This window comes from Tauraco erythrolophus, chromosome 27, assembly GCF_009769465.1.
Source record: "Tauraco erythrolophus isolate bTauEry1 chromosome 27, bTauEry1.pri, whole genome shotgun sequence".
NCBI lineage: Eukaryota > Metazoa > Chordata > Aves > Musophagiformes > Musophagidae > Tauraco > Tauraco erythrolophus.
In genome coordinates, this window is record NC_141491.1 from 3,433,809 (window position 1) to 3,503,578 (window position 69,770).

Genomic DNA, 69,770 nt, shown 5'->3' on the forward strand with positions numbered 1-69,770 from the left:
GTTCTCCAATGGTGCTGAGCACTCGCTGGCTCCAGCTGACTTTGGTGTACTCTGGGGTTTTCTCATCAGCCTTACTAGCTTCTTGCTGAACCCAAGGTGACCAGCATCTTGTGTAAGAAGACGTGTTCAAAGCTCAATCGATATTATCGTCTGGAGATAAAGCCTCAGACTACAGTTCCTCATGAAGCTGCCTCATTGGGGAAGGTGTGTAGATGACCTCATGCAGATTTCAGAGATGGTTTCCTGTTCTTTGCATTTGGTTGTTGTTTTTTTCCACATCCTCTCTGCAGGATGCCACTGCCTTCGCCTACCTCAGTTCCGGTCGAGCAAAGCTTCAGAGGGTAGAGAGGGGACAACAGAAAAGGTCCAGTGGAGTGCTCACCAAGGCAGCAGACCCAGAGCGGTGTGGGGATGGAGGTGTTTGCACAGTCAGGTCCAGACAAAGTTGTCAGCTGTAAAGCCTGGAACAGGCTTGTTAGTTTATGGGGTGAAAAAGAGTCCAGAGCCCTGTGTCTGTCTCAGAAATGGAGCAAGGAGCAGTAGGGTTCTGGGACTGAGGCATTGTAGTAAGACATGCCTCTGGACAGCCCCTTGTCCTGCTCCACCCCTTCTGCCTTTCACCAGCCCTTGGAGATGACATCTTCCCCCAGTCCTTGCCTCCAGCACGAGGTAAACAGCACGTGTGAGGCACAGTGGTGCGCAGAGGCAAATTGCCCCGTGGTAATTCTGCCTTATCGCAGCACCCTGGGGTGTGTCTGCCTGCCTGGGCTCTGCTCTTTTTCCCTTTGGAGATTCCCAGAATAAATACTGGCTCCAATCAAAACACGATTTCCCTCCCCACAACTGGGAACAGGTAAACTCACCACTAACTCCGGTGGCGAACTCGCCAGTAACACAGGACACCAGAGCCAAATCCTCCTCAGCACCGCAAAGACACACGTGGACAACCGCATGAGCTGAGGAGTTACGGTTTAACGTGGGAGAGACAGCCAGCACGGCAGGAAACTGAGCCCAAGAGATGCTTTGTCTTGTTCCAAACCACAAAGCAGAGGCAGGACGCAGAGCCCTTCCCATGAGCTGCGCCGGTGCTGCAGCCCGGTGGGGTAAGGGGCCAGCATTTTCCCCCCCCAGCCAGTGTTTTTCAGGCAAACCTCCCTCCTTGGGCCCATCTCACATCTTTCCTTCTACGGGAGGCTGGAGGGTTATATATAGGGATTTCACACTTCACTGACACGCAGCCATGCTACGAAAAAGGGATTTTTCTTTTCTTAGAAACGAGAAGTTAAAAAAAAAAAAAACAAACCCTCTGGCTGAAACCACACGACAGGATTTTTTAGGTGGTGAGAATGCGACTCGTCTGCCAAACTCCAGCTCAGCCAGGGAGCAACGCTGTGACGAGCTGCCAAAGCAGCACAGTGCCGAAATCGGCGTTTATTGCTTAGGAAGCATTAATGCAGGGTAATGTGTGTTGCAGCGCCATAGCAACCCCAATCATCGGCAAAAAAAGCAGGGCAAGAGCACCAAAGGCACTGTTGCTGTAGCAGCTGGAAAGTGAATTTACTGACCCTGTTCAGAGCTGCCTGACATCTCGGCACCGAGTGAGGGTTTCTGCTGGGCTTGAAGGTGTTTTTTGAAAGCCTATAAAGAGCAATTGATTTACCCACAATTTAGAAGAGAAGAGCAGGAGGTGGTTACAGATTAAAGCAGTTTCTCTTACAGCAGCAGAGACCTGAGCTACCACCACAGCATCCTTTGCTTGAAGGTTTTATAGGACATAAGGTGTCAAACAGAAAATTGGATCTTTCTGGGAAGTTCTGTGTTTTCCTGCAAGGCTGAAGAGATCAAGCCAGTCCCGTACAGACTTCAAAGACTCAGTGTAGCAGGTGCTGTCTAACAAAAGAGAAGACCAGCAGCTCTAGGACTTCCAGATTTTGGCCTACTCTAGTTAGCTGACCTGGTTAGGGCTCACTCCAGAATCTTATAACCATCACAGGCTATGGATCTGGCCATATGGATCTGGCTTCCCCTCCTCTCCCTCCCCACCATCTCTTCTTGGTCCGCAGCTCAGCTCCGCAGCACAGATTATGTCAGGCATGATCTAAAGCTGCTACACTGACAAAGCTCTGCTCAATCCATCCCTGACCCTGTGGCCTCTATATGCCCAGACTGCCAATCTATGGGGGCACTTTTGTCTTACAGCCAGCAACAGCTCAGCATGCGGATGGTCCAGGCTCCAGCGTGGGAGAGAAGGGACACTGGGAGAAGGTCCTTGGGGTTCTTCTCAGGCTACACCCACAAATATGAAAGAAGCCATTGCTTCCCAGAGCCCAGCACACCTCCCAACCCCTGCAAACATCAATTAGTGCACAAAGACGTCCCAGATAAAGCAGGGCAACACCCTACAAGAGCTTAGATCTGGGTGGTGCCCTTTCCCAAGAGGCAGGCTGATCCCTGCTTGGAGAGATACCTTCTGGGTAGCAGGTGGACTCTGCAGGACTGCTCTAGGCTGTTCCCAAGGATTCCTCACCCTCCATGGCAAAGCCAGCTAATCGGTTTTCGGTGGGGTGCTGCACCTGGGCAGGGGGAGGCAGGCGCAGGGTGTACCACACGCACCCACCCTTCCAGTGCTTTGCAAACCTCCTCACTACCCGCGATCTCGCGTGCGACCAGCACCCTCTCCCTAACCAGAACACAGCTCCTTTGTAGCTAACACCAAAGGCCAGCTGAGCGTCGGAGCAAGGACAGGCTTAGTATCAGCGTTCCTGCTGACTTGCAGACTCCAGCAGAGGAAGCAGACATGGTTTTGTTCGCTCTGCCTGTCACAGTAGCCCCACAGAAGGTTCGGTCATTCGAGAAAGCCAGATAACCTGGCTTCAGAGCTGGAACTCGCCCTGCACTGCCAGGGTGTGTGCAACCAGGGAGGGAGTTGGTTAGTTATTAAAGTAGGGGTCATTTACTCAAAAATCTGGGTTTAGGAATGGCTTTGGATTGCACACAGAGTTCATCTGGGTTTGGAGCCCAAATTTCAGGTTAGAGCCACATCTATTACTCACAGGAGCAGCACATAAGCTCTCTCTTCATATTTCTGCATTTCAGCAACAACCAAGGCTTTAGCAGAGTCTCTGGGGGCATTTTTCCACTCATATTTAGAGGAATTAAGAGAGTCATGATTTTATCTGTGTACGTTTGAGGAGAGGATGGGGGAGCTGACTTCCTGAGCCATTTTCAGGTCAGACCTTGGTGCCTGTCCAAGGCCTTGATCTATTGCTCAATTTCTGCTCAGGACTTTGGTCTCGCTTTGTGAAAACCCAGGAGCTTCATGTAGAAGCTAGGTTTGGAATGAAACAGGCACATTGAAACCTGTTAAGTTTAAAATGAATTAAAATAACTTTGATATCCTGGAAATGTTCTCCAAGAGGCTGCCCTAAGGTATGCCAGGGTTGTGATGGTCAAAGGTCTGGCTTCCAGGACTCTGCCAGAGCTAAGACAGCAGTGTAGATGATCCCAAGAGACCAGCCATCTTGGCAAGGCTGCTTCAGTCCACTGCTGCTGACCAGTGTTCCCCAGAGCTCCTTGGAGTGATTGTCCTCCACATGCTCATCACCAGCTCACACTATAATTAATGCTTTTGAGAGCCCAGTTATACCCCAGCCCTGCCCCACCCCACCCACCGGTAATGGCAGGGACGGTCCCACTCCCACCCCAGACAGCTATGTCCCTGTCTCCCACAGGGAGGTCAGTGAAGCTGTCTGGGATCTCTCAGCACCTCTGGAATTTGAGCAGGCACCAAAAAACAAACATGGTGGCTCAGACATGCCAAGAACAACGACTGGAAATCCAGGGCACAGACACTGCTCCCCATGCCGGGACAGAGGACAAGGCTGTGCAAAGGAAACACTGAAGATCTGTGATAGCCACGGTGCGTGGGAGGATGGAGAGTGGGGTGAGCTGTGTCAGAAGGGGAATAGCTACTCGGTTATAAAAGAAACAACATGCAGCTCACTTGCTGGTGTACATCCCCCGTCGGGCACAGCAGCCCCAAGGAAGACCTGTCATCAGAGCAGGAGAGGCTTTGGCAGCAGGACTTTGCAGCCACATTCCTTAGAAAACAAAAGGAGTTATGGAAAAAAAATAACAACAATAACCCACTTCCCCCTTCCTGAGGCTTGGCTGGGGCCATGCTGAGTGAATTATACACGGGGCTGTCAGGAAACCTTCCTCACAGCTGGGAAAGTGCAACCCAACCTGCCCGCAGCAGAGGCAGCAGCCCACACCAGGGAAGAGGGCAGAGGATCCAGGTAGGGATCGGAGCCCCTCTGTTAGAGCAGAACGCATCCTGCTGCTTCCCTTCAGAGCCAGCACCATCCTGCCTGGGTGCCATGGGCTCAGCAGCTCACCCCCACCTGCAAAGGATATATATCCCAAGGCCTGCAGGACTGAAGTGTCTTTATCCCCCCAAATTAGCCCACAAAGTAGGGTGCTATTTCTTCTCCCCTGTTTCCCAGAGGGTAAATTGAGTCACAAGAAAGCAGAATGGCATGCCTGGGGCAGGCCAGTGGTTTGTGATGGAGCCAGGAATTGAACAGAGATGTCCCCCCAAAACTCAGATTCCTAACCACCAGGTCATACATCTTTTGTTCGCAGCATCCCCAGCAGCTCCAGTACCAGAGGAGCCCAGTTGCCGTGTCAGAGCCACACAGAGGCACAGCAGCTCTGCAGCTAAGATCTTCTGCCTACGTTCTAGCTCTCTTCTCGCCCTGAGCAGACTCTGGTGTGGATGCAAAATCTTGTTGAGTAACCCAAGATTGGAAAGTTAATATTCATGGTCAAAGAGCTGCCCAAAACAGTGACTTAGGTCACCAGCATTTGGGAAATCTGGATCTCAGCACTGGAGATGTTATGGCAGTGTAAAACAAGAGTTACAGCTCACATGCTCCTGCGACCTCCACTATGGAACTCTGTGGACATCTATCAAGGTTTTCCACTCTGCTGCAGCCTGTTGGAGGCTACCAGACTTCAAAAGCTAACTACATCCCTGCTACCCATCTCAAGGCATGAAACCAGGTTGAAATCCCTTACTTTCCAGCCCTGCTGTGTGTGCTTAGGATGGCATTCCTCCCAGCTGGCCTGAAAAGCAGCTGAACAAGCACGATAGGGTAGATCCTGCTGCTGGAACCCGTTTGCTCTGTATTTGCAAAAGCAACTCACTTTTTCTCAGTATGTGCCTCTGTTTCCTGATGCACGTGGAGCCTCACTTCCCGGTAGAAAAGCACCTGGAGACTTACGAACTTGAAAAGTTGCGTTTCTAATGAGTGGAAGGAGCTGGGAACGTAGCTGTGAGGCAATCCTCTGCTAGAAAGAGGATGAATTCTGTGAAGGTCTTCCCAAAGAATACACTGCACAAGAGGGGAAGGGAGGGGAAAATTGCCTTTCAGTTTCTCTGTAGCAACAAGCCATATGAAAACACAAGACCCAGGGACTGTTTTCTTATGGTCCCTGCGGAGGGGCCCTTCTCAACCCAGATCACGGACACTCCATAAGGAAATGGCCCAGTAGAGCAGGAAAACATTCCCATGTGACCCATTAGTCCTGGCTGACAGGGCTCTAGGGATCTCCACTCCCTCCTGTGCCTGCAGCTCTTACCATGATAACCATTTCAGATGTGCCTCATATACATGCCCTTGAAATCTGTGGAGGCTGGAAGAGTAAACAGACCTTAAAAGGGTCTCAAATTCCTGCCTTCCACTCCCTCGTTCTCAAGAGTACTCCGGAGCGAAGCAGCTTTGCGACCAGGCAACTGAAGGTCCTCTTTACCATACAAAGCAGCTAATAATAACTCATGCACCCTTCACCCTGCCTGCTCTGGAGCCCATGAGGGCGCTTGCTTGGCAAACGTTCACATTTGTCTGCCATAAATGGCTGTTTTCCCTCTTTCTAGCAAGGCCACATTGTGCTCAAACCATTCTTTTCCACCATTCGAAATTCCGGCTCAAAGTTGCCAACGCTTGAGATCTCATCACAAGTCTTCTTTCTTTCCCTCCTGCAAGGAGTGAGCTTTTAATTAAAAAAAGGTGTTTGCTAAGAAGAAAACTGAAAACAGCATGTTAAGGTCTGAAATACAGGACTCAGCTAAAAGAAGCAGAGAAAAAGAACAAAGAATGAACCGAAATTTCACTTTTGGATGTTGATGTGTGTTTTGGGGTGGGAAGAGGGTAGAAGACCCACTGTGATTTTAAACATCTTAGGAGCTACCAAAATCATTAAATTCACTGTCTGTCTTGGAGCTCCCTTGGATGGACACCAGCACAGCAGAACATGGGGCCTGGGGAGCCAGCAGGAGCAGGGTGTTGTAGCACCACAGGTTGATACTCAGCCTTTCCTCACACCGTCGCTGAATCCCTGAGCTCCGAGCTCTGTGCAGACTGGAACATATGCATTAGAAAACATCTCAGATGTACACATACGTGCTGCACACAGCAAGAAGGGCTCTTCCTGGCTAGTGGGGGTGGGCAATGATGCAATTTCTTCCAACCTACTGCTTCCTACAGCCTCTGGATCTTAATACTGTCCTTCCTAGTGCTCAAGGGACTCTCTCTGCCTTCCGTATCAGGGTTGGTGCTGACGTTCAGTTATCACAGCCAGATACTGGCTCATATTTCTCTGGATGAGGACAGAATGACTCCCGATTTAGAGCTGAGATGCAGGTTAGGATATGGCTCACCTCAGGCATTTTGCTGCTTGAGCAGAGGTCAATCTTCAGGCAAGGAAGGGATAAGCTGGCTTTCAGGATCCTGGTAAAAGGGTAGAAGAAAGCAGAGCGCTGCCTTTTGTCTCAAAAGAACAGGATTTAAAGGAGGAATCTCATAGTATTTGCAGGTGAACCGACATATCCCTCCACTACAAACAAAAAACTTCAAGGAAGTTTTTTCACATCAGCACGGTTCGTTGGGAAGGTTTCTCAGAACCAGGCTGGAACTTCTCGTCAAAAAGGAAGAGAGGAAGAAAGCGAGCAAGTGAGCCGCTGCCTAGAGCAACCCACGCTCCCCCTGCGGAGTGACAGCTCTCGAAGTCAAACCCTTCTTCTGGCGGATCACATCTGAATCTGGGTCACTCACATCCAGAGTCTCAGTTTCAGCCTGGTTCAGAACAGAAACAAGAAATGGAACTCCTTTTTTGCAAGAAGAAAGAAAGGAAAAAAAAGTACTTCTCCTCCAGCCAGCTGTTTCTCAGCAGGAGCAGAACAATAATGTCCACTTCAAAGATGTCACCTAAGACACACCTAAGATGAGCGCTTTAGAGACATGTGAGCAGGTAAAGCACTTGAAGGGCCACCTTGGGCTCTATAAGTGCCCCTGGGTATGCTAAAAATTGGCCACAATTGCTCTGTGGGGTGCTTACCTTACATAATTGTCTTAATTATATGGGGCTGCCTAATTACACTTTATGCAGCTTTAACTATGCAAAGAAAGGCATCACACATGGGACAGAAAAGCTTCTGACCACGTCTTGACCAACGTGAGAAAACCAGCAGGGTTTCTGATGGACCCACTTTGCCTCTTGCTCTATGACCCCACTGAACAGGTTTCCACCGCTGCCCGATAAGATTAGAGACCGGGGTGTGACCCTCACTTATGGCAACACACTCAAACCAGGCGGGAGGGCTGGGAGGCCCCAGGGTCAGGCTGGGATGGGGGGGCGAAGGGACTTTCCAGCCGAGCAACGTATCCCACAATGGCAGCACTGTAATTGTCCTTCATTTCGGGCTGTTTATGCAAGGGCAGAAAGCTGTTCTCAGATTATCTCCTCCTCACATCTCTGTAACCTTGGTAGCCTGATTTATTTTTTTTTTTTATTTTTTTTTTTTAAACTATGCCACGTAGGCGCAGAACAGAGCTGTCTTATCTCACAACCACCCACATGAAAGGAGGAACTTTGCAGCGTAGAGCCATGTCAGAGCTGCAGGGAAGGCAGAGAAAGCAAAGCCTCGCTAGGCAGGTAGGACGTGTGTGCTGGGGAAAGGTGCCTTGCTATGGATTTTGTGTCTAGCTTAGGGTTTTCCCAGAAGCTGAGGAGCAGTCAGGTGGGGATTTGACTTAAGCCTATCTTAAAGACTTCTTGTAAAATGTCCACACTTCTAAATATGTGCGTGTATATATAACCTACCCTGAATAACACGCCACTTGAAGCGTGCTCTGATCCAGGGCTGTTTTGTCCTCACTTTTCCAGGCACTTGAAAGCCCCCAGACTGAAGCTGGTGGTGTGGAGTGGTTCTGCTTTGCTACTCTAGATGTCTTTCTCCACAAACACAGCCTTTTTCAACCCCCAAATGTGCCCCAGTACGGGCGCTGCCTCGGGACACGAAACTGCTAAGTTTTGTGGAAGGCAAATGATTGTTTCCATGTCAAAAAGCGCAGGGATACAGCTGCGTTAGAGGAGTCGGAATGGGGGAGTGCCGTCAGAGAAGAAAACCTAAATATAACTCTGGAAAAGCATTCCACTCAAGTTAATTATCAGCAGTGAAATAACGTTTTTAAAAGAGAAAGGAAAATATTGTGCTGAGCTGAGAAAAAGAGGGAGGTCTGCCAGTCTTGGAGTGTGTTTATCCTGGGTATTGTTTAAGCTCTTAGTGCTAAATTACTGACAGAGCCCAGCTGTTCCCCAACCTCAGCCCTCCTCTCCGCTCGGGCCAGCAGACTGTGCTGTACTCTGCACCCAAAAAAGGGCTGCGCTTCCCTTCCCGGCCGTGCCTGACGTGGCCAGCGCTGCAGACGTCAGCAGGATCAGCTCCTCAGCAGGAAGCTGGCAAGAGCTTCTTAAAAACATGTGACGTAGGAGGCAGCCACGGCTAAACCCTCGGCACGGAGGGCAGAGCCCAGTGGGGACGTGGAGCAGAGCCACGCTTCCAAAGAAGGAAAGCCTGCACGCTGCTTCCCGTGGTAACAGCAGCACCGAAACGGCCTCCGGAGCCTGCTGTGCTGATGCCAGGAGTGCCAGGGGTTGTGGAATTGTGGTGGGCACCGGCAGATTTTAAAGTTTTTATAGAGATTGGCAGGACAACAAAGGGCTCCCGCTGAGAAGCACGTTCAGGGTGGTTGGATGCTTGGAAGAGTGACTGCATCCAGCCTGCGAGGAAGGAAAGGGAGAGAGGCACAGAGCATCTCGGGTCTGCACAGAGAGGTGGCTACGTCCCAGCTACGGATGGGGCAGGGTGTGTTCATCTCCCTGCAGGTAAAATAAAGGGTCAGCAAATTGAAGGGAAGCCCCTTCACACACCCCCTCACCGTGTGATCAATGAGGAGAAATGATTGCTGTTTCAAGAGACTATGACACAGATCCTTCTACTTCCACTTCCTCCTCCACCCCCAAAGAAACCTGGCAGCCTTTCAGGGCTCTCTCTGCCCTAGATCAGCCCCAGGAGAGTCCCTATACTGAAATACATGAATACAAGATTAAACTCGGGACAATGCCCTTACTCCAGCTTCCCCACTCCCACGCCCCACTGAACAGGCCAGCCAGCATGCAAGCACTGAGCAGAAATGTATTCACACGCTAGAAACCTGGTGCTTCCTTCCCTGCAGCATGTCCCTGAGTGAAGTAAGTAATTGATAGTTTCTTTGATGAATTTCACTTTTACTGCTTTCAAGTTAGCCACAGTCCTCAGCCTACCTGGCTTTTCTCTCATGGCTGCAGTATTCAGAATTATTTGCTGAATCTGCTCTCAGTGGCACCAACCAGCACAGACTGGGGCTTGGGAAATTCAGTCTGTCTTTAGATATGACCAGACAGACGAGAGGCTGCACTAGGTGTTTCAGTTCCTGGACTGCAGTACAACTCCTACGTTGTAAGCAAAAGTTGAGAGCATACCAAGCTAGAAGCAGCGTAGCCTGATGAAGCCCCCAGTCTCGTGTCCCCAGGACACACAGATTCTCCCAAAACCTGCTGACAGCAACACTACAAACCACACCAGTCTGCTGCTCAGCACCACGCTCCGAACAGCAAAGCGAAGCAGCACAAAGTAGGCAGGTCCACACGGCAAAGCTGGCAGATCAGCCACATTCACTTGCTCAAGCTTTGAACCCCAAGAGAGTCAGGCTGACAGCTACACCATCCGAGGAAAAAAGTTACTAATGCGACTGTATGATTGGAGAGATCTTGGCTGGTCTGCACTGGGGACAGGAGTGTGCTGCAGCCATTAGCTAACAGGAGTTAAGTGCTCTTTCAAGGGTGCTGCCATAGGCCTGTGAATCATAGAATCATAGAATCATAGAACGGTTTGGGTTGGAAGGGACCTCAAAGATCACCTAGTTCCAAACCCCCTGCCATGGGCAGGGACACCCTCCGCTACACCAGGTTGCCCAAAGCCCCATCCAACCTGGCCTTGAACACTTCCAGGGATGGGGCAGCCACAGCTTCTCTAGGCAACCTGTGCCAGTGCCTCGCCACCCTCAGAGTGAAGAATTTCTTCCTTATATTTAATCTAAATCTCCCCTGTTTCAGTTTAAAGCCATTGCCCCTTGTCCTATCACTACATGCCCTTGCAAAAAGTCCCTCTCCAGCTTTCCTGTAGGCCCCCTTTAAGTCCTGGAAGGCTGCAATAAGATCACTCCGGAGCCTTCTCTTCTCCAGGCTGAATTTAGCACACCAGCATCTCAGAGCCCACGTGGACGAGGAGGTGAAGAGCCCATCACCTCTCCCTCCCAAGCTAGCTCCAAACTAACTTTGTACAAACGGCTACTCGCCAGCTAGCACAGAGGTGCCCGTGCTGCCGGTTTGCACCCAGGCTTGGGACCCCGAGGTGCACGCCCCGGCTGCATGGACACCCTGGACGTCCATGCCCTCGACGTGCCAGCCCTGGAAGCGTCCGTGCTGGATGTGCATGCCCTCGGCTTTGCGTCAGCCCAGCTGGCAGCAGGGGTCAGTTTGCAGAGCGCGGATCCGATCGCAGGCCCGGGGCGGGGGGGGGTGCACGCTGGAGCTGCCCCTGCCCACTCTCCAGCCCCTGCCCACTCTCCGGCCCCTGCCCACGCTCCGGCCCCGACGGCGGCCGCACGGCCGGGGGTGCCCGGGCGAGGCCGCCCCCCCGTGGCTCCCCGCGGGAATTACCGGGAGGGGCCCCCACGGTGCTTGTGCCACCGAGGTGCCGCCGGAGCGCTGGGGATGTTCGCGCCCGGCTCGTAAGATTTGTGCCCCGGTGGCTTGTGCTTCGCCTTGGCGCCGAGCGAGCAGAGGCGCCGCCATCTCCCCGTCCGTGGCCTCTTCAACCCTTTGCACCCTTAGAAGGGACGATCCGTCACCCCTCGCCCGGATCTCGAGATAGAAAAAGTTGTCCATGTCTTGGCTCCGTTCCCGAGACTCCGTAGTTTTCCTAAAGGTTTTTAGGCAAGGCTTCGCCCCTCTGTTGGCACTAATCGCTGTTGAGGGAATGGGATTTATTGGCAAAGGATCTTGTTCTCTGTGCTGCCCCAGAGGTGGAAACCTTGAACGGGAGAAAGAACGGAGGCACCCTGGGAGGTACAGCCCCGTCTCAGCAAGGTTTTGGAACAAAACTGTTCTTTCGAAACAAGGACAGTAACTGATGAAGTGTGGGGACAAAGATAATGCCTCTGCCTAGAATTAAGGACATGTTTTGCCCCGTTCAGGAAAGCTGAAGGAGGGGTCAGGCTGACTTCTGAGCTATTTTAAGCATTTGAGGTTAAAGGGCATGCAGAGCCACCGCTTAAGTAGTGAATATTTTATTTACAGGCTATTTGGTTGCTAGAACTTCTAGGGCCAAAATGCTATTGAATTATTTTAAAAGTCTTTATCATGCTAATGTAGCAGGAATGTTCACGCACATAAGCGAGAGGAGCACGGACCCTTTTGGGGTGCGTGGTGGTCCGCATACATTTTCAGACCCACATATATTGTTCTCATTTGAGTACAGCGTGGCAGTTAGAGGCACGGGGTCAGCGACTCCCCTGCACACGGACACCCAGCTGGGTTTTCTCAGCACCAGTTGCTTCAATACTCTCTTGTTATGTCCTGTAAATGTTTAATGGGAAGCTTATCTCTCCTACCTATACAGATGGCTCAGGTTATTGAGCTTGTGAACAAGGATTAATGGGAAATGGGCAGATGTCAGCTAACCAGAAAAACGGCTTACTAAGTAATTAGATGAGCTGGGATGCTGTTGTGGAGGGGGGCAGAGCCTGCTCTGAAGGGTTCAGAGGAAAAAGGACGAGCCCAAAAGGAAGTTCCTGTAGTCCTGCTCTAAGTTACTGGTAGCACCTAGACCTTGTGAACACTGGATGCAGATGCAAGACGATGGCTGCACATCCGTGCCCGGCTTGGTGACGGCTGCAGCGTTCAGTGATTAGCACCCAGTACTCTCAGCTGGTCTCAGCTCACAATCCGGGGCATCTGGTTCTTTCCTCACAGATAATGGGGGTTGTCGGGGTGAGATGGATGGGGAAAACAGGTCACGTTACATGGAGCGGCCTGATTGAAACTGCCTCTTTGAATCCTGACTGTAAGAAGTTCAAGATCTGCATGCTTGGTGCTGATATTTTTCTAAATAATAGATTATAATAATTTAGGCTCTAATATGCATTATCAATCTTAAGTGGATTTTTGAAGATTATATGCTTTAATAAATCCAATTTCAAAAGATCAGACTACAAAAAATTTGCATGTGACATAAGGTGAATAAAAATAGAGAAAGGGAAGAAAAATCCAGAGCAGCTGAAACAAAGCATTCTTCATGTAATATTTCCTTAGCTAAAATAACACCCGTGTGCACGTTTGTTCATGCATATATAACCTTTTGCAGTAGGCTTTGCCCACCTGCACACACCTGCACAGATATTTGGGCACATGGGCAAGAGAGCAATTTGTGGATCTCTATCCTAAGCACACATGCCCCCTTTCAAAGGCCTCTTCTCACTTGCTGACAGACCAGGGAATAATTCTTGGGACTAACACTTGGATACAAGGATAGGTGGAAGGATCTGCAGCTCATTCCTAGGCACAGAGAGCATCTTGTTCACTGGGGTTCACCGCCACCACAGAGAGCTGGAGAACGCATTGCCTCAATCCTGATCGCCAGGGAATGTTAGCAGGATGCCTGCAGTGCAGAGTCAAGGTTTATTTGAGGAACAGGATGGTCAGAAATCAAGTTTGAGTGTTTCACAACATCAGAGAAGCTTGAGATTTGTTTACAGCGCCTAATTATAGCAGTTTAGTGCCAACAGAGAATAAGGGAAGATGAAAGATGTGCTCTAAGGAAAGAATACGCAATGGGTGATTGCAGTACTGCATCCAATTCCTCATGAAAAGAACTCTTCTACGTCCTTATAAAATATACCTGGGGACAAAAGGTAAATAAACGATGACACTCTGTAGAAGTAGCTGGGGAAATGGCTGCAGCATTTCGTAATCAGAGTGAGTCAGAGATGATATTTCTGGGAATGTACATGCAGAAGGCAAGAATTTCCCCCGGGAGGCAGGGAATGGTTGGTATCTGAAAATCAGCAGTTCTTTAGTTCCACTCAATGAGCTGTGGAGAAAAGGGAAATCAAACGCCAGAGGAAGACGGCGTGAAGCAGAACAGATCCAGCCTTTGTAACAAGCAGTTAGTACTGGGGAAAGCAGGCTTAAAAATAGAGACCTTCAAACAAATGAACTGGTGTCGTAAGAATCAAATAGACGTCTCTCCTGGCTGTCCTAAACAGGCAAAGTGCCCTGAACGTGTCTGTGCCAAGTCCCTGCCCAAGACCTACATGGTGTGATTATGTTTTGGAGGAGGGAACCTGAGGAGCTTTAAAGCTCCTAATGTCTTGCCATGAATCTTAACAAGAACAGATGCCAGACGTTTCCTGCACATCATGTGCTCCTGGATAGACCATGTTACTTTGCAGGTAGTGATGCTGGCTCTTCAGCCTGGGCTTCCCACAGGATGGTTCTCATGGCAGCAGCAACATGACTCTTTCAGCTATACCAAATGATCTGTTTGGAAGAACAGAAAAAGATTCGGACCAGGACAGCTCCCAAATCACTCTCAAAGCTCTCAGTCAGGCAGCTGAGCAGATGCCAGACCCATATGCGTTCCAGCTATCTCCTCTTTGCACAGATACTGTTACACCAGCCACCATCAGTTCTGTGTGCTGCACAGTGAAGGACACATCCAAGGGTTACGTGACTTGGAGGCAGGACAGATCCTTTTTCAGAACTCCATTTACAGGCATCAGATTATAGTGGCAGTAACTTAAGCAAGTGTATATATACCCGACTGGATGTGGAGCCACATTTTCATGTGTTTGGCCACTGACACTGCAGCCACACTTTCTTAATTCTCTGTCAGACTCCTGAAGAGGGACAGTTTTTCAAGAAGGTCAGCAGACCCCGAATAGAGCTCAGCTTTTAGAAGCTGTTAAGCCATGGAGAAACCAGCAAGCTCAAACCAAAGCTCCTGGTAGGAGACCCAGATAGGTCCCTAAACACGCTCCATGCATCTCTAATTGAGTTTCAGCTTGCAGAGTCTATTCCTTCCCCTTCCTCCAGCTCAACTCCAACCTCATGATATGCAGAACATTAAAGCTGAGGTAAAGGTGTTCCCAGTCATTCCCTTAGGTCCAGGATGATCAGACTCCTGATACCTTTCACCCTGCTTTTGTAAGGAAAAAAAAATCCACCATTCTTCTATTTAAAGCAGAAAAAAAAGGTAGAGCCCAAGAACAGGCTATCTCCTAACACCTCCTGGACTGGGCATTGGAAGTAACACAACTGAAAGTAGCATCAGCGATTCGCTGATATTCCTCCCTTAGGTTTCAAGCCAAGTCAAGCAGGTAAACTTTTGCCAAGGTGGAAAGGTAAAAGCCAAGACCTTGTAAGAAATAAAACCACCGTCGAGTCAAGCTGTCCTGATCATGGCACAAAAGCTCTCTCACTTTTAGCAAAGTGAAAATGAAGAGTTACTTCTTGCTGCAGGCATTTATGTACGAAGGGGATGTTGATTTTGTTCTGCTTGCTTTTTGCTGCTCTCAGAGGTTTGATATTTGACACAGCACAGTTTAGGCAGGACCATGGTATAGGCCATTGGCATATGCTGGTGTAAGAAGTATATTCTCTTTTACAGGCCCTGGAGCATGAGCTGAACTCCAAAAAGATCAAGCATTGGGTAGGAGTCTGAAGCTGCTTACTCTATCCAGGATGGAGATGGCTGCATTTCGATGTAGTTTGCCAGGAAGGAGTAGATAAGATTGCTCTGATCTTCATGATAAAATGCTTATCAAGTATATAGAGCTTTGAGCAAAACCAGGCAGTTAGGAGAACCTGCTCAACTGCTGTCAGGATGCAACATTTATCACTGGCGTGAATAATCTGGTGTGACTGCTTTGTCTCATGTCTTGCCAGTGTGAAAATCAGAGTTTGCTCCACAGCAAAAAAGTGCCCAGTAGAAAGGAAAGGTTTGGAAACGATAAATGCATCAGTGACGGTTCAAAATCTCCTTTTCTTAGCAGATTAATAAGGGACATATGCCCAGGCCACAAACAATTTAAGCCTGCTTCACTCAAAGCTACTTGAACAAAACTAGGCATGTTGCAGAGACTGCACACACCTAACGCGGACCCAGGGTAATTAAGTTTCTTTAAACTTACTACTCAAGCCCATTTCCCCCTGCAATAAATACTTACTATGCTGGTAAGGAAAGGTGGAAGAGACAGAAAGTGAGCCTAAATTCTTTATTACAGATATAAGCAGGTGACTTAAACATTTGAGGTAGTCAAAAAGCATAGATTTATCAGTACTCTCCCCAGGCACTGGGATCTCTTTTATAGGGGATGCGATTCCTTGTCATATCAACAAAATGACTCATGGTTTGATAGGCATCCTGACATTTTGCAGGGTTAGGCTAGTTTTTGGACAGAGTTTTTAGTAGCTCCTCTTTCAATCTAAGATAGTCCTGCCTTATGTGGGCTGTACAACTGGAGAAATGAACTGGACAAAGTTCAGCCTTTATCCTGGTTATGTTTCTACAGCAAGAATGAAGCACTCAATTTCTATTTGAAAGTGCAAAAAATGTCCTGTTAATCTCAGATCTCTATTTGTGATTAAACAAAGACGAGCAGCAACTAAGCTTTCTGGCCTGCAAGCACAGTTCTCCTTGAAATGTTATCGGAACACTGCGAGAAAAGCATTCCATCTACACGGTTGGGAAGAGCAAGCAACATCGACACCTACTGTTGGATATTCTAATTGCTGATAGTACCCAGCCACTGACTTCAAGACCAGGTTGGCAGAAACCAACCTCGTTGCATGTGGGGTCCCTACTCTTTTGCATAAGGCAAGAACGCTAGGAGAGTGGTGCTTGTTTGGTGGGAAAGGGCACACCTCGAGAAGGCAAGTGTAACAACAGGCTGGCTCCAACCTCTCAATGTCATCGGGTGACACTTCTCAGTCCCCAGAACACCAGTGCAATTCCCACTCTACCTTGACCTCTGCCTCCCTCCTCTGGAGGAGAGAATTGGCTCCAAAACTTACAAGGCCAGTCAAAAAAGGTCTCAAAGAACCCAGATTTGCAGAAAGCGAGGATATAGCAGGGATGTTTTGGGGTAAATGGCCAGCACCAAAGGAACATCAGGTCTGCGTGACTGAGCAGGCCAGGAGATAGCTTGGGTAACATGGGGTTTGCATTTATTGCATCATATCCAAAAAGCTGGTGTACTCGTAATGCAATGGGGCCATGGCAGGAGGGTAGGAAGGAGAGTCCATTATAAATACGATCCCTTCCTGAAGGAAAAAAACTTCCTGCTTTCATTTCAGGCTGCCAGACCTGCTAACAGCCCAGTCCTCAAGTCCCTGTGGCACCTAAACATGGAAGCAGGAGTGTGAGCTCAAGCTTGAGTATCAAACCGAGTGACGCTGGTGGGAGTGGTTTCTGTGCTGGCAAAGCCATCCAGACTCAACCAACAAGAGCAGCTTCTATCAATATTCGAACGTCAAAACTTGTTTCAGAATTGCCATGACAATCTTGTTTGTAATACCAGCTGCTCCTGCTACAACTGGCCATGAAGATGCCAGTCCTGTTACAGCAAACAGACCTCCCTGATCTCATTGCCTGGAATAATAATGATTAAATAAAGTGTTCTGCAAAAGCAACAATCCTTGTTGTTTCAACTCATATTGCTCTTAATATTTTGATGCTCCAAGACCTTCTTTGCAATGCTTACAGTTATATTCAGGGAAGAGTCTGAATCCACAAGCTATATTTTAAACAGTCATAAAAGGAATTTTCCAGGGCTTCTTTACTGAGCTGGTGGGCAATCACTGAGAGGGAAAAAAAGCAGAAAGAAGGGAGAGGGCCGATCAGGCTGTGCCATGAGAGACCACACAGAGAATGGTCACAGAGGCACAACCAGGACGCCGGCTCCCCACAGAGCCCACATGCAAGCCTGTGCATTCAGCCAGGAAAAAGCATTCTCCTCCTGGAAAAGTTACCTGCCAAGGGGACCAGTCTTCAAAGCTCCCACAGCCCTGGTGCTCTGGCCATGAAGCATCAATTACTCCCTGCTGCAGCAATGGTTCAGCTGAGCACGTACCAATTCACAGGCAGACTCCTGACGTGTCCTAGAGCCCCAAAAGCCCTCTCTGTGGCCTGAGCAGCAAGGCACCTTCATGCCCCATTGTGGCAGCCCAAGGGCAGAATCACAAAACTGTTCCTCCTCTCCCAACCAAGGTTCATTTAAAAAGCATCTGCTTAAAGAAGAGAAATGAGTGGGAGTGATCTCTTCTGCTGCTCAGGCACTTCTACCCTTCCCCTGATGCAAATGGTGTCTTAAAAATGTCCACAAGAGTATTCCACTTTTAAACGACAGGGAATCAGCCTCAGATACTCCCTGGAAGAGAAACCATGGAAGAAGAAAGGCTTTGTGATAGGAACAAGAGCAGCCCAATGTTTCTTACCAGACCCACAGGTAAGAAAAGTGTCTCAAAGCAGCAGAGCCACTGCCGTGCAAGAATTTATGGGCTGCTCCCACCACAGACTATCAGTTTCAATCACGTGCTGGGGGTGCAGTTCGCTCGTGCACAGCACTCCAGCTCCATGGATCACTTCAGACCCCACTGAGAAGCAGAACTGAAATGAACCAGCAGCCCTATGGGGACCTGCCCAAGGGCAAGTGCCAGCCCCCACTGCACTTTGGCATGCTCAGCTTTCAGTACAGCTCCTGCCAACATGCAGAAGGGCAAAAAAGTTGCTCAAGAATCTTCTGTCACCTGCACACATCAGCTGCTCCAGCTTCCTGTCCTCACCTTCACTGGTTGTGAATCATTTTTTCAGAAACAGACTGGGAAGTAGAGAGAGCTGGAAAAGCAGTAGGGTTTTAGGTGCTTGTGGCTGTAGGACACATCTCAGAGCACAGGGTAGCCATAAATCTCCGCACACATTGCCTAGCAGCAGGTAAATCCCTGTACTTGGCCTCGGGCCTGATGACTCCTACGAGCTCTGGCAATATAGGCTGTACATATCTAAGTATATGCAGATAAATCTAGGAATTCCCATAGGAAAATTCTGAAGGAATTTCCCAGAACACCACTGCATGCTAAGGAGCACCGTTCTGGCAACAGACAGGCAACCTCTGCACCCAGATAGGGTGGCATAGGGCTCTCCAAAACACACAGCACCGTTGCATTGACCTTTACGTTTCTCCCCAGCGTAGCCTTCCACAGCAACCTGCCTAATCTCCATAGCAGGAGACCTCTGGAAAGGTCGACCTCTGGAAAGCAGAGTCTTGTGTACACCGAGGTTAGCAAGGCCAGGATTGCTAAGGTTTTTGGGGAAAACAGCAGTTTTCAGAGAGTTTGCTGAGCGTCAGACACATCTCACAAGAGAAGGTTGTGCAAGCACCGTGTCTGACCGACAAACATCTGGGTCTGAAAAGATGAGAAAGCTTAAGGAACCGTCCTGGAGCTCCACACCAGGGAAGGAACACCTGGGCACTGCTCAGCTGCAGACCACGTGAAAATCAGGGTCTCCTTTCCATGACCCATCGGAAAAGAGCCCTGGCATTGGAGGGGCAGACATGCTTGGTCCTGCCATAGTCACAGAACCAACACAGTGACCATTTTAGTCAGTGCATGGAGTGAAGCTAAAGCAGAAACCAGCCAGTTTGGTGGATTTCTCTGAAATGCAGCACTTCAGCTACAGGAAATTAGCATCCTTGATCCTTCCCAAATGCTTTCCTTTTCACACTGAAACACACTTCTACAGATAACAGACCTGCAAGGCTCTAGAGGTCACTGAGGGCGGGATTTTCCGAATCCAGTTGAGTTTGTACTGTGTTACTTTATCAACCAAGAAACACACTGGAAAAATCCTCCTTGAAGATGGTTGTCTCTTTCGTTATCTGCCATATCTCAGCCAGGGCATGCACGAAACCCGAAGGGTCAGTCGAATGCATTTTAATCTGCAAGACGGTGACTTCAGTGCCAGCATGTGATATGGGCAACTCTGAGGCTGTTTTCCAGGCTCCCATTCAACCAAGTCTGGGCAACCTACTGGAAATTCACCTTCACATCATCTTAGCAGGAATCCAGCAACACCTCCGTGCAGAGCGACTGCCCGTGTGCCCGCTGTGTCTCACTCCAACATCTGCACTATCCCTGGCAGTGCCTAGTGTGCCAAGGGAAAGGAACCACATTCTCTTTGAACACAGTAATAGCTTTGAGTGTCCACCCGGACGGAAGATGAAACAAAGATGAAGAAAGAATATTTTGAGATAAAAACATCATTTTCAGCAGCTGTAACTGCCTTTTAAGAAATTCCATTCAGAGAGGCTTAGAAGAAAGACATTGCATCCTGAAAGCATCAAAGTGAGACATTTAAACTAAAACAGACACAACGCTTTTTAAAAAGAGCCTTTCACAACAACGACCGCTGACAAGCTCGTATAGAATAAAGGACATTTGGATAATTTCACTCTGTGGAGTTTCACAGAAACCTAAGGCAAGAAACAAATGCTTGGCAACACAGAGGTCTCTCAGTGTGGGAAAAAGCTGAACAAAAAGAGGAGGGAATAAGTGTGAGAGGAAATGCAACTTGCATGATGCTCTGTCCTTGGGCTCTCTCTCATAGAGCTCAACTTCCGAAAAATAATGCTTCTGCCTAAAGAAAATTATCTTGGCAAGACACTGTCACATTTGTTTGCTAGGCTGCTAAGTATCCACTCTCTGGGCCAGCAGTACACTAATTCTTTAAGGCATGTCTTAAAGCATCCTTCTCACCTTCTTTTTCTGATTTCATGGCGAGAATAGTTGCCAAGAACAAGTGGGACAACAACTCAGCAGAAGCTGATTCTGATTCACTTTGTTGTAGGACACTGGGAAATCCTCTCTGCTTCCCTAAGGGACAACAAGCTCAGCTGGTGTGGGCAAGAGACAGCTCGGATCACAAAGCCCCATGGACCCCGACAGACAGTTTGCCTACCCCAAGCGAGCCCAGTTCCTGTGTCCCCCAAAAAGCCCGTTACTGGGATCCTAAGCCCTACCCAGTCCTGCCTCGCTGACTGCCCCAGCCAAGGAGGCCAAACCACCTTTGGCTTGGCAGTGCCCACCACCTCCGGGCAGACTCCATGACTGCGCAAGGTGAACACTTCAGCCACCTACCACTGTGTAATCGCCAGCGCTGGTACAAAGCCTGGCGCTGGAAATAAATGTATAGGAACAAAAGCCATCTAATCTTGTTCTTCAGCTACTCTTGCAGCACCATGACATGGCACAGCCTGATATACTGGTGTCTCCAGCTGGAGTGTTAAGGCCCATTGTACTGGTATCATTTTTTTGTGATACTGGTCTTTACCGACTTTCGTAATGTTTGTCCGTCTTTGTTGACACAAGACTGGCATGAAACAAGTGTATAAAAGTGGGAAACAGCCTGCACCAGATCAGTTCTGGTCAAAGATGGCCAAGCTCACTCTGCTCACCGGTAAGTCCTGCTTCAAAACTTAGTTTTCTACCTTTGTGACAAGTATTTGCCCCATCCCTGGCAGTGTTCAAGGCCAGGTGCGATGAGGCTTTGGGCAACCTGGTCTAGTGGAGGGTGTCCCTGCCCATGGCAGGGGGGTTGGAACTAGGTGATCTTTGAGGTCCCTTCCAACCCAAACTATTCTATGATTCTATGATTCTATTTGTGGCTCTTTCAATGTTATACCGGGTGACTATACAGGAAATTTTTGGGAATTAAAAATGCTGCACTCTCTTTTCTGTCAAAGGAAAATATACAGCAGTTACTTTGGGGATGATTATATGTTGCACTACATTTGGAATTGATTTCTTTTACTTTAAATACACAAATATTCTGGTTTAATTGCTTTATTAAAATGGAAAATTATCTTGGACCACAAAATGATGCTCTGAGAAGGAGAACTGGTCATTCTGATAGAAAGGCTATTACTGTCTCCATAGCAGAGTAAAATCCAAAAAGCTTCTGCTATTTCAGCCGTGCTTATAGGCAACACGACCACCTGTTACCTAACCGTGTCTGGAAGAAGCAGCAGAACATTAAGCCATTAACGACTGTGAGATCCTCTGTGTGTCCTCTTCTCCTCTTCGATCAGAACGAATTGGGACCTGCAAGACAGTTATGTTGTGGTTCAGACAGGTTCTCATGAAGAGGAGCAAAACCAGGCAGATTGACAGAAGCAATTTTATTGTCTGATCACAAGATATAGACCAGAGAGTTTCTGCTGGTTCAGGTATTACCTTATTTCTCAGTTCTAAGACGACTCCCACCCTTTTTTCTTTAAAGGTCTGGCCCTCCTGCTGAACGCCCAGACAGGTAAGTGCTTTCTACCCCAAAAACAACTCCACCAAACCTTCCTCACTTATGGCACATGCAGGCAACTGGAACAGACTTACTAACTAATTCTGTTACTAGCCACAAGGAAGGAAGGAGAGGCAGACAGGCACACAGCAATGGTGTCCCTGAAGACAAAGCTGGACGAAGCATGGCATGCTCCATCTAAAATGCAAATATGTTGTTTGCTTTCACATGAGCTTCCTCTTAGCAGCCCCTTCCTGCTCAGCTTGAAAGAAGCATGAGGTCAGCCACTAGCTTGGTCTTTACAGCATCTTTTAAAGGCAGGTCAAACGGGCAGCACAGCAAACACACAAAGAGCTTCCACCTTCAGGCACTTCACCAGAGATGCCTTCTGCCTCTGCTCTGCCTTACGTGGCAGCAAAGGAGAAAGTTCGAGTTTGGGGAAGAGACTCAGAACTCAGAACCACCCTGATTCATGACTTTAAGGGTGCAAGAGCCTCCAAGACTGACTCATCCGCTGAAACAGAGTAGGAAGGAAAGAAATCCATTATTATCCTTGGAGAGCCAGTTCTCAGAGGAATAGCTGACCCTACTTCACTTTCTCTGAACTCCTGACCCTGCAGGAAACATTTCTCTGCAGGAAAATAATTTCTCATTAGATCAGTTATGATATTTTGCATGAAGTTACCAGTATCTCTTCGGTGAAGACCAAATCTACCCCACCTCCTCTGATTCTCTGCAGGCACTGCCTATGTGCTGTCATGTTACTTCACCAACTGGGCCCAGTATAGGCCTGGCCTGGGAAAATTCATGCCAGACAACATCGACCCAAACCTGTGTGACCATCTGATCTACGCCTTTGCTGGGATGTCCAACAATGAGATCACAACTTCCGAATGGAACGACGAGACCCTTTACAAATCCTTCAATGGCTTGAAGAACCAGTACGCACTGGGAGCAAAGGGCACCCCTTGTTCTCCCCTTTCGGTCCTGTCCCATTATTCGGCATGTGTTCTCTGCACAATGGCAGCACAATCCACGGTCGAGGGATCCAAGGAGAAGACAGTGATGGGGAGGGGAGAGCAGGGCAGGGCAGGGCAGGCTGCCAGCACTGGTCATTTAAGGATGATGACAGTGACTCAGTGCACTGCTGATTTGCTCTACAGGTCTCACACCAAGACATCTCAGCCTACAAAGGCACCTACACCAGAAACTTTCAAGAAAAGCAAGAGTGCTGTGCTTTATGTTAGCCTGTTTTGTCATGTTAGAAATTGGTAAGACTAAACCATTCCTTCTTGTGAAACATGTTCCTGTTCCTCCTTTTCAAGGAACAGAAATCTGAAGACCCTCCTGGCAATTGGAGGATGGAATTTTGGGACAGCAAAGTAAGTTCAAACCATCTCCTTCCCATAATGGCACCAAGAAAAGGGAGGGAGAGGGGGAAGAGGCACCAATGAAAACCCAACTCTGTCTTGCTCCGCTTCCCTAGGTTCTCCACAATGGTTTCCACATCCGAGAACCGCCAGACCTTCATCAATTCTGTCATCAAATTCCTACGCCAGTATCAATTTGATGGGCTGGACTTTGACTGGGAATACCCCGGGTCCCGGGGCAGCCCATCCCAGGACAAGATGCTATTTACTGTCCTGGTTAAGGTAGGTTGAAACAAAAGGTTTTGGTCAAGCCCTCTGCTCTGCACAGCTCTGGCTGTGAAGTCTCAGCCGGAGAGTCCCTGGTGAGATCTGTTTCTTGGTATCCCTCAGGAAATGCTGGCAGCCTTTGAGCAGGAAGCCAAACAGGTCAACAAGCCCCGTCTCATGGTCACCGCAGCTGTTGCTGCAGGACTTTCCAACATTCAGGCTGGCTACGAGATTTCTGAGCTTGGGAAGTGAGTAGCAAACACTCAGGTATCATTTCTGTGATTTAAGTCGTCTTCCTTCAAGCAGTTGAGGGGAACTCTGCTATGCAGATTGGTGCTTGTTTGGTGGGAAAGGGCACACCTCGAGAAGGCAAATGTAACAACAGGCTGGCTCCAACCTCTCAATGTCATCGGGTGACACTTCTCAGTCCCCAGAACACCAGTGCAATTCCCACTCTACCTTGACCTCTGCCTCCCTCCTCTGGAGGAGAGAATTGGCTCCAAAACTTACAAGGCCAGTCAAAAAAGGTCTTGAAGAACCCAGATTTGCAGAAAGCGAGGATGTAACCAGGGATGTTTTGGGGTAAACGGCCAGCACTAAAGGAACATCAGGTCTGCGTGACTGAGCAGGCCAGGAGATAGACAGACACAAGCAATGTTCTCCACAGGTATTTGGACTACTTCCATGTGATGACTTATGACTTCCATGGTTCTGGGGATGGATACACTGGGGAGAACAGCCCTCTGTATAGTGACAGTAACAACCTCAGTGTTGTAAGTATCTGTTGGGAGCCTCTGCCACAGAAGTCATCTTCTTGCCTAGACACCCTGGCACAGACTTCAACTGTGATGTGTTTTTTTATAGGAATATGCTATGAATTATTGGAAGAACAATGGTGCTCCAGCTGAGAAGCTCCTTGTTGGATTCCCAACATACGGACATAACTTCAACCTCCAAAACCCTTCTGACACTTTTGTTGGGGCACCAACATCAGGACCTGGGCCAGCTGGACCTTACACAAAGCAGGCTGGATTCTTGGCTTACTATGAGGTATGCGTGTTGCCTCAGACCTAGGCTACCAAGATCAACACAAGCACTCCTCAAACTACTCAGCAAGAAATTTTTACCCCATGGAATATGCCAACTGCCCTTTTTTGTAGGACACTTGCTAACCTCTCCCTCTCTCCCTTTTTTTCCTAGATCTGCACTTTCCTGGACTCTGGAGCCACCCAGGCTTGGGATACACCCCAGCACGTGCCCTATGCCTACAAGGCCAGCGAATGGGTTGGCTATGACAACATCAAGAGCTTCAACATCAAGGTATGATGAGATGTTCAGCTGTGCTAATAATAAGGCAGGAGGCTTTCTTCAGTAGCAGCTCTCCAGACTTACTGGGATTTTTTCCCTGGCACTGAACAGGTCGACTGGCTGAAAAAGAACAATTTTGGAGGTGCTATGGTTTGGGCCCTTGATATGGATGACTTCACTGGCACTTTCTGCAAGGAAGGCAAATATCCCCTGATCACCGCCCTGAAGAATGGTCTTGGTCTGCAAAATAGTGGTGAGTGGCTTGAGGAGCATGTGCTTCTTGAAGGAGATTCCCTAGCCCGCTGCTGATGCAGGGCTTCAGAGTCCCCAAAACCTTTATCTCTGGAACCTTCGTGGATAAAGACTTTCTGTGGAAGCCACAACTACAAATTGCCCTGGAATGATCCCTTCACTCTACATCCCCCGGGATAAAAGAGGGAGATTGTTACTTGGATCTGGGTCCAGATGTTTCAAAGGCTTGTTGCGAGCCAGGCCAGACTTTGGGGGAACCCGCTTTAATAGCTGACCCCACCACTAAAGGGCCTATGGAAGGAGGGCAGGGCTGAGAGACTGTCAACATATAAATAAGCCCTTTCTTTCTTTTATTTCAGACTCTGTGCCTTCAGCTCAGACCAGTGCTCCAGTCACTGAAGCTCCCTCTGCTACAGGTGGAAGTGGGCGCGGGGACCCTGGTGGCAACACTAGTGGGAGCAGTTTCTGTGCTAGCAGGGCCAACGGCATCTATGCAGATCCAACCAACAAGAGCAGCTTCTACAACTGCTTTAATGGTGAAACCTTTGTGCAGAGCTGCCGGAACGGCCTCGTCTTTGATTCCAGCTGCTCCTGCTGCAACTGGCCATGAAGATACCGATCCTATTACGGCAAACAGACGCCTCCGAGCTAATTGCACGGAATAAGAATGATGAAATAAAGTGTTCTGCAAAAGTAACAATCCTTGTTGTTTCAACTCATATTGCTCTTAATATTTTGATGCTCCTTGATTCTCTCATGATTCTCTTATGATTCTTGGGCTCAGGGAAGGTCCTGAATCCACAGGCTGGACTTAATTCCGGTATGGTGTTTTCTGGGGGTTTCTTGCTGCTCTACTGTTACAGCCAGGCACAGAGAGAAAGGCAGAGAGCAGACCACAGGGCAGAGCAGGCTGTGTCACAAAGACATCACAGAGAAGGGTCCTGACAGCACAACATATCGACTGCATCCCCAGAGACCTCTCCCTTACTCACAGTGTGTAAACGGCAGCTCCTTGGAGTAGGAGCCAGCACAATGCCATCCACCAGGACGTTATTAATCCTCCTCTTTTCCCTGCACCCTTCGGGCACTGCCATCGCCAACATTCCCTCCAGCAGCCCCTGTTCCGTGTCTATAGCAACCAGAGCACACACACCCTGAGGTCTGCAGGGCAGCATGGCAGCGGAGTGGGAGCCGAGAGGTGAGCCGTGCGAGGTGCGTGTGCCCGGTGGGGGTGTGGGCACGAGGGCTTTCCTCCTCGTGCAGCTCCCCAGAGGCATCAGGCTTCCCCAGCAACCTTCCCCACAACCGGGCTGCTTGGCTTCTCTGTCCTCAAGCTGCGGAAAAAGAAGCCTTTGTGGGAGGAGGGAACAGGCATCCAAAAGGCAGATCCCTCATAAATATCCAGGGTCAGGGGAAATTCCCATCTGGGAGATGAGGGCATGGCTGGCCTCAGGCAGAGAGCAGCAGACACTTAAGAAGGAAAAAAGGCAGCAAGTGGTCACCTCTGTACTGGTTTATCACAACGGTGGAATTTCCCTCTCCTGGTCTCACAGACGTGCAGAAGCGGATCTCATTTGGGTCATGTCAAGAGCGGAAAATATTTCCTCTCCACCGTGCCCCAGACAGGCTGGGAATCCAGCAGATGGCCATCCCAGGAAACCCATCGCTTGGGCCAGGCTGTTACCTTAGTCAAGAGGTAAGTTGTTCAGTTTTCATGCTCAAAGCTTTTCCTTCACAGAAGACACACAGTACAGGAGCAATAGGAGTCCCCCACACCTGCCCTGCAAACTATTGTATAAGGTCTCCACATGTACCTAGAAGAACAAATTCTCCTCCCCTTCCAAATGTACCAGTCCTCAAAGCTCCAGCTGCCCTAATGCTCCACCTTATTGAGAAATTAGAGGAACTAACAGGAATGTCTGCTGCTCATGCACATCTGCCCTTCCCCCTGATGCAAACGGTGTCTTTAAAACGTCAGTAAGACACTTGTGCTTTGAATTGCAGGGAAGCAGCCTCAACTGTTTGGAAAATAAACCACTGAGCAAGAAAGGCTATGTGATAGGAGCAAGAACAGCCCAGCGTTTCAGACCAGAACCGCAGGTAAGAAAAGCCCACTTCGAAGGGGCAGACCTGCAGCTTTGCAAGAATTTGGAGGCTGTTTCCAACACAGACTATCAGTTTCAATCATATTTGCTGGGGCTGCCTCCAACTTAACATATAGAGAAGCTACAGATCTGCTTACACATAGTCTAGTGGGGGGTGTCGAGCCTAGAGACTGCTGGCTGATTGTAGCAGCTCTGGCAACATCGACATGTGCATTTGACATTATTTTTCAGCACATATTCACACATGTAAATGCAGATATTCAGGGAAAATCAGGGAGGGAGCTCAGTTATATGACCTGAACAAATCTGCTCTGTTTTCTGGCCCAGCTTCCCTAGAATAAAAATATATTAGAAGAGTGTCTGCGTTCAGCCTCTATCTGGGGCTAAACAATAGCCAGCTGTTCCATTATCCAATGACCCCTCCCCGCTGAAAAAGGGGAATCAGGAAAAGGATGGAAGACTCATGAGTTAAGACAAAAACTATTTAATAACTTAAGAAGAAGAAGAAGAAGAAGAAAAAGAAGATGAAGAGGAAGAAGAAGAAGAAGAGGAAGAAGAAGAAGAAGGAAGAAGAGGAAGAAGAAGGAAGAAGAAAGAAGAAGAAGAAGAAGAAGAAGAAGAAGAAGAAGAAGAAGAAGAAGAAGAAGAAGAAGAAACAGAAGAAGCAGAAGAAGCAGCAACAGACAAGTGATGTACAGTGCAATTGCTCACCACCCCTTCCTTGACCCATATCCAGCCTGTTTCCAGCTAGCTATCCCAGAGCAGGAAAATCCCGAAGCCGCAATCCCAGAAGACAGAGGTAAGGCCTCGGGAGCAGAATGACGGGTGAGACCCTCCAGAGACAGCAACAATTGAGAAAAAGAGACCGACACCAACAAACGTTCCAATTTGTAGTGAGCATGGTGTGGAATATCCATGTGCCAATTTGGATGTCAATCACCTTGGCCACGTTCCCCAGGTTCTTGGAGATCCGGGTCATTCACAAAAACAAGTGGAAAAGCGCTTGATCACTATGGATACCTGCACACCACGGCTGGCTGCAAACCAAACCGAAGTGTCTTATCAACTTTGTTCTCATCCAATCGGGTGCTGCAGTAGTCTTAAAAATGCAGTTTACTTTAGAAATGTAGCTTTTCTGAACAGCAAATTGATTCCATGATTCTGTCCCAGCAAAACCAGGACAGAGAGACATCACAGGACACACTGGGTAAGGAGCAGGGAGTGCATAACTGGCTTGTTCTGGGTTTTTTATGCTATCAGCAGGTCCGTGATGCCCAGCTGGCTGCTGATCAGAGCGCGTAGGAATGGTTTGCAGAAAAAAATCTTCCGTATAGAAATTTTATCTCTTGCAGACTGTGACTCCCGGCCCAGCAACGTACCAGCCGTGCTGGAAGAAAGAGAGAAAATGCCAGCCTGCCTATGCTCCGTTTTCCGTTATGACACCACGATTTCCAAATAAGCCTTCAGATAAAGAATTTTTCCCTGGGTAACGTAACTCATTTCCTTACACTTCTAATAATCAGCAGGAGTACTAGCAGAGAGAAATACTAAGACACAAATGGGAGACAGGTAACTGAGTTCCCAGAAATGTTCTTTTCATCTTTGAAAATCTCTCCTGCTTTACTCTTTAACTCGAATATGATAACTAGAATACCACAACATGCATCACTCCCATGGATCGAGGTAGAGCTGGTAAATTCTGCTACTACAAACATCACACCCTAGCTCCAGAAATGAGATAATTTGTCCCTGTTTTCTTCAGACCTGGAACTTACAAAGTGGACAAGCCATTACACAAAAAAATCACTTGGCCGATGAAGTTTGGGTCTCCAGACTGGTCTTTAGTGCCGATGCCAGCAAAGAGGATGTTAAAAATGGAGGTACAGAAGGTAAGGATAGGGATAAGGGGATGTTATTCCAGGCTTAATGCTTCTGAGAAAGGAAATCCTATGATTACTTCAACACATTTGCACTATGTTTTGTCATCCTTTCCTCACTGGCCTGCTGGATACGTGACTCTACTAGCCTGGGGCACAAGACACAAACTCATTTTCTATCAAAAAGTGCCGGTTTGCAGAAAGTTACATTCCTTCAAAAACCGCTTCTATTAAAAATTTTATCTGGAAGTTTCCATCCACAAAGTGAGAGACCTAAAGCACAGCCTTTCCCGTGTAGCTTTGCTGCAAAGAAAACCTTTCTGGTTTAAAACCTCAGTTTAGATTCTCGGCACCATCTCACATCTTGCCGTGCTTTTCTGAAGCAATTGTCACGGCTAATCTCTAACAGATAGTGGTTGCCTTTTAGCTGACCATAGACAAGGAACTCCGGAGACACCGGGACCGACTGGCCTACCTGAGTTTGTACTACAGCTCTGTGCACAGCCAGCAGCTTTACTGAAGCAGTGCCCAGCAAACACCCCAGGGAACGGGGCTGTGCTGGGAGAAGCTCGAGCAGATGGCCTGCAAGACCCACATTTGCATTACCAGCCTTTTCCCTGCTGACACGAGGAGGATATTCTCAAGCAAAGAGCAAGCAACATGCTGCTAATTAAGACCCGGTCACGAAAATAAATTTAGTCTGAAACAGAAAGGTGCTGGTGTTCATCAGCAGTTGTTCCCGTAATGTACAACTCAGACCCCAGGGATTTCTATAAAAGTTTACAAACCTTCACACAGACTGAATCTCTCTGATCACAAGCTTGATTCAATCTCAGGGGAAAACTATCAACAGGCAACACTGATTCTTGGTGTAACCACCAGTCACAACGCAGGCTTTCAAATTTTCTGGGTCTGTTTAGCTGTTTCTGTAACAAATTTCACCTGTAGCCCAATTTCAGGTATAAAACCAAAACGCATTCTTCCAATTTCCCACTTTCAGTCTTCGAGTGCTCTCAGGCATGGCAACAGCTGCTCACGACCTGCCTTTTCTAGGCACGTTGGTCCCTTCCCTCCCAACCACAGGAGACTGCTTTGCAGTTGCAGCTGTCAAAAAGGGATGTACTTGCTGATTCACAGTTGCCCCTTTTGGTGCAACCTTTTGAAGGAGGGGGTATGACTCACTGGGAATGGTACTGTCCTAAGACCTGGCTTTTATGGCTGCTTAAGGCTTCACCTTTGTATTCATGGCTGGTAATGTGTACTGCACCTCCACCTGCCTTGGTTTTCTAAGCAGGAGAAAAATACACGTGTAAGAGAAGATGTAAAAGTAAGCCAGCAGTACCTATGATGCTGCAGTCCTTCTCAACTAGATGTTCCACCTGTGGTTGGAGGAACTTTCTTCTAAAGCTTTTGCAAAACTGATGGTATTTCAAAAGGCACTTTGTCCTCACTCAGCGTATTTCTCATGAACCAACGTTTTAGTTGGAAAATTCCCAAACTTCTCAGCTATCAAATGTTGCTGTGGAGAAGGGAAGAGATGCAGAGGGAAGGACAAGACTTCCTACCACTTGTAGAATCACTGAAAACACAGTCAGGCTCCATTCAGGTGCTTTTCCACTCCTGAAACTTTAAGAACTCAGTCAGTTTTGTTTGTAGGAGATAAAATTTCTTTTATTATCAACATAAAAATTACTATTTTCATTCTACATTTTTCCCCTACCCAGCGAGGGATTTTCTCATTACGAAAAACGCTCAATTCAAGTAAAAAGATATAAATTTTTATATATACATACATATACAATGTCTCTGTACATTTGTTATTCTGTACAACCAAGGCACCAGCAGAAGTGACAATGGCACATGCAGGACTTTTTTGCTAGAGACGTCATTTCACACTGGTTGGCAGTAACAGCTCTGTTCTCTACTGTAATTACTCCTTTTTTTCTCCTCTTCCCTGGGTGACAGGGGACGAGGGAGGCCTGGGAGGATGCCTTAACTAAACAGAGGTGAGGTACACACATGACTCTCATTTCCCTGGTGACTGCAACAGATTTCTTGCATTCAGCTGCTCTACTCTAGGAATGACCTGTATGGCAGTCTGTAGCAGGCAGTCTTTGCTGCCTCTCCCAGCACCACATTTTCATCCAGAAGAGATGCTCAGGAGACTGGGCTAAACTACAGGAGTCTTTTGTCGAAAAAATTTAACCCACATTTTGCCTAACTAAAGGCTGAATGAAAATTAAAGCGAAGCCCTCCAGAGCCAGCTAACAATTACAATGCTCCCATCACCAGACATGTTCACTGCTGAAATAAAATCTTCTGCTCTGGGGAAATAAAAGGGGGAAAAAAAGAGCAACTTCTGTTGATAAAAGCCTGTATTTGAGAATGGACAAAATAAAACAGTGCCATCAATAGCATGGCCTTGTGGACTGCAATCAATACAGCTTTATTCCATACTCCAAGTTTTTCAGCACAGCATCTTTCAGAGAGTTGGTGAAGGCGTGAACTCTCAAAGGAGCTGTGCTGTGTTGAAACTAACAATAGAACTGAAAAATAGCCTGAAGCAGCTGTTACATCTTGCCATTTGTACTGCTAAAAAATAATCTCAAAGCAGAGCAGGGTAAACACCACACTTAGCGCTTTTAAGTTAGAAGTGCAGCTGCAGTCAGCAAAGTGAGAAGAAAATGCCACCTTAGCTCTGTATTTACACTTCACTCTCCTACCAACACATCAGATGCTTTTAGTTCTTAAAAGAAAAGTCTGTTTGCTTTTACCTGCCAAGAATCCAAGGAAGGAAACCTCTCTGGGGTTTTTCTGTCTCTGTTAATACATGTTCCTCAGATTATAAGGCCAGGCAAGGTCGATTGCAGAAGTTTCTTTTCTGGCCTGCCAGCCAGCCACAAACGAATGATGCCTTTGTATTCCGTGGAGCCTGCTGGGAAGCACTGAGCAGCAAGAACCTTTGTGTCCCCATCTCTTCAGAGAGTAAATCCTGCTGACAGTGAGAACAAACCAAAGTAAAGGAGACAATTCCCATGTGCAACCCGGTGGCCTTCGACACTTTTAAGGCAATTGACCATCGACCATTCCAAGTCAGCAGGAGAGCAGAGGGGAAAGGAGGAGCATTGCAAATCAGGATGAGAGTGTAGTTCACTAGGCGGAGAGAGATCGTTCTTCTGCTTCTGCCACTCAGCCAGACTGCCTCTCCTGTCTTGCTCCATGCCTCTCCACAGCAGCAGAGGTGAACCCCCCAAGATATTCTTACTCTGAGCAGCCAGCTGGTTACACCTCACTTCTTTCTGCGGATCTTGGGCTTTTTCACTGGTCGGAGGTAGGGATTGTCTATCACATTCTCCTCCCCATTCCGACTGCCTGACAGGGAGGTGTTCTGCTGTAACACTGAAGCATTCTCCTTTTCAGGTCCTGAATCATCCTGCCACATTAAAAAAAAAAAACCCAAAGCACAAACAACCTAAGTTAGGCTAAATAAAGCTTAGAAGTTCAAACCACATAACCTATTGGCAAAACTGATAATCAACAGCCAAGATAAACAGCAGCACACAAGGAGCTGTGTTAAAGGTCAGGACTCCTGATTTCTAACACAAGTAGATCCCCTTTGGGAACAGTGTGGGATTCTAGGACAATCCTCTCTCCCCTAACACTGAAATGAAGGTTGTACTGAAAGCTTATGACCCAATCTCATTCTGCACTGCACCCTGCAGAAAGTTAAAGAACCATGGCAGTGTTTAGTCATTTACACCTGGTAAAACGCAACCCACTCTGCCATTTTCCACCCACTCTGCCCAGCTGCAAGGAAGACAGGCAAAAAAACAGGTTTCATAGGTTTAAGAAAGTTGGGCCCAAGAGACCTTGATCTCTCAGACTGGGCGTACCGTGCTCATGTGCAGGGGGAGGTTCTCAGTGTCTGTCTGGTCGTCTTGCTCAGATGAATCTGTTTCCTCCATTTGCTGCATTTCCAGCTCAGAGGGGAGAAGAGCTGTCAGGTAGGGTACAGTGAAAGGCCTGGCAGCAATCACTAGGGTTAGGGAAAAGGACACAGTCAGCCAGCTGGGAGAAGGCTCCTCAGGTCAGAGATTACGAAGCACAAAGCCAACCAGTTACTTAGAGACCAAACATTTTCCCTGGTTCTAGTTTTAAACACACACACGCACTCTTTTCCTGATGCTTCCAGGGATCAGGAATATGCTGTCCCTAAAACATCACAGTCTCTAATTCCCTACTTTCTGAGGAAAGTAACATTCCCTTTACATTTCCAGTCAAGGACAAAGCATTAGAACAACACAAAAGAGTCCTTCCTGATCTCCATAAAAGTTCAGTTATCTCACAGCCTGAAGCATCACTTAGTCCCCCTTAAGAGAACACTGACATCTGTGCTGCCAGTGAGCCTTGGGAAGGTGGGAATTCTCATCACTGCTTTCCAGACAGGGAAGCAGAAAAATCTCCACTGGCTACCACAAAAATGGAAGAGAGAAGAAATTACTACTTTAAAAGTCACAGAGGGTCAGAGACAGGATTGAGATGAGCTTTGAATTTAGCACGTCAGCCAAGGCCTTCTCCACCAGCAGAAGAAAGTGAGCCTTTGGTGAGGGTAGAAGCCTACTATTAGGCTCTGATTCTGTTTTTATTCCTGTTTTAAATAAAAAACTCCTTTCCCAGCCTACTAGTCCCTCAGAAGGGCAAACACAATGTGATCACTCAGTGCTCACCTCCTGCAACAGCAAGAACTCTAATGGAGTGTATACTCAGTTAGACACTTGTCATTTACAGCATCAAGTGTCCTAGATAACTCACGTGGGAACGTGCTAACATCATCTTTGAAGAGACTCTGTGTTTCTCCTGTCTTAGCCATGAAACGTGTGAGAGCTCTTTCTACATCGCGCCGTTGAGATGCTGCCTTTTCCCGTAGGACTTGGTAATCAGACACTGGCTCCCGGTACGTCTGTGGAGCAGGCAGGAAAGGAAAAAAGAACACTGCTAGTGGATGCAACGCAGTCAGCTGAAGTCCAAAACACTACAAGGATGCAGATGCTACAGGCAAGCACTGACCTTAAACACGCACAGATTTTTAGAGAGCTACAGAGGTCCATCAGCTAGAAATCTACCGCAAGCAACAGCAATTTATTAAGCCAGGAGAAACAATGTTCTGGATAAACAGTAGCAGCACTGAAGTAAAAATATTTATATGCTACTCCTGGTGTTATTGACTTCAGACAGACCCCAAATGGCACAGAATTCTTTTTTCACTCACTGGTGTCTTGATGTAAGTGTGAGGATCTGGAAACTCAGGGAAATGGCCAGGAATGTGGGATGGATGTGGCTTGTTCTGTCCAGCTGTCAGGGCTTTGGGAGTCACGGGCTGGTTTGTCACAGGAGCTACAGTTAAAAAACATGCACACACACAAATCAGCCAGCTCCGTTCTGTCAAGGACTAGGCATAAAGTGCTAGCTCACGCTGAGCTGCGACCGTGTCCCCAGGTCCTACAAAAGGGACAGGGCATATCCCACGAGCAATAGTTTCAAGTTGTGTTTGGCATCCTAAAAGGGAGCAAGGATTACTTGAGCCCTCTCTCCTCCACAGGAAAAACAAACCAAGCTTGAGGATTCTCATGTGCAATGAGGATGCTGAAGCCACCTTCAGCATCAGCAGAGGGCACCTTCCTTCACCTATTACAGTCATCACAGGAGTCCTTAACACAAACTGCACGTCCAGGAGCACTGAACTGCACCATCCACCAGAAGAGCAAGAGCTCTGGATGCCAGCAGATAGGAATGCCAAACCATCTCCAATTCCCTGCACAAGAAGAGAAAGGATTTCCCACATACGGGCAGTGATGACCATCCTCTGGGAGCGCTTGGCATACGCAGGAAGCGTTTCAACATTGAACCCTGAAATATAAAAGAGGAAATAGAAATCACACAAAGAGTTTAACCTGTCAAAAATCCAGAATTTTTCTAAGGGCTTCAAATTACAGGAGAAATAAAATCATGCACTCTGGATATATTCCTAGTGCCTCTGCAGCAGTGATACCTGAGTGCCTGCACGAGGCCCGGAGCAGCGGGCACCACACAAATGCCAGGAACATCAGGGACACATTTTCCTACCAACGCAGCACACCCAAATCTTCTGCAACGCAGAATTAGCAGGAATTAGCAGGACCAGTCAACTACTCACCCATTTCCACCAGAGTAACCACTATATCAGACAGCGTGGGCTGCGTTCTGGCTGTATGTTCGCAGTAGGACTTGGCGCTCCTTCCAATTTCAGAAATATCTGGGGGAAAAAAGAACAGCATCACATATTCAACTCAGACAGTGACCTCACATTTGTATCGGACCAGCCCTGGCTTCAGAGACCAGAATTTGTATCAAATTTAGCAAGGAGTGAAAAACAGCTCCTAGAATCCAGTGCCTTACAGCCTGCGTATTGAAGATGAAAGCATATGGCAAGTATGGAGACACTAAAGATCAAGGAGATGTTTTCCACAAATGTAAAAAGCAAATGTGCATCACAAATTTGAAATTTGAAAAAATACAAAACCTAATCACCTCTTGATTTCAGACAAATATGTAACCTGAGATCCCAGAGACATCACGCAGAAGAGCGGGAACAGAGCTGCCAAACACAGGAACTCAACAGCCTTGACCAACCAAACGTCTGGAACTTTGTTATTTCTCTGTTTATTTTGGCAGCATCTCAGTATGTGGAGCTTATGAGGATACGTAACGAGTACACAGCGAGTAAGATAAATACTTCTGAGTGCGGACAAACACCTCATCTCACAGGAGTCTGTGACTCCGGGGCTGTGCTCCAGCCTTCCGCTTTTGCTAACGGCATTAACACAAGATGTCGGGGCAATCCCAAGCACCAGTACAGGCTGGGCGGAGAATGGATTGAGAGCAGCCCTGAGGAGAAGGACTTGGGAGTGCTGGTGGATGAGAAGCTCAACATGAGCCGGCACCGTGCGTTGGCAGCCCAGGAAGCCAACTGCGTCCTGGGCTGCATCCAAAGCAGGTCAGGGAGGGGATTCTGCCCCTCTGCTCTGCTCTGTGAGACCCCACCTGGAATACTGCGTTCAGCTCTGGAGTCCCCAGCACAAGAAGGACATGGAGCTGCTGGAGTGGGTCCAGAGGAGGCCACAGACATGATCCGAGGGCTGGAGCACCTCTGCTCTGGAGACAGGCTGGGAGAGTTGGGGCTGTTCAGCCTGGAGAAGAGAAGGCTCCAGGGAGACCTTCCAGCACCTTCCAGTACCTAAAGGGGCTACAGGAAAGCTGGAGAGGGGCTTTGGACAAGGGCGTGTAGTGACAGGACAAGGGGCAATGGATTTAAACTGAAAGAGGGGAGATTTCGATGGGATCTAAGGAAGAAATTCTTCCCTCTGAGGGTGCTGAGGCACTGGAACAGGTTGCCCAGCGAAGCTGTGGCTGCCCCATCCCTGGAAGTGCTCAAGGCCAGGCTGGATGAGGCTTTGGGCAACCTGGTGTAGTGGAGGGTGTCCCTGCCCATGGTGGGGGGGTTGGAACTGGATGGTCTGTGAGGTCCCTTCCAGCCCAAACCAGTCTGTGATTCTATGATTCTATAAGATAATAATAAGATAATAAATGGAAAAAAAAACCCACAACAACTACAAAAAAGAGTGACGGCCAATTCCAAAAGAGAGAAAGAAGACATTTCGGGGGCCTTGGCCGGCCGCTGCCCAGGTGGCACTCACAGCTCTGTAACATCTCCGTCAGCGTCTCCACCGCCGCCTTCTCGGCGCTCTCGAAGCCGGCCTCGGTGAGCAGGGAGCTGACCACCACCTGCAGGGTCCTCCTCCGTGCCAGGTGGTAGTTGTCGGCGGGTGTGGACGCGTGCTTGGCACCCGAGCGCTGCGGACAGACCCCCCGCCCCGGAACACGGGCTCAGGGACACGAACCCACCGGCAATCCCGGGGAGGCAGCGAGCCCGGAGCGCCGCTCGCCCCAGGAGCTGGCACCGGGAGGGGTGAGGGTGCCCACCCTGCTCCCGGTGCCCCCGGGCAGTGGGGCATCGTGCCGGGATGGCTCTGAGCGCACCGGTGGGCTGGGGCAGGGCTGCCCATGCATGAAGCGTGCCCCGCTGCACGCATGCACACATGTGTACACATGTACACACACGTATGTACACACACATGTACACATGCACGTATGCGCACACATGTACACGTGTGTATGCACACATATGTACACATGCAATATGCACACACATGTGCACACATGTACGTATGCACACACATATGTACACATGTATGTGTGCACACACGTACGTGTGCACACACGTACGTATGCACACACATATGTACACATGTGTGTATGTACACATATGTACACATGCACGTATGCACACACATGTGCACATGTACGCATGCACACACGTACGCACACACATATGTACACGTGTGTATGCACACATATGTACACATGTACGTATGCACACGCATGTACACATGTACGCACGCACACACACATACATACGTACATATACACACACACATCTATATATATGTCTACACATACACACCGCTATACATATATACAGACACATCATACATACCTACACATATATATATATATATGTGTATATTTAGACACGGTGCTGCAGGCACCACCCAACGCTTCACACCCTTTGGGGCGCGGCCCCTTTAAAAAAGCCGCTCCGCGGTCCCCCCCCGCCTCGCTGCCCCCCTCGCCGGCCAATCCGAGCGGAAGGACCTGAGCCAATCAAACCCCGCTGCCGAGCCCCGCCTCCCTTCGGCCATTCAGCCAATCAGCGCCTCCCTTTCTTCGGCCCCCCGCCTCAAAGCCCCACGGGCAGGCCACAGGCGCTTCGGCGCCACAGGAGGAGCAGGCCGCTGCCGTTCCGCCCGACCCCAGCGGCGGACTCCCTCCGCCACAACCCCGCGTCCCGGCGAGGAGCCGCCGTTACCGTGCCGGAGCTACCGGACGCTGTGTCGGCCATCTTGGAGCCATAGAGAGCTTTGCGCATGCGCCAGGTGCGGCGGTGGGGGCGCGCCGTGCGGGGCTCGCGGGGCATTGTGGGGTTTGTAGTGCGCGAGGGCGGGGGCGCATGCGCGGTGATGCCCGTCGCCCCGTGGCGGCGGGGGTGTCCCCGGGGCGCTCCCGCGCGTCCCGCCGCCGGCCTCGTTCCGTGCCCGGCGGCTGCGAGCCGGCGGGCGGGGGGCCTGAAGTTCGGTCCGCCTTGTTCCGAGCGCCAGAGGAGCGTTTCTTTTACCTCCGGGTTCCGTTCCAGGAAATCGAACTTTCCAAGAGTCCTTTGGAGTTGTAGAAAGCGGCGTTTTTATTGATGCGAGGGCTGGAGCACCTCTGTATGGAGACAGGCTGGGAGAGTTGGGGCTGTTCAGCCTGGAGAAAAAAAGGCTCTGGGGAGACCTTCCAGCACCTTCCAGTGCCTAAAGGGGCTACGGGAAAGCTGGAGAGGGGCTTTGGACAAGGGTGTGGAGTGACAGGACACGGGGTGATGGCTTTAAACTGAAAGAGGGCAGATTTAGATTAGATATAAGGAAGAAATTCTTCCCTCTGGGGGTGGTGAGGCACTGGCACAGGTTGCCCAGCGAAGCTGTGGCTGCCCCATCCCTGGAAGTGTTCCAGGCCAGGTTGGATGGGGCTTTGGGCAACCTGGTGTAGTGGAGGTGTTGCTGCCCATGGTGGGGGGGTTGGAACAACATGATCTTTAAGGTCCCTTCCAGCCCAAACCATTCTATGATTGCAGTGCTGGGTGCATGGGGAATGTCTCCTGGCATGCACACCCAGCTTATAGACAGAAAATTAATTATACACTGTAATCATGCATATTCAGAACATGCTTGCGTATTCTTAATTGGTTAATTTTCTCTTGCTTTACATGTAAATTCCTTCACATGCTCACTTCTCTTCCTCTGCCTCTTTCTTTTGGGTCTGGGCTGTATTTAGGGCAGGTGGTCCTTGACTTGGTGGTTGCCATCTCCCCCAGCCGGAATTCCCTTTTCCCCCAAGTTGCTGCATGTTCATAGTTCAGAAAAACGTGATAACAAAGTTTATGCAGTTTCTGGGATGCACCCTCCAAGGGCAGACAGTTCTGGATAAAGAGTCTCCCTTTTAATCACTCCTGACCGCTACCAGGGTGCTCAGCTCGTTAGTTTCTTTAGGTACATGTAAATCACCTACTGCCTGCTAAACCCTTCATGAAAATCTTAGACAAAAAACTTTAACCCCTCTATTGCTGGGTGACAAGATGGGTTGAAGCTTATATTCCACTTCTTGTCTGGGCACCTGGAGGGGAGAGCCCTTACCTTTACGGGGTAACTGGGAAAGGAAAGCCTCCTATACTGGCACTGCAGTGGCTTTGGAATAGCCTGCGTTCCCATTAGGAAATTATTTACTAAAAAAAGCATGGAAAGTACTTTTCCCGCACGAAAGAAATTTCCCGCACGACATTCTTCTCTCTAAATTAGAGAGTCATGGGTTTGATGGATGGACCACTCGGTGGATAAGGAATTGGCTCAATGGCCGCACTCAGAGAGTAGTGGTCAACGGCTCAATGACCAAGTGGAGACCGGTCACGAGTGGTGTCCCTCAGGGGTCCGTGTTGGGCCCGGCCCTCTTCAACATCTTTGTCGGTGACGTGGACAGTGGCATGGAGTGCACCCTCAGCAAGTTCGCCGATGACACCAAGCTGTGTGGTGCTGTCGACACGCTGGAAGGGAGGGATGCCATCCAGAGGGACCTTGACAGGCTGGAGAGGTGGGCCCGTACCAACCTCATGAAGTTTAACCAGGCCAAATGCAAGGTCCTACATCTGGGTCGTGGCAATCCCAGGCATAAATACAGACTGGGTGGTGATTGGATCGAGAGCAGCCCTGAGGAGAAGGACTTGGGAGTACTGGTGGACGAGAAGCTCAATATGAGCCGGCAATGTGTTCTTGCGGCCCAGAAGGCCAACTGCGTCCTGGGCTGCATCAAGAGGAGCGTGGCCAGCAGGTCGAGGGAGGTGATTCTCCCCCTCTACTCTGCCCTCGTGAGACCTCACTTGGAGTACTGCGTCCAGTTCTGGAGTCCCCAACATAAGAAGGACATGGACCAGTTGGAGAGGGTCCAGAGGAGGGCCACGAAGATGATAAGAGGGCTGGAGCACCTTTCCTATGAGGACAGGCTGAAAGAGTTGGGGCTGTTCAGCCTGGAGAAGAGGAGGCTCCGGGGTGACCTTATAGCGGTCTTCCAGTACCTCAAGGGGGCCTACAGGAAAGATGGGGAGAGGCTGTTCAGGATGGCCAGTTATGATAGGACAAGGGGTAATGGTTTTAAAATAGAGAGAGGTAGGTTCAGGTTGGATATTAGGAAAAAATTTTTTACTATGAGAGTGGTAGAACACTGGAACAGGTTGCCCAGAGAGGTGGTGGATGCTCCATCCCTGGAAACGTTCAAGGCCAGGTTGGACAAGGCCCTGAGCAACCTGATCTAGTAGGAGATATCCCTGTTCCTTGCAGGGGGGTTGGACTAGATGACCTTTGAAGGTCCCTTCCAGCCCTAGCCATTCTATGATTCTATGATTCTACTAGTGGTGTGCCCTGTGTGTAACCATGGGAGCGCTTACGGTTTTCCTGTTGTAAGCAACATGCACTCTTAGCTGAACCTTGTGTACCAGCTCGTGTGCTTCGATCTTCTGATCAAAGCTTTGGTGTCAGCCAAGTGTTTCAGAAAGTCAGAACAGGAAACCCCCACACTACAACTCCCACCCCTGCTTCCTGTTCAAGTACATGTGTGGGAGAGCAAGAACATCGTGAGAACCAATTACTGTGTGTGAGAGGGGGGGAAAAAAGTGATGTAAACAACAGCTGCCACGCTGGAAATTAAAGAGCCTGATCTCGTTTGGTTTGGATGGCAATGCAGCTTCCACATGCTGCTGGCTTTTCAGCAACAGTAGTGGCAAAATCCAGTAACAGATAGGGAAAGTGAGGAGGCAGAGCAAGGTGGAGGCTGGATTGTTCAAAGCAAACACGCCTGGAGAAGCAAATTTCTTCATCTTCAAAGGTAGGAGGCAACATCGGTTCAGAGACTGAAAATGCAATACAGAGGGCAATCTTATGCCAAGCTATTGGCAGAGGGCTGGTGGAGAAAAATCGTGCCCAATATATCAAAAGTACCCTGAAATGGCTGTGTGTGAGAGGGTGGGTGCTGACTGGAGATCTTGCTGCATTTTGCCTGCATGAATTCCCAGCGTTCTGCCAAACCGTGAGGCAGCTGCTTTGCCATCCCTTTGCAGGGATGTCTGTCTCTGCCAGGGCTTTGCAGTGGAGGTGGGACAGGTGCTCAGCCCCCTGGCGTGGTAAGAAAAGAGATGCTGAAGCCTTGTAGCTTCCAGCTGAGGAACTTCTGGAGGTCTGCACACTAGTGAGTAAGCTGACATCGTGGATGGAGCTAAAAGGGGGGAAATGTGAGTGCATAATGTTGGTAGTTGTAAGTTGCTGGGTAACTCTTGAGAAGTGCCAGGTCTCAAATGGATGGAAAGGGGGAGTGGGTACTGGAAGGTCTGGACTGAAAACATTGATGTAGTGCTGCTGCTGCAAAGACAGGCTTGAGTTGAGACAGAAATGTCTGTAGGAGCATTGGGTGAGTTTCAGGTGATTTGATGCTACATATGGTACCAAAGGAAGCGTTGTGCCCCTTGGGCTCAGCTTGCCATCAGGTCAATTCAGCCAATTTACAAGTTGCACTTGTAGCAAACCCAGGGGGAGAGTACGTGGGGAAGCAAGTGTGGACAGATGCTTTTGCTGATGAATGTTGCGTTCATCAGAGTACTGAGTGAGGCAGCATTTCTTCCTCGTGTTATATTATGCCAGCCATCATGCTCAGCTCTCGGGGAGGGGAAAGAAAAATAGAAAAATAAATGGTGATTAGTGGTGTGGTACTAGATCCTGGGATATTTCAGGCAGAAGAGAGATTGGCTAGGGGCTCAGTGCAGACCGAGGGAGCAGCATGCATGTGTTTGAGGTGTGTGTGGGTCAGGACTTCAGTCTGCTCTTAGATCTGCTGCTAAACCCCTCCTTTGCTCCTTCCTCTGTGCAGTGAGGAGGATGAGGGTGGTATTTAGCTGAGTTACCTTACTGAGATTTTGTGATATAAGTACAACACATGATAATTGATCTGTAACACCTGGCTGTTTTACTGCATGAGGACAGTCTCTGCTTGGTCTCATGTCTCCAGTGCTTTGTGAAGTATCTTTTCAGCCTGGTATTTACAGCCCTTGCCTAGAATGAAACAAACCTGGCTTTCAGCCCCAGCAGGGGTGTTTGTGTGCTGAACTGGTTCATGTGGAACACAGGCACAAGCCTGAAGAATGCAGCCTGAGACACAGCACCCTTCTCCCGCTCTGAATTAACCGCTCATCTGTGCGGCCACACAGCTTCTCTCTGCCCCAGTTGACTCATTTTTTTTTTTCTGTGCAATGCTTGTTTCTATCCATATGGTTGGAGGCCATCCAGTGTCTTCCTCAGCAGACCTGGAGTATCTTTCTGGGAGTTGGAAAGTGGAGAGGCTGAGCAGTTAGTGAGAACGTGGGCACAGTCTTTCTTCCTTCAGTTTTGGTAGGAAAGAAGGAGCCCTGCAGAGGTGAGATTTCAGACCCCTCCCAAATCTGTCAGCAGTTCCCAGCTAGTTATTCTTTCTGAAATGCCCAGCTCCCACTCCTCCCACCTGAGCTCTGCTGAGGGAGCTGTGCCTCACCCAGCCTGTATTCCCATCAGGGATCAGATGCCCTACAGGACAATCCAGGCTGGAAGGGACCTCAGGAGGTCTCTAGTCCAGTCTCCTGCTAGAAGCAGGCTCAGCCATGAGGTCAGAGGAGGCTACCAAATGTAAACCTTCCTGTGCCCGCTTGCGTTATGCGCCCCAACAGCAGTCAAGAGCAAAGGGACACTGGTGGCTGGGCTGTGCACCAGCTCTCCCAGCTCAGGCAAGCTTCAAGGAGTTTCCTGGAGGTGCAAACTCCTGCAGCTGAAGAATCTGCCTGCCAGGACAGAGGCAAGGCCAGTGCAGTGCCTTCCATCACACAGTGTTGCACAAGCATCTGCACCCAGGCAGGGTGCACTGCTCGTGTGTGCTGCCCCCTTCCCTGGGGTGTACGCTCGTCCAGACGAGCGGCCACAACTCTCCAGTGCTCCCCTGGCACCCACTGTCTCCTGCTGTGAACTCCCTCTACAGACATGGATTGCTGCAAATGAGGCTGCTGAAATTCCAGCATAACCGTTTATTTCCTGCTCTGGCTGAGCTGTTTGGCTTGTGCATGCCCCTCTGCATTTGATGCCTTTTGCTGACTCTTCCCTTGTATGTACCGTGTTACCTGATTTATTCATGTTGGAGCTATTTCGTAAATGGGTAGGTACTTCACAGCCCTGTGCTGCCTGGTATTTTAACTCTCTTGGGAATATTCTTTCCTTCCTTCCTTCCTTCCTTCCTTCCTTCCTTCCTTCCCAGAGCTTCACATAAAAATATCAGAAAATAAAACTGTTTATATCTCTAGCTCTTAGCACTCTGGCTTAGGCTTTGGTTTGGGAAGGGGGTGGTGGGAGAGTTCCTCCAGTGAGGGATGCTAGGGGAGATTGGTGCTGTGGTTAGTGGGGCAATGCTCTAGTCCTGGCTCTGCAGCCACCCTGCTGAGTAACCACAGGCAAGTCCCTGCTCCTCTGCATTTTGTTTTCCCCTCTGTAAGTCCTGGCATTCCTTGTGAGATGCTGTCAGAGCTGATAAAAAGCAGCATCTGACATTAAAATATTCTTGTTGGTGGCATGGTACCCTTGGAAAGTACTTCCTAGCGCAGTCCATGTTGGACTCATGAGCGGAGCATCCAGAGCCTGGCAGAAATCCACTAGTCCACAGATTTGCAGGCAGTCCTAAAGCTATGGGTAAAACAACACATAAAGATATGGTGTGGGTGCATAATTCTTCTGTTATGCATAGCTTCCCTCTGACTGGTGGGGTGAGAATAAAAAACTTCGGTAAAGGTCCAGTTACTCAGTAATTTAAGAGTTTCTTGCGTGTCTCTGAAGTAGCTGCGAGCAGCCACTAGAGGAGAGTAGCCAGTCAAGACAAGAGGGGACTAGCAAAAAAGGAGCACTTCAGTGCCATGCCAAAAGATGTTGCCAGGGATCCAATTTGAAAGGGATGGAATTTGGAAGCAGAACTGTGCTGGCAGCTTATGTCCATAGGTGGAAGGCGGCATCTTTATTTCGGAGCCCGTGTGAAGCGGGAAATGCCATTGCCACTGGAAGAATGTGCCAATTTGATGTGCCAGTTTCCTCTGGAGTGCTGTGAAATCGGTCATCTGGCAGCAAAACACAAAAATGCAGGATGCAGATAGTCTGTGTGCCTTCCTGGGCATGTTGTGTTTTCCCAAAGATTTGAACACTTCCTCTTGTTTCCCATTTTTAGCAACAACAAAATAACACTTTCATGTTGTCACTGGGGAAGGAAAAAAGTTCATGTGTTTTTACTCTGAATTGCATGTGGAGTATTTAAAACGAGGTAGGAGATAGGATTCCCAAGTCTGACACTAAATAGCTGTGTGACCCTGGATAAGAATATTATTGAGATACAGTTATCAGAATAGTTACTCTGATATGTACAACCTCAGAGGGCAAGCTGTAAAGCTTGTTGAAATTCATATTTGAGATGAATAATGGGATTTGACAACTCTGGACTCTTTGAGCAGGGAAAGCCCAGAGCTTTGTAGTTTTTTTGAGCCTGGGAGGTGCTCAGTGTAGCAGAAGAGCCTGCAGAAGGCTGGTTGCATGACCTCGGTGTTTTCAAATCACAACTTTGAGAGGTGGTTTGTCAGATGGAAATTACTGAGCTCAGGGTAGGGGTGGAATTTTGCAGCATGAGTTGGACGGGAAGCCAGGCCAAGTGATCTAATGTCTCTCTGCGCTCACAAATTTCCTTGTGCCTCTGGCTTTCTGGAGGGATGTGCCTTGGATGGGCCCAGAGTGAAGGATGGAGCTGCTGCAGGTTGGTTTCCTTGCAGCACCCAGCCCTGAAAGGAGGCAGGTGCCACCTGCCCGGTGCTCCCATCCTCTGGGTCTGCCCCAAGCCGCCCCAGCACCGTTGCCAGCAGAGGGCACGTCGTGACTGATGTGTTCTGACTTCTGAGCAACTTCATTCCGACACCGAAGTAGCCAACAGTGAATTCGTTTCGATTCTTATACTCCATAGCTGTCAGGATGTCACCAAAATCCACTCACTTGTTGCTGGAAAAACTCCAAAGAGCCTTCCAAAATTCCTTGGCTGGCCAAATCGAGGGGTTCTGTCGTGCAGCGTAACAGTGGCAAGCATTTGCTGTGCGGAGAAAGCTGCTGCTGGGCAAGGAGGGAATAAACTGCACATCTGAGAATGTTTGGGGGGTTTTCCTAAAGACATCGGCTTATGCCTTGCAGAAATGAAAACTGAAACGCAGAGAGCTTGTAGTTGTGTTGCTGCTATTGCTTTTTGTTATTTTATTTACTATTTTGAGAAATGTTGTTTATTAGCGGTGTTCTCCTCCTGTCTAAAACAGCAGGCGATATATGTGTGTTGATTAAAGCCCCTTGAAGTAGAACCCCTTGCAGATCTCTTGCTCATTTGGTTATTCTGTAGAGGAGGCTGATGCCTTGGTGGAAAGGACTGCCCTGCCTGAGCTTGTAGGGAGCTGTGGGGATGCGGATGAGCCCTCTGGATAGTGCTGAGGGGTCATGTCTGGAATTTGCATTCACCTTTAAAAAGATATAACGTGCACAGGGGGTGGTGAAGAGTTTCCAAAATGCATCTCGGTGGGTGAGTTAGGCATTCCAGCCGTGGAGTTTGTCAGGGTAAAGCTTGAAGCCTTTTAGTCAAACCTCTAAATAACCACAAGGGGAGAAGGTGTCTGGTGGCAGAGAGCTCTTTGATCTAACAGAGTCATAACAAGATCCAGGTGCTGGAAGTCCTGGTCAGCACAGTTATAAAAGGAAATAAGATGCATCTCTTCATGGGCGAATGTAATTGGGCTCCTCAAGGGTGCAGTACACTCCCAAACACGTCAAGCTCCAAATCAAGACTGTTTCCAGGAGATAATGCTGTAATGCATCTGCAGGCTGCTGAGCTAGACCCAGAAATGAGGTGCTCACAGCCAGCTCCGAAGCAGGCAGGGCCAGGTGCCAGTGTCCCTTCCGAGGTTATATGGCAGTGTCTGTGCTGGAATTAAACCCTAAAGGGTCCCTGGCTCTCGTCCCCTGCCACTCAGGCAAGCTCCCCCCCGCTCAGTTCTCTGTAAGGATGAGCCTACAACAGCAAGGAGGGTTCCAGGAGCTCTGTTTGGCCACACTGGAATATCAGAGCATCTTTGCCGCTTAAAGTGGGCCCGGGGTGATTGATCTTTGTTGAAATAAAAGGCCCAGCACTGTTTAGCTGATGTAAAAACCGTTCCTTCCCATTCCAACAGCTCATAGCTATGTTTCTGAGTCAGTGCCATGTCTAATCCACCAAGCACGTAAACCCACACCTCCAGGCTGTCCAGAGTCTCCACTGCCAAGAACTATTGCAGATCTCTGGTCAGCTTGTCCTGCCTCATCAGTGACTCAGTGGATGTTCTCAGTCTGTCCCTTTCTTGGCCTGAAGCTTCAGGACCCAAAGCTGGTGAGGAGGTGGGTTAACTCTGCTTTTGTGCAACTGGTTAGACGTGAATTTTTCTGAGGAACAGCAGATGTTAGGGTTTGCTGAGAGAACAGGCAGAAGATGACTGCCAGGTTTAGGGGATGCTTTTTGGTGCAGACTCTTTCAGACAGTGTGAATGGTCCTCGCCTTCCCTCCTGCACTGGAGAGGATAATAAGTTCTCTGCCCAATCTTATCTACAAGCTGTCATTCTGACCTCTCATCCTTGCTTTGGGCGAGATGTTTGCAGCTGCTTTGGACATGCCAAATGCTGGATGTAACAGCCTCTGATGCAGTCCCTTGGTATCAGGGATGCTGTAAATCAAAATATCCCCAGCAGTGTCAGGGAGAGCTGATGGTGTGTTCATCAGAGAGCCAGTACTTGTCTGGCTCAGCCTCTCTTCTGCCTTGTCAAAGGATGATGATCTGGTTACTGGGGACCCTTAAAACCAGCTAGAGGGACACCAGGAGAAGAGACACATTGCCTCTGCCTTTGTCCCTAGCATGGATTGATCAGTCAGAGCCATATATCTGACTCTAAACTTTCTCAAATCTTGAATCCGCCTCTTCTCACTTATCCTTGACCACGAAGTGGCAAACACAGTGTATAAATGCAACAAAAGCAGAATTATCCCTGTTTGCTGACCAACACATCCACATTTGGCATATTCTGCCTTGGGCTGTGAGCCCATTCCCCACCTCAAGTATCTGCCTGACTTTTAAATGCCATCTTCAGAGGACCAGACCTTCAGGCTGTCAGAGGAAGTACTGCACAGCAAGGTGGGCACTGTCTCTCTTGTAAAGCAGATGTCAGCATCAAAGTCAGGCCAGGACAATGTCTGTCTCCTACATGTCTCTTTGCACGCTTCCCTCTGTGGCTAACAGCTTGCCAGATGAAGCCATCTCCGCCCCGAGCCAGAGCTGCATCGTGTGTGCCTTTGATATTTTGCAAAGAGTGAGGTGTTGCTGCTGGCCCCACAGGGTGACAGCCTTCCCCCGGAGCTGAGCACCGGCAGCTCTCGACTCAGAAGAGGCCACTTACCACATTTGGGTTTCTCGCTGCTGCCTTTGACAAATATCGCTGTCGTTTCAGGAAACCACACGGTGGGTGTTGCCTTTTCAGGGGAAGAGTGGGGGAAGGAATCCTGCTCCTCCATGCACAGGCCCAGGGATGGAGATGGGGTGGTGGGATACCTCTGTTCTCCAGGATGGGCTGCAAGTAGCTCCTCTATCAGAGCAGGACGAAGCTGCCCACACTTTCCCTGGCAGGGAGCATCCAGGGCCAGCATGAGTAATTCCTGCATGGGCTGTGCAGCGAGTGGGCTGCCATGGCTCTGCTTCAGAGTAGAACACGATGAAAGTTTGGAAAATTCTTCTGAGCTGTGGTTGTGTGATGTTGCCTATCCCAGCTGGGCTCGAGGTCCTTTTGTGAGCTCTTTTTATTTCCAAAGGGCAGGGAGCTGTTTGGATGGATTCCGAAGAGCCCACATGCCTTAGCTGGGTCTCGTGCATGGACACAGCTTGCTAAAATTCTCCCAGGTTGGACTGAGGGGTTTTACCAGGTTTTGGAGATGTTTTCCCACAGTGATGGGTGATACAGTGCAGACACTTTTTGTTTGCTCCTGAGGTGCAATGGCTAGAACATCCAGGCTTATAGGGCCTGGTTCTGGCTCTTCTGTTCATCTTTGTATACAGCAAGATGCTTCCCTTTCTGTGCTTGTTTTTTCCTCATCTTTAAAATTGGGGTGGGGAGTGGGTGGGAATAGCTTAAGAACCATCAATGATTTGTCTGGAAGAGTTGCCAAGTTAGCTGCTTACTGTTACAAGAGTGGGTGACAATAGTAGGGTTGAGAGGGACTGCTGTCACCTTTACTTGCCCATTAAATCTGAATACTGGTATTTCTTAGCAAAGCGCTTTGAGGAAATGCCTATATCTGTAAATTTGAGCTTGGAGTCTGATGAAAGTCACTTCTTTCTTCCCAGTGGGATCCTGGAAATACAGAAACAGCAGCAATGGATGAAATGTAGGAACTTCTGTGAACATGTTGGACCTTCTCAACAGGTTCAAGCTGAGTTTAGAGCTTGGGTTTGGACTGATTCTTGTTTGATCAAATCCAGCTCCTCATCCTCATTTTCAGATGAAATGAAAATTGTCACTATCAGGGCAAGAAGCTGATAAAAGATTCTTCCTAAGAACAAAGCCTGAAGTTTATTCATTCATGTTCAAAAAAGGATCTTAAGGGAAAAGGAAGGTTTCTTGAGAAGAAATCCTGAAATAGGCAGTATGAAGAGCAAGGAGAGAGAGGTTTGTTAAATTACTTGAATAGCATTACTTTTCTTCCAAGGAATCACCTCTCTCTGCCTGAAGAAGCTAGGGTTTTTATAACCTTCCTTAATTTTAGAAGGAGCTGCATTACTTAGTGTCTCTAAAAATCATACACCCTTGAAAACGTGCCTCCTTTGCTAGCACAGAGGCATAATCAAACTGGAATTAGATGCTTAAATATCTCTGTGCACATGAGTGGAGAGTCCCAGCCAGCCACGTCTGTACACACCTCCATCTTCTACCTGTGGCCGTGGAAGAATCCCATTGCCCAGGTGAGAGGTACAGCCAGGGCATCTTCACACTAGTTGCTCCATGAAAAGCCTTGGGTGTCAAAAAAACTCTCTACCCTCTTCTGCCTGTTCTGAGCTCCTTGAGAGGAAGGAAAATCTCCAGATCATGTCATGGAATAAGCCTGAGCAGGGAGAACTTCCTTTTTTCTCCAAATGGCTGTTTCCATAGGAGTGTGACCCAAAAGCTGTTGGTCTTCAGAAGTTTTGAATCAGTCAGACCTGATGGGAACCCAAAACTGAATCCCTACAGACATCTGCAGTCCTCCAGACTCAGGGTGTAATGCCACTTCTCAGGCCCTTTGTATCAGCCACGCGAGCGGTTTGTTCCTCTGGGGGCTTCAGAAGCAGCAGTGAGACACAAGGGGTGAGACAGAGATAAAGGGTGACAGCAGCTGTTCAGGATGTGTTGCTGATTCTGTGACATCTCCCGCCCTTTTTGGAAATGGAGAGTTTGGAGCAAGACAGACAGAAAGAAGAAACAGCCACTGATAAAGCTTCACATAGATGACAGCCCTAGCCTCAACGGGCTGTGACCCACAGCCTGTCTCCAGGGATCTGCACCAGCTGGGAGGCAACGATAGGCTTTGCTGCCTGTTCACCTCCCTTCTCTGGGCACGAGGATGGATATCATCTCCCTTCCTTCCTCCTCCCTCCCTTCCTCCCTCATGTCTCTGTCTTTTCCTCTCTAGTCTGAAGTTCTCTCCATAACCTCTGTTAACTTGCTCTGGCAGAGTTTCTGGCTTGGCTCTACTTGCTGACCCTCTGTTGTGCAACTCCCTAGGGATTTGTAGCTTGGATTCCCTTGAGGGTCCCACCTAGTGATGGTGGGCTGGGAAATCCCAGAGTATTCTCTGTCCTAGGAAATGCAATTTTGAAGAGGCAAAAAAAAAAAAAAATTGAAGAAAATGTTTGTGGCTAGAAACTGTTGACCCTGGGCCATGTTCCCTAGAGGACAAAGTTTCCCTCAGAGCGTGACTGTGTATTGCTTGGGTTTGTCTGTGAAGACCTCCATCAAGCCAAGAGGGTGCTGGTGTCACCCCAAGAACTGGTCTTTCCAGGGATGGTGGCACTAGGACACCTACTGAAGCATAATGGAGAAGGTATTTGCTGGAGCTCAGGGTGACATGCTTGTGTGGCAGAGAGGGCTGGGAGCAAGGGAGGCTGCTCCAGGGGTGGATGTGGAACGAGTTTTCTGTGGCTGTGAAACTACCTAGTTTGGCTGGAGGGAAAGGCATCTCTGAGACTGAGGGCAAGACTTGTATCAGTCCATGGAGGTGGGGAAGAGTGGGCCTGTGCTGGAGAAGGCTCTTTGGGCAAGGGGGACTGAGATCTGTGCCAGCATCAGAGGGAGGGCTGTATGGGAGCACATGTGGAGTCTGGTAGAGCATGCATTTCCTCAGCCTCACCGACAGCAGGGTCTATTTTGGGGTAAATATTTAAGACTGGGTCTCTGAAGGTCTGATGAATTGAGTTCCCACGGCTCAAGCAAAGATCTTGTGGCTTCAGGGTATATGGTGGGCTACAGGCCACGTTTCACGTGCAGACAACTGTCACCACATGCCATTTTGTTTCTTTTCTTTTTTTTTCTATAACAAACGAAGGAGGTCCCCACATCTGGCTGTGGCGGTTAAACAGGCTTGATTTAATCACAGACTGAGATAGGATGCAGAGAGAAAGGAGAAAGACATGAGAAACTCAGAGCACCTGCTCACCCCAGCCAGCGTGCTCCGTTCTGGGTCAGGCTGCGCGCGCGGGAGGGCCAGGAAATCCTCAGTTGGTAGGGAGGGTGCTGGGTGGGAAGTCAGATGGTTGGGACCTTCTGCAAAGGTTTTTCTGCAACCTACATCTGGGTGGGGTGGAAGCATGACAGGGAACGTGGCAAAGGGGCCAGGGCTGGCAGGGAGGGCTGGTGTGGATCCATTGCGTGGCAGAAGGCTTCTACAGGGGCTTTTGCAGTAGCACGATGTGTGTGTTGAGAGGTGAGATAAATCTGATGGCTCATCTGCCTCCCAGAAATGGGAAATCTCTTCCCACTGAGAGCAGGTTGCTCCCTAACTGTGTGTTAAAGATTGTCTGCTGAAGCAGTGGGAGCAGCTCGTGCGGAGAACAACAGCTGATCGTGTTCTGGTTGCTGCAGTCCTCTTTGCTCTACCTCCAGTATCCAGGTGAGCACCATCTTTCTAGTCCAGGGCAGCAAAGAAGTGTGCCAAAAAAGTTGAAAACTGCTCTCTTCTAGTGGCGTTTTCCATACCTAGTGGGAAGGATGCTAAAAAATTGTGACTTCCTGGACTAGAGCCCCCAGGGCAAATCTTTTTCGTACGGTCTAGGAAGAGCCATGGTAGCGTTGATGCTCTGAGCAAACACGAGGTGTTGGTTCTCTGGGATGTCCCATGTGTTAACTGGTTTCTTGAGCATGGATCAATGGGTTCCCCTGCTGAACTGTGAGGTGCTGAACTGCACCCCTCTAGCCCTAGGCTGGTAGGGTGCAGGGATACTGGTCACTGCGGATCTGCTCCCAGCTGCAGAAGTGACTCTCAGTTAGGCTGGCACACAGGAATGTCCCAGCTGGGTAGAAAATACACAAGGCCCAAAACAGAGGTGAGACTTGGCTCTTCTTCAGAATCAGCATTTTGGGGCTGGAACTCAGAATTGGGAAGGGCCGTGCAATCATCAAGCAGCTGATTTTCCTGCCCAGGATCCAAGTGTTTTGCTGAGAGGGTGATGGGTTTTGCCGTCCAACCCAACACTGAGGGTTTTTGTCCCCCTCTGCTCATCTTTTGCAGCGGGTGAGCACGTTAACTGAGACAGCAGCTTTTCCTAACCCCTCTCTTTCCTCCCTCCCCTCCACCCTCAACCTGGTTATTGATGAAAGCGGATTTGACATGTGATAGGTCCCAAGATAAAAGCAACCTTAAAAGAGAATGTAAGCTTGAGGGGGAGAAAAAAAAGCCCCCAAAGATTTGAGCAAGGCATGACCAGGGTATCTGGTGTCAGCCCCAGCCGTTCCTCAGCACCAGGTGCAGCTGGGAAGAGGTCTGCCTTCTGGAAAGGGTTAATGCCAGGGCTGCTGCTAGACTTTGGAGCCCTTTTGACAGTGGTTTTGAAATCTGATTTTCTTTCTGCAACCAAGTGAGGTTTTTATCAATTTCCTATGTGACAGCAGAAGTCAGAGCTGGTGCAGGAGTGCTGGCTTGTGTCCTTCTGTCCCATGCCCTTGCATTTATTTGAGGTAACCAGTGCACTGGCAAGGAGAGAACCACAGCTTGGGCAAATGGGAAGTTAAGGGTAGGGGACAGCCCGAGTTGAGTGAGATAAAGGGTCCTGCTTTATTCTTGGCATCAGACCACAGGCCAGACGCTGCACGTGCAGGTTGCTCACGGCAGCATCTCTGGTCTCATCTCACCTGTGTCCAGGGTTCAGCTGTCCATGGCTAGTGGGCTGTGCCAAACTCCTTGTGCAGAGCAGCAAAATAATTGTTTGTGCCTTTGCCTGTAATGCCCAGATGCTGAGAGCTGCACCGATGCCCAAATCAAAAATCATCCAAGGCCCAGATTGGCTGTGTTGTGGCCTGGTAGCCTACCACCACCTAAGGTCACCATCATGAGAGGTGAGGGGCAATGTACCCCTGTGCCTGTGGCTCCATCCTGTGCTTTTATTTGCACCACTACAGCGTTGTCTCAGGGAGGCATTTTGGCACAAGGCTGGCAGAGTGGAGCAGATCTGCCCCCCCCTGCTTTGTGCAGATGGACATGGAGCTGCTTGCTCCAACCCAGCAGTCGTTTGCACCATTTGTGGTGTTCCTTTCCTGCACAACTTGTGGTGTTCCTTTCCGTATCCGACTGGGGCTTTCTCTTGCAAGGGCTTTCCACTTGAAATGAGTCTGTTCCGAACTCAGGTATTCAGGGACTTGTGCTCTCCTGGACAGCTCAGGTTTCTAGACACGCATGTTTCATGGTGGAGCTGGGCCCAGGCAAGCACAGATGGACTCAAGGCTGATGGAAAGTACCTTTCAAACCAGCCCTGTTTAGATTTCTAGCCTGAGCCAGGGAATAAATAAATAAATAAAGATGGGAGGTCTGCCCTTTTTTGTCTGATGTATTTGGTTTCATTGATAATCAGAGCCTGGGTCAGCCTCTCCGTTGGAAATACCCCAGAAAGTCTCAGATTTTGCAGAGATTTCCCCAAATTCCTCAGCTGGGGAGTGACGCTTCTTGTCTTTACCCAGAAACTATCTCAGCATTTTTTTCTGCTCTCTTGCACAGCAGAGAGCCCATGGTGGCTGCTGAGGCCACCTCTCCAGCCATATATCTGTATAGGATATAGATATACAGGTCACTTGCCCTGTGTTTTGTGGTTTGATCCACGCAGGGAAGGATGCAATCCCGATATTTCTTGCAACACCCCGAATCACAAACACCATCAGAGCAAGCATGGAGCTCAGCAGAAGAGTCTCAGCTCTGCCCAGTGCTGAGATGCTGCTGACCCAAACAGCTAATGGAGTGTGAGAGCACCAGAGCTGGAAAAATCCTGTGTGCTTACAGCTGTGAAAGTCTGTGCAGGGGGGGGAAATAAAAAAGAAAAATGCTGCTGAGATACAGTAGCGTGAACATTACACAACGTATCTCTTCAAAGGTCTTGTGCCACATTTTTTCTGCCTCACTTGCAGTTGTCTTTTCAACTCTGATGCAACTGTTAAAGCTCTTTGAAACTGTCAGCGTGCAAAGCTGAAGGGTTAAACACAGGACTTGGTGTGGGCCTGAGTGCAGCGGACCTCTTTGGTGGCTGAGGACCGCCAGCATGATCTCTGCTCTCACAATGCTGCCTCTGCTCCAAAGCAGTGGTTTGCAGGTTTAGCTCAAAGCATCATCCATGTGTGCAACAAGATACATTTTCCTTGGGCCTTTAGCTGTGCCTGCAAGGGCTTGGCTGAGCCAGATCTGCAGGTGCAAGAGGTGACAAGAGATGGGGAGTGGAAACTGGTCTGTCTTTAGGGCACCATTGTAGTTCTCAGCTGTGCATCCAACCATCAATCTCTGCAGGTGAGCAGAGATCGTTGCTGAGCATCTATTTTCTCCTCCTTAACTTTTACTGTGCAGGAAGTAAATAAAAACTTACGCATGCTTTCAACATATTTGTCAGGGAATGGTGGTAAAAATGAGTTTGCATATGGTGGGGCTGAATGGGCTGAGGGCTGCTTCGTGTTGCACATGGGAGCCCACTGGAATCGATGGGGTCTCAAGGGTATAACTGATGGCAAACATCAGCCCTGTCTTTAAGCATTGGTACGTTGCTGTGCCAGCTGCTGGCACATGGAACGGTACCCTCAGCCCTGCTGTCGTTGGGCACAAGCTAACCTTCCTGCTGCTGGATGTGCAGGGACTGAGTGCGCCCTTGCTCACAGCAGGGAGGGAATCATCCAGGGTTTTGATGGTTGTAACTGCAAAATGATAGATAGGAGTCTGGTCTTTGTCTTACAGCATCTCCTCAACCCATCTAGAAGGAGAGCCCTATCCGGTTCAGAAGTACAAATGCACAGTTCCTGGTTTGCAGGTTATTAGCTAATTAGAATCACCAGTAATCTCAAGCAGTGTATGCCTGAAAATGAAAGATCTACAGCTTTCATGGGCACTGCATTGCTATACAGAGCTGAGTAAATCTACTGGTCTGAGTAGGAGTTTCCAGGGCATGTAGTTAGTGTTTCTGGTGTCTCTGGTTGATGTGTCCACAGGAATAGCTGACACTTAGATGAATGTGTCTCCCCTCTTTCAGATAAATTGTAATCTCTGCCCTGAGCCAATTCATCCAGCCCCTTGGCATCACTTCATAACAACCCAGTAGCAGGGGGCAGTGATATGGATGAGAGCACAGCTGTAGAAGGGAGCTGCCCAGGCAGCAGACTGAGGACTCCCTACAAAAAAAGGCTTTTCACTGTGGAGACAAAAAAAAAAGTGCAAATATTAGTATTGGAGATTATTGAAAATCACTTATTGTCATAGCCTCAGGCCCCAGCAGCATACAGACAATAAGGCAGAATGGATTTACTGGGGGAGCATAGGGGGCCAAAGCACAGGTATTGTGTCCATTTTAAAGCCAGAAGATTGGGACAGAGACTTGTCACATGTGCTTCTGGGCTTGAACAAGTTCTCAAGTCCTATCCCAGCCTTTGGCATCAGCCTTTCTGCTGGGAGTGGAAGGGGACTGGATAACTCAGTGTTTCTGTAGGTTCTGGTATAGCAGTTGTTCATGGGGTGCTCTGTGCAGGTAGAAGGTTTTCCATGAGTGTTTACACATGCTGATTTCCTCCTCTGACATTGTGCATTAGGTTGGATAACTGATATTTTTAACCTGGTCACCACCTTACTAAGCAAAACTATAGTGCCTGCATTTCTTATTAACCTGGTACCTTTGTTTCTTCCCCAAATTCAGCACAGCAGAAGGGAGAAGCAGCATGTCCAGCTCGCTCTTCTGAGAAAACTGCAGCAAGGGCAGAAAGAGGTGGTTGTCTGACAGCTCCCAGCCATGCCATACAAGAGATTTTTGGATAGGAAGTGAAGTGCAACTTTTCCCATGGGAACTACAGGGGGAGGCAAACTGAACTGAATGGAGGCCTCATAAATCAAAGACATACGCTTTTGACTTTCTGCACTATAGCCTGGGGCAGCTGGTATTTATATGCCCAGTCAAGAATTAAGAAAAAAAAAAAGCCACAAAATGCACAAATTATTAAAAATGCTGAGTTCTGTGAATGTCTCTTTCGGTCAGCTTCAAAGTGCTACAGAAGGGGAGACTGAGGCATGGTGCATGGACTCCATTTGAGGGTCCTGCAGAATCTCAGCCCTATGGGGATGAACACAAACTGATACAGCTGTTCTTAGACACTCATGCTCCTCACCCCTGCTCGTAGAGGGGAAGGGGTCAGGCAGTACGACTGGCAGGGACATCCATGTTCTGTTCTAGCTAAGCTAAACACGTATCCCATGTGTTTTCTTCATCCAGAAGCAGCAGCAGTATTTCCACTGCCTGCCTGAGAAATCTACATCATCAAAGTGCTTTGCAGGTATTAACTAATTCGTCATTGTTAAACTGCAGTGATGGGATTTTCCAAAGCTGTCATTACTGGCCTAAGCTGGGAGCAAAGCTGGCAGCAGCTGTGGTGGGAATAAAGTGAAGCACACTTTAAAACACCCAGGCCTAGGAAGATGTGATTCAGTAGGTATGACCTTACTTCTCCATTCACCATCATCAAAGTACCTTCTGACTTATCACTGATTAAAAGCTTCAGGTTATTTTCAGCCAGTTCAGCAACCAGTTCACAGACTCCTCCAGTACTCTCTCCCTGAGAACTGCCCCTCGCCAGCTCAGAGCTGATAATCAGCAATGGCTTTTTCCCTTTGCCTTAGCCTAGACACTCAGGGTCCCGTTCTTTTTACCTGTCACCAACCTCAGCTTGGGGTGTGGAGGCAAGTCTGAAGCTTTATGCTAGCTCTCAGCACCTGCATGAACCTCGCCCTGAACCAATTCATCCAGACCCGCTGCAGCTGGCAGTGGTTGAAGTGCCCTAGTGCAATGCATCCTTACCTCTTACAGGCCATGAGTGGATTCTCTTGTGTCTGTTCATATTTTCCCATGCAAGCTGATCGCCTGCTTGGCCTCCAATTTTGATTGCACAGCTGCCTCTCAAAGTGCCATCAGCTCTTTCCCTTGCCTTGCTGCCCCTAGTCTTCTCTGTGAGTTGGGATATGAGCCTGCCAATACCTCAGGACAGCCTCTCCCTCTTGCCTGGGCACGAAAAGACAGTGCCAGGGGCTTACTGGAGCACTATCAGTCACTGTCCCCGTGCAGTTGTTTGTTGTCATTCTCTTTTTGAGGGCAGCTAGATTCTAAGAAGCCCAGACAGGGAGACAGGAGCACAAAAGGACCTTTTGCTTATCTCTGACCTTTCTGGCACCATGCTTGTTGCAGGGTGGCCTCCAGGGCCCAGATAATGCCAAAGCTGGGATGCACGATTAGGCATTGAGACACCATCTGCAAAGATCTGGTAAAGACCTGTGAGGTGGCAGCAAAGAGAGGAAAAAAATAAATAAGGGAAGTCTCCTCTGCAAAGCATGGTGAAAAGCTGGGATGGAGGAACGTGTGTGATGCAGTGGGGCACTACCCCAGTTTGGGGAGCAGGAGGGGATTTGCCAAAGGGTCAAGGAAGCATTTGTGGCTTTTGCAAGTTGCTTGCTGATGAAGAGTGTAATGAGGTGGATGCTGGAGAAGAGCCAATGCCTCACTGTGCAAACCCCAGCCCTGCTCTACCAGTCGTGGGCAGTGGTGAGCAGCCCACCCCTCTGCTTGCTGTACCTATACTGGAGCTGGCTGAAACTCCCCAGTGCAAGCATCTGGGAGAAAATGCAGATTTTTTTCTTCTTGTGCTTGGAAGTATGTTAGGATGAGAGAAAGGGTGACCCTGCTGCCCTGGTTGTAGCCACCCCTTTGGGCACAGACTGAGAATTGTGGCCAGGAGGAAACAGGTCTTGGACTTGAGCTTTGTCCTCCCACATCCCAGGTCACGCCACGGCGTGTAAGAGCTTTCCAGACACTATTATCAGGAGCAGCAAGGCCAGGCACGGTTAGTTTCCAACAAAACTGAAGCTCATCTGTGTGTTATCTGGTGTCTGTGAAGGACTGAATCTATTTCTCAGTGGAAGCATGATTTGGGTCTCTCTTGTACTGAGCTGCCTGCTTGGGCAAGACTTGTGGGAATGTAACATTATTTGTACCTTTACCTGATCAAGTCAGATTTGGTTGAAATTGGCCAAAGGATTAAGAATTTATGGGAAAGGGAGGACAGACAGATGCAGCAGGACTGCACATGGCTTGTTTCCTTAGAAAACAAGGCAAGAAGCGCTGAAAGGTCTTGGGTTCATCCTCATGCAGAACAGGAAGATGTTTGTGGGATGGGAAAAATGTTTCCTGCCCAGCTCCAGTCCGTGCCGCAGCGTAGGGAGACCCATTGCGGTAAGCCTGGGCTGCAGCGGTGGGGCTGGACAGACAGAGGGGACCACAGGGTGTGTTTTTGTCCAGCAGCCTCAGTGAAAATTCCCCTTTTTGGTGTCACAGCCAAATCCTGCTGCTTCGACTCCGCAAAGGACAGGCAGTACAGCATGACCTCGAGGTAAACAACAAGAGAGAGACGAACTGGGCAGAATATAACACGCGTATATATTTATTTTCAGGTAGAAAAACCAAACACTTTCCCAGGCTTTTTGGAGAAAAACATCCTCTAAAGTTTCTTGTTTTGCTGAGGCTTCTCTTTCTCTTGAGCCGTTTCCAGTTGCCGCAGTGGCGGGTGGGGGGACGGCTCCCCAGCACAGATGCTGGCAGCCCCACCCTGCCAGCTGAGGAGTTGCACTTTCAGTAGCCATGTACCAGGGTGACGTGGGGTCAGCTGGGGTGTAGCCTGTGATAGTTATCTTTTTGGGGCCTTGAGAATATTATTATTATTATTTTTTTCCCCAGATTGGTTTTCTTCCCCACTCTTCTATGTTTAGGCTCTAGTGACCCAGCTCTGATTTCCTTTTTTAATTAATTGCAATAGTTTGTGTTTCACATAGTAATGAGCATTTCCTTTATTGCAGCTATCACTTATGCAGCACATCTGTCTGCCCCCCAGAACGGCTGCCTGCCCTGGTAACCACTGGGGCTCAGAAGATGTAGGTCTAGTTCGTGCTTCACCAGTGTAAATAGCTCCTGAGCTGTGGGAGGTTTATCTACCAGCATGGTTAGGGCAGTAGATGCTCTTATACAAATATGGTCATACTTTACATTAACATGGTTCATTTTACATATATACTCATTTAAATACAGCTATACTTAAATGGTTTTGCTGCCACAATATCCTTCACATGGCGAAAAGAGTAAATGGATGGAGCAAATGGAGAAGCTCACCAGATGCTGAGACAAAGCTGACCTAAATCTCTCCCGGGCACGGCTTTCCTGTCTGCGCTTGCCCATTTGGTAGCAGCTTTGCAGCCAGCCAGGTCTTGTCCCTGATCTGGCAGAAGTTAACCCGGTCAGAATAGGGCAGCCAGCACAAAGACCAGTGTCCATGCAGGGATGGGAGGAGGACTGGCATCAGGCAGGGGGGAGAGCGGGACAGCCCCTTTGGCAGCAGCCCGGACTTCAGCAGTTTCACCCGGGAAACCAGCTCCCAGATTGTCCTTGCTCTCCTTGTGCAGTTGGCTTCTCATGCAGCTCCCTTGTCCGCCTTACCTAGCGAGGCTGGCACCTCCTCAGTCCCTCCTTGTGTGCATCGAGGCCCAAAAGGCCCGAATCTTGGGGTGGGGGTGATTTTATGCCCACCATAAGGCAAAGAATAGCTGTTGGTTCCCAAGTCCTGGAGCTTGCACCACTTGAAGCAGGCAGGCCACTTCAGAGTACATTCTGGGAGCTGTCGCTACAAAAGCCAGCACTCAGCTGTGAAAGCCTCTAAATCCTGACTGAAGCTGATTAATTTACACCAAGTTAATTACTAGGTCCTTTTCCAAGGGTCTGATCCAAGTCATCCCATTGCACGATGTCATTTTCAGGCAGAATTAAATTCTTTGCTTACATGTTTATAGAGTTGTTTAAGACGCAATCTTGTAGCATCTTTCACCTGGGAGTTTTCTGCTGTCTTTAAGGCCTTGAACAGCATTAATAAATGAACATCATTAATTGATTAATCACCTAAATATGAATTGAGCAGGCTTAGTGCCAGGTGAGTGCAGAATAAATGCATTTGCTGGAGTTCCACTTGCACACGCGTACTCTCGAGTATCTGGCAGCAATTTTACTGAATTCAGTGAAGACTTATGTACCTCCTTTATCTCACTTGGCTAGAGGGAAACTGAGGCATGTAGCACCTAAGTGGTCTGCCCAGGCTACTGAGCAAGGCAGAAAAGAGTTAGGAAGCTAATCCCCAAGCCCTGACACTTCCTGCCTCTTTCCAATACATACTTTTTCTTTACACTGTGAACATTTATTATGTATTTTTATTGTACATCATATTATCTGAGTGAGGGGAATAATGCTCTTCATTCTCTCTGGGAAACTTGTTAAGAAACTAGAAAATAGAAATTACTGTGCTAATGAAACCTAAGGCTCATTTAACAGTCTCCTCTCTCCGAGAGGCCAGTATTGGCTGACTCATAGGAAGGCAGAAGAGCCCTGCACAAGTAGGCTAGGGATAATTTGCAAGAACCGTTATTGGTATTGACTCTGAAGCATGTGGTTTAGCGTCTCCTCTCATGCATTTTTAGAACACAAGATAGTCTTGATATCCAGAGGTTATCCAAGCTCTTTCTGGCTTGTAATCTTGCTTAGGAATCACAAGGAGTTGGCATTGTAGGCTCAAAAGGAAGTGGCAGGAGCCAGGACTGGTTGTTAGCTGTCAAACCCCAAAAGGTCATGCTTAGGTTGGTGTACTGAGAAGAACGAGGTAGGAGTGCTGTTGCAAATGGAAACATTTCCATGCACAGCACTGTTGTCTCTAGGAAACCTTTCAAGCACTCCCAGGCCCAGCAGTTTGCTAAGAAGACCCAGATCTCATTCCTTTCACTACTGTTGCCAGCAGAAAGGAGGTTTGTTTTGTTGTTTGTTTTTTTTTTTTCCCCAAGTAGAATCTGCTCCTGGCTCCACTGAAGCTGGTCACAGCTTTTGTTCCAAAATTAAGCCCTTCCATATTCAGCTGTGGTTTATGCAGTAACGCATCGCCAGGGTCCACGGGAGCTCCTGCTAACCCCAGTGATCCCCCCGAGTGACCAAACAGCTGCATCTTCAACCAGGCAGCCGAGTGGTAACTGCAAACGTGCACACAACTCTTCTGCCCTGGAGCGTGACCACAGGAAAGGGGCTCCGTCCAAAATAGCAGGTGATGCATTGATGCCCTTCAGCAGTTCCAGGCGAGCCAACGGATTTCAAGGGGGGACCTCAGGCCTCAGTGAGGCGGTGGTGGCAGGGGCTGGGAGAGAAGCCCAGGGTCTTCTCCCGGGGTCTCCGTATTGCTTGCATATGCGCTGGATGCGGCCAGTATGGAGAAAACAGTCTTCCCAAGTGCGTGCTAAAGGAAGGTCTTGCCTTCTCTTTTCTCATGCCTCAGGGTGCAACCAAGGCTCCCAAAAGGCTGTTCCCAACATCAGGCAGGGAAGAGAGTCCTCTTTCAGTAGACGTTACCCCCAGTCCTGTGGGTCCCTCTGAGGAAACTCCAGTTTCCTTGGCTAAGGCCCTTGAATTACAGGGCATACAAGAGATCTAAGTAGCAGTGAGGTCTGACTGTCATCTCCCATCACCTCCAACTTGTTTACGTCCTTCTAGGGCTGCCTGTTCTTTCCTCCTCTGTAGCTGTTAAGAGTTTGTTCTTTTCTGGTAAGGAAAAGCAAGATCCCAGCCGACCTGGAGTCTTTTGGTAACTCTGAGGCAGCTGCAAACTGACTGTACTCCCCGGCCTCGATGAGGTCAAGACAGGAGCTGAACTCATCAGTCACCATTTCCCAGGAATTAGCTGCTGTGCTGTGTGTCTGACTCTCTCCCAAGTTTCCAGACCATCACCGAAAGGCTGGCTCAGCCAGTGTCTGTGTCTTTACACTCACGTGCTGCACTACAAGCTGCCAAACAGGGCAAGACAGTGGTGCTCATACAGTGCAGCCCATAACTGAGATGCCAGGTCCTGCAGAAGATGATGGCCAAGTCACTTCAGAGCACGCTGGGCCTGGCATGCGTTCCCAGATGGCTGCTTTAAGGGGAGTAGTGAGTCTCTTGCAGATTCTGTTCGGACACCCAGAACTGTGCATTACATCCGTGACCACAGGATGATACCTTTAACCCAAACAGATCTTGTCTCTGGGAAATCTTCATCACAGGCATGGATGAGGAGGGAGCAAGTTTCTAAAAAAGCTCAGCTTTTGCTGAGAATAATCCAGACCCTGCTTCTTCCACCACTGCCTTGAGAACAAAAAGATTTGCTGGCTGCTGAGTGCCTTTGAAAATTCAGCCCTTGATCCTAGCTTTTATTTTTCTCTCCTTGTCCTCCCTTTTCTTTCTCTTTCTGGCTCCGTAAGCATGCATGCATCTTCCCAGTTTCTGTCTCAGCCTGGGCTGAGAAGTCAAAATCTCGTGCCAATTTGACGTTTGCCTTTTCTGAATGCAAGAAGCCCCTGGAGCTCAGGTGGGAGGAGAAACAAGTCACTCTACTTTCCATCATGTGCACCACTCAGAGCTCAGCCTGGGAAATGAAAGTTCCTTGGCTGAATCTGACCAGCCGTCTCCTCCTGTCGCCTTGCCAGCTGAGCCTCACACGTTTGTCGCAGGATGAGCAGAGCAATGCGGTTCGTTTTCCTCGCTTTGCCCAGTTCTCTGCATCCTGCTTCTACTCGCTGTTTGCAGCTCTCCACCCGTTCAGTTCTCCCCTGCTTGCCCTGGTGCGCTGGGTGGTAAAGGTGTTCTCTCCTTTTCCTCTCCCTAGGGTCACATTAGCGCGTTCACCTTGGCCAGGGGACCAGGCTGGTCCAAAACACAGAAGAAAAATCCAAAGGAGAGACTCCAGAGATCTCTGTTCCAAAGTCACGCTCGCAGAACAAAGGCAGGGACATTCCAGGTCAAGGAACAGCAAAGCTAACACCGCTGCACCCACCGGGCTGTGACGACCCGTGTGTCCTTGTCCCCGCATTCCTCGTGTGTTTGTCTGTCACATGCTCCCGATTCCCTCATGGGCTTTCAGCAGGCAGGGACCATGGCTTCCCAGAGAGGTCACATCCCCTGGTACTGCTTGATAATCCCTGCAGTGCCCTGCGATAGCCATTTATCCAGCTGTGTAACACCTTACAGTCCCAAGCAGCAGCATCTCTAGTTCCAGCATCTCCAGCTGCTTCTAAAGCTGCTGGACCAGCATCCTTCAGCTGCTTGCAATGGGCTTGGGCCCAAATACATTAGGAAGGAGGGGACATTTTCATGGTAATGACAGTTCCTAGTAGGCCTGGCAGGTCCTTCACTCCTTACTGCCTGACCCAAGCTGTGCAGATAATCGGTGGCTCCGATGATGGGGCTGTTCAGCAGTTCTGCACTTATCATTGCTCTGAGCCTGGATGGGGACTGGCAAGGTGGCCGTGCAGCAGGGAGTGTCCCCCACCAAAGAGGTGAAGGAGAGCCAACAACAGTTGCAAGGTCCCCTTGTTTGCTGGGCTACGGAAAATCAGCCGTGGAGGAGTGACTGCTCAGCATCTTCGCAGCCCTACATTGCAGAGCAGTGGAAAGTACGTGCAAGTGAGTGCCACACGGATCGGTGCCTGGGGGAGCGAGCTGCACCCCCCGACACCAAGCACACCAGAGCATGCCTGAGCAGGACACGGTGCTGATGTCGTGCACGCGACCTCGTCGATTGTGGTGAGGCTTAGACAGAGCACCATGCTGGGACGTGGGAGTTGCAGGCTCCTTGTCCAGGCCTGGCACTCGTTTGCTGGGCAGTGATGCAGTGCCCCGTGCCGCAGTTTCCTCATCGGTAAGCAGGGATGCTCCTGCATTCCTTTGCAGGTCAGCCATCCCGTCATTTTTTCCGCTTCCCCACTGGCTTATGCTGTGCAGTTTCAAATTACTGGTAGCAACAGAGGGTTCTTCAGTGTGGACCAGATACCATGGATTCATCCCTGTGTCAGCAGCCACCCAGAGCAGAGTGTATCCAGTCGGATTTCAGATCCTCCACCCCTGAAAGCTGCCTGGCCCAGCCCCTAACACCCACAGCAGGCTGTGCACTGTCCAGACGTTAACGCTTGTTTTGGGGACATGGTCTGCCAGCTCACCTTATAAATAATGCTGAAGAGCTACAAAAATAAACTCAGAAGCACTCGTGCCTGATTGCAGGAACCTCTTTGTTTGTCAGTTCGCGGTGGGAAGGAAGTTCATGTTCTAATTGCTACAGACAATATCCTGGTAGGAGGCTGACTCTGGTGTTGCACTGCAGTAGATCTGACCCCCTTCTGCTCAAGCTCTTGTAGTCAAGTGAGAAGGACACTATTTCTGCTCACACGTACAGGGCAGGAGTGTAAGCTGTGCGCTTGCTTTTGGCAGCAGCTCTCCTTGGAGCAGCCGAAGCCTGGCTCTCTAGTGGGTACAGCTGAATAGAATGCAATATCATTATAGGATACAGCCCTTTAAACCACTACTGATCCAGCTTATGATGTCTCAGGAGGCGTCTTTTCCACTGCTGTGGTGCTAGGAGAGGGCAGGCAGGAGCAGCAGCTCCTATGCCGTAAGGCTCAGAGCAAAGGCAAAGCAGAAGGTTAGTACTGGAGGAAATGGTTAACATCTCAGGCGACTGCTGGAACCGCTCCACCAAAGATCTGCCTAAATACAGCGGGAATACTGCTTGCCCAGTGATGTGTATGCGTTCACAGAGTGTATCTCATTAGCATGTTGTTAATGTCAGTAATTATTGATGACACGAAAGCAGAAGCATACGTAGATAATACACTGCTACCAGAACTGCTGGGAGAAATGAATCCGTATGTTATTACGGGTACTAGCATCTCGGCGGATTTGATCTCTGTGCATCTAGGTACCTGGCTGTGACAATCTCAGGAAATACAGTGACATTTGTGCCTTCAGGGAAAGGTGTTCTGGGAGCATAGTGTAATACTTAGAGAAGGAGACTTGTCTTCGAAGCTGCAGGTTTTCTGAACGATGTCTGTGCTGCGCGGATTGCATTTTATTTCCATTTATTAACACAAGGATGTGGTGTTCCCCTTCACTTATACTTAATCACTGTGGTTTGTAGGTCCTTAAAATTTTCTTTCTTTGGCTTTGCAGTTTGAATTGGAGGGATGAGCATACTTCTTCACTGCCTAGGTGGGGGAGGACACACATGCTATGCATGCGTTGGCTTCATGTGGTAAAGCCAGGCTGGCAGCAAAGATGATGGGCTTTGGGACGGTCCCTGGGGTGTCAGAGCGGAGGGTCTGCCACGCACAGACGCAGCTGCTGTGCTGGACGTGAGAGCGGCTCAGCTCGGCGCCCGCTGGCTGGGTAGGCATATTCTGGCTGATGTGGGGCTGGTGCAAGATGTTTCCTTTCAGTTACACCAAGGGTGAACCGAGTGCAGCCAGCAAGATCATGGTAAAAGCTTCTCGCCTGCAAAGTCTGCCTCTAGTTCAAAGCCCTCATAGCACACACTGAGCCTGTGCTGGAAGGTAACAGCAAGCCAGGTGCACCACAAGTGGGGGAAGCCGGTGGGGTATCACTTGTTTTCTTTCTACCCCCCCAAAACACTCATGTGTACACAGCACAGTCCTTGCTCCCTCCAAGGAACCAAATCTAGCACCGACTTGACTGATGTGATGAGATTCCTGCTGGCACCCCAGAGCTCGGTCCTGCAGTACTTCCACTGCAACGCTGGCAGCGGGGCAGCGCACCCCCTCCGAGCCCACCCTCCATCCTGTCCTGACATGATCCCTTCTGCCCCTGTAAGGGGAACAACCTTCCTAGTCTAAACTTGGGCAGATACCTGCCCAGTCTCCATCCCCTTTTACCACCTGGCCAAGCCAAGATTAAAATCCAGCCATCCTGGCTGCCAGTCTGGTGCTCAGTGTATCACACCCCAGTTCTTCGGGAGTGCTGGTCCCAGCCCTACTGCCAGGATCCTGCTGCCTGCTTTGCTTTGGGGGGTCCTGGAAAAAGTGGCTCGGTAACAACTGGGACACAGGCTTGTGGTACTGCAAACACCATCCCATAGCAGACTCCTTGCAGCAGGAGCACCAAGCCCAGCTTTCAAGGATTTTCCTTTCTCCCTGCTCCTATTCTAGCTGGGTCAATCCCCCCCTTCCTTCCTCATCATTTCGCCAGGCAGGATGGACCCTTTCTCCAGTAAAACCGTGGCAAATTCCCTTTCTGCCCGCACTGCTGAGAAGCCGTGAGCTGGCTCTGACGTGCTGACTGGCAGTTTGTGTTGGCAAACAGGCGCTAGGCACCGGGCTTGCCACATCAAATGAAAAATATCATGCAACCAAAAATTCTTAGAAAAACCCAAATGCATCTAATCTACCAAACAGGGCGTGCAAGACGTAGGCAACAAGATCAATTCAGGGCAGGGCAGGAAAAGGCAGGAAGGATGGACAAGGGAAGGGTGTTGTAAAAAAGATGTATTTAATATGTAAAATTTCAGGGCAGTATTTTTTAACAATTTGCATAATTGGAGAGCACAGATAATCCCCTGAAATGAACTAAATATATTACAACTGGGGGCTTTCCAAGCCCAGTTTGCTTTCTGAAATTGATTGGTTTCAGCTTTGCATTTTTTTTCTATGGTCTTTCTTTCTATCTTTACCAGCTGAATGTGGCTGGTTTCTAAAATGCCTGATTTGGGAGCAAAACTGAAGGTTCACCTGGGGATGGCTCACTATGGTACGAGTTTGAGTCAATGAAAATGTGACTTAATTTTAGATTTAATTAGGAAAAGAGAACTAAGGCAGAAAACAGCTGCTAAAATGACAGATGAAGACAAACTTGTTCTAATGCTTTTCGTTTTTAAGTCAGGTGAAACTACATTTAAATCTCTGCTGGCCTAAATCGTTAGCTGAGGCAAACTGAGCTGGCTCCACTGGAGTCAAACTGGCCCAGCTGCTCAGAAATGGGGACAACTCCAAAGCCATAGCCGCTTCTAGAAATTTTCTCCTAAATGATTTGCCAAAAGACGTAGTGAATCGCTTGCTAAGTGCTTGTTTACAAATGCGTCTCTCTTCATCCATTCATACCTCTTTCCAATTACTTCTTTGGTCTATTCTGGAAGCCACCTAAGCGAAAGGCTTCCCTACATCCAACTGTTCCTCTCCTTTAATAATCCTGGTTAAGGAAATCAATTATTAAATTGATACATATCCCAGGAACAGGCATGCTCAGACACAGAAGTGATGGGATATAGCGTAAATCCAAACAGTATCAACAGTCCCACTTTTGTTTAAATAGACAATTGGTCCAAACTGTATCAGAAGCTGCTCTAATAAGGGGATTTAAGTCAATGAAAAAGCTGTATTTTGACCTTTGAAGCAGCAAGCTCTCTTATTCAGAACTCTCATGTCACTACTGCATCTATCGAAGCATTGCCGAAATTCAGTATTCAGATGATATCACTCCAAACTAATTAGTTGTACTCAAAAGTCTGACCAAGTCAGAGGAAAGGGAATGCAGTGGTTGCCAGTAATGGGAAAGATATTAGGAAACACATCCCCTGGGTCAGATGTTAAACTTGTACTCACCCAAACTTCCCTTCGATTCAGAGAAAGCATTTTTTCAAAGTTAAGAATGAATAAGATACGAGAACGGAGAGAGAGCCAGCTACGGGGGGCAGACAGCAGGCTTGTGTTTAAGCGTGGGACCGAGACCAGGAAATCCTCAGCTCTTCTGCCCACTGGACCAGGGAATGACTGAACGATCAGGGAAGATGTCTCAGCTCCCTGTGCCTGCGGGCTCTGATTCATGTGCACCAGAGCAAACATCTGCCACGGCCCTGTCCCTGCAGCGACCGCCCTGCTGCTGCCGTGTCAGCAGGTGAAGCTGCACGTTCCATGGCCTGACCTGCTGGTACTGGTCCATCTTTATCAGCAGTTTAAGTGCGTATGATGGGCCATCTCCTTCCAAACTGGAAAGGATCATAAACTGGGCCATCTTCCAAAGCAGCAAAGACTTCTGGTGAACACAGACAGTGACACCAAACTGCCACGGCACGCTTTGCTAGCCCTTGTGTGCCAGAGCCCTTGTTCTTTGCTGTTGGGAATAGCTGCAATATCCCTCCACTTTAAGGGAAAACTGGATGTGAAATATGACAGATTAGGATGTTTGAAGTTCTTTGAAATCCTCAAACCAGAAGGCATAAAATAATGTCTTCACTCACACACGCACAAAATGGTACCTGTTTTTCACTTTATTTTGGGGATTTCCTTCAGCAAATTATATAGTTATTTGCTCATTGGATTTGGTTTTCAAGTCCTTCATGTATGTTAAGCAGTTTCATTTTGATGTTGCTGATGACACCGTAGTTGCTGTATGAACAAGGAAGAAGATGGCTTCGCTCTGGGTAGGTCAAAATTGGACGGAAGGTAGATAGAAAATATAAGACACAGAAACCAGTGTAGAAAAGATACCAATGTGTCTGTAAATGGCATTTGGGGCCAGGCCCACTGCTGATACTAAGTGACATAGGTAAAAACTTTCTGCAGTGAAGATCTTATGAACGTGCCCCAGTCAAATGGCCATCCCGATAATGGCATTAGCCTTGACCCAAGCCCGCGTGTGACACCAGCTGCCCATCACAATCAGACCTGCATCTGCATTGCCCCTTTAAAAGCTCCAGCTGCTGGTCACTCTCTTTAATTCATCATCAACATACCAAAAAAAATGAGCTCCCTTTATGATTCAGCAAAGAATAACATTGCTGGTTCGAGATCCTGGAAGTCTGGAGGCCATCAGGTTTTTTAATTTTTACTCTGAAGGAATTTCCTTTTTTAATATTGCTGTGCACTCTCTTGCCAAAGCCAGGAAGCTGACTATCTATGGACAACAGTGACCAAATTTTGGTTTTCCTGGAATTTTCTCTTTTCCCTCCGCTCACCCACACAATAGGCTTTTTAGGATGCCTGCAGTCTGTAATTTGCCTTTCTAGCCTGATAATGTGGCTTGCAGAGGCATCAGTTTTGCCAAGTCATCATCTGGAAGGAACACTTTCTTATGCAACTGGCTTCATGTTCCCCCTCCGTGTCCTGTGGCCCATGGTTGCCACCGTGGCCAGCTCCAGCTGAACGGGCTGCGTCAGAACCACCGTGCAGACACTGGGAAACAGGAGAAAGACCATGAAGTCTGGGAAAGAGCCTGAAACTTTCAATTTCAAAAGGCACAGCCCAGAAACCAGAAGGACCAAGAACCCAGTGCTGTGGTTTCCCTTTGGCTGACTAAAGAAAATAGCTGCTGTCTATTTTTACTAAAAATGTGGGACATGGGGCCCTTCTCTTCCCCTACACAAATGGGGGATGCTGCTTACAATGAAAGAGTGGGGGAATGGAGTATGGGGGGGGTCATCCCGGATTAAAACCAGCTGACTGGTCCACAGAAATCTCTCCCATAGATTCTTCAAATATTTCTTGCCCACACCACTGGAAGATTTATTTGTAAGGTGAAAGAAAGTTAAGTGGGAAGGGGATTTGGGAATCTCATCTCACCTCCAAAAATTCCATTTTCATAAAATTTTCATTTTAAGGCAGGGATGAGTAGATCCTCCACTCTTCCTTTTTCTTTTTTCCAGTTCCGTGTCACTGTGCTGTACGGTGTTCTCAGGGCATTCAGCAGGACAAATCACTGCTGATGGCATCATTAAAAATTTGCAATGTGTGATATACCCTGTAGAAAATGAAAGCCACCTGTACAAGCGTAGAAATGGGATTCCAGCGTGTGAAATGTGTTATGTGTGTGACCTTTGTGTTCACT

The 69,770-nt window shown here is 48.8% G+C and overlaps 3 protein-coding genes across 4 annotated transcripts; 2 read left to right on the top strand and 1 right to left on the bottom strand.

Annotated features, from left to right (window-relative positions):
• The first annotated feature begins 20,934 nt into the window (after positions 1 to 20,934).
• Positions 20,935 to 25,603, top strand: LOC104383466 (chitinase acidic). The gene is made up of 11 exons (XM_086627343.1): positions 20,935 to 20,959; positions 21,782 to 21,811; positions 22,536 to 22,737; positions 23,122 to 23,178; positions 23,283 to 23,448; positions 23,557 to 23,681; positions 24,101 to 24,206; positions 24,298 to 24,483; positions 24,634 to 24,753; positions 24,853 to 24,994; positions 25,353 to 25,603. The coding sequence occupies exons 1-11, from the start codon at positions 20,935 to 20,937 to the stop codon at positions 25,601 to 25,603; spliced, it is 1,410 nt and encodes a 469-aa protein (XP_086483469.1).
• A 563-nt stretch (positions 25,604 to 26,166) lies between these two features.
• On the top strand, positions 26,167 to 29,495 carry CIMAP3 (ciliary microtubule associated protein 3). The gene is made up of 6 exons (XM_009991642.2): positions 26,167 to 26,191; positions 26,547 to 26,689; positions 26,998 to 27,093; positions 28,451 to 28,584; positions 28,861 to 28,987; positions 29,403 to 29,495. Exons 1-6 carry the CDS (start codon positions 26,167 to 26,169, stop codon positions 29,493 to 29,495), a joined length of 618 nt encoding a protein of 205 aa, XP_009989944.2.
• Positions 29,496 to 30,700: 1,205 nt separating this feature from the next.
• TAF8 (TATA-box binding protein associated factor 8) lies at positions 30,701 to 38,048 on the bottom strand. Of its 2 annotated transcripts, none has more exons than XM_086627194.1 (8): positions 37,941 to 38,048; positions 36,709 to 36,865; positions 35,169 to 35,267; positions 34,820 to 34,882; positions 34,245 to 34,369; positions 33,788 to 33,935; positions 32,869 to 33,011; positions 30,701 to 32,408 (listed from the first exon to the last, which is right to left on the bottom strand). In XM_086627194.1, the coding sequence occupies exons 1-8, from the start codon at positions 38,046 to 38,048 to the stop codon at positions 32,265 to 32,267; spliced, it is 987 nt and encodes a 328-aa protein (XP_086483320.1). In that variant the 3' UTR covers positions 30,701 to 32,264. The 2 variants fall into 2 exon arrangements, with proteins under 2 accessions (XP_086483320.1, XP_086483321.1); XM_086627195.1 differs by having other exon boundaries at positions 37,935 to 37,973.
• Positions 38,049 to 69,770: the final 31,722 nt, after the last annotated feature.

Coding starts and splice junctions, on each gene's coding strand:
- TAF8 (XM_086627194.1), bottom strand. CDS start 38,048: ATGCCCCGCGAGCCCCGCACGGCGCGCCCCCACCGCCGCACCTGGCGC. Junction 33,012..33,787: donor TGATGTTAGCACGTTCCCAC/GTGAGTTATCTA, acceptor CCCTAACCCTAG/TGATTGCTGCCAGGCCTTTC. Junction 32,409..32,868: donor TCCCCCTGCACATGAGCACG/GTACGCCCAGTC, acceptor TTAATGTGGCAG/GATGATTCAGGACCTGAAAA.
- CIMAP3 (XM_009991642.2), top strand. CDS start 26,167: ATGGCAGCGGAGTGGGAGCCGAGAG. Junction 26,192..26,546: donor AGCGGAGTGGGAGCCGAGAG/GTGAGCCGTGCG, acceptor CTGGTCTCACAG/ACGTGCAGAAGCGGATCTCA. Junction 28,585..28,860: donor GATAAAGAATTTTTCCCTGG/GTAACGTAACTC, acceptor TGTTTTCTTCAG/ACCTGGAACTTACAAAGTGG.
- LOC104383466 (XM_086627343.1), top strand. CDS start 20,935: ATGGCCAAGCTCACTCTGCTCACCG. Junction 23,682..24,100: donor GAGATTTCTGAGCTTGGGAA/GTGAGTAGCAAA, acceptor TGTTCTCCACAG/GTATTTGGACTACTTCCATG. Junction 24,754..24,852: donor TCAAGAGCTTCAACATCAAG/GTATGATGAGAT, acceptor GGCACTGAACAG/GTCGACTGGCTGAAAAAGAA.